General features: G+C 34.0%; 3 protein-coding genes across 8 annotated transcripts; all 3 read right to left on the minus strand.

The window, feature by feature from the left end:
* Positions 1-30831: 30831 nt before the first annotated feature.
* On the minus strand, positions 30832-38280 carry LOC129880142 (membrane-anchored ubiquitin-fold protein 6-like). 6 transcript variants are annotated; one of them, XM_055954063.1, is made up of 4 exons: positions 38198-38280; positions 37592-37784; positions 33174-33344; positions 30832-31636 (listed from the first exon to the last, which is right to left on the minus strand). In XM_055954063.1, the coding sequence occupies exons 2-4, from the start codon at positions 37719-37721 to the stop codon at positions 31581-31583; spliced, it is 357 nt and encodes a 118-aa protein (XP_055810038.1). In that variant the 5' UTR covers positions 37722-37784; positions 38198-38280; the 3' UTR covers positions 30832-31580. The 6 variants fall into 6 exon arrangements, with proteins under 6 accessions (XP_055810038.1, XP_055810063.1, XP_055810028.1 ...); XM_055954088.1 differs by having other exon boundaries at positions 38247-38265; XM_055954053.1 differs by having other exon boundaries at positions 38125-38198.
* A 3741-nt stretch (positions 38281-42021) lies between these two features.
* On the minus strand, positions 42022-46425 carry LOC129880167 (uncharacterized). The gene is made up of 2 exons (XM_055954100.1): positions 46187-46425; positions 42022-42369 (listed from the first exon to the last, which is right to left on the minus strand). Exons 1-2 carry the CDS (start codon positions 46283-46285, stop codon positions 42235-42237), a joined length of 234 nt encoding a protein of 77 aa, XP_055810075.1. The 5' UTR covers positions 46286-46425; the 3' UTR covers positions 42022-42234.
* A 2411-nt stretch (positions 46426-48836) lies between these two features.
* Positions 48837-53692, minus strand: LOC129889581 (low affinity sulfate transporter 3-like). The gene is made up of 12 exons (XM_055964954.1): positions 53123-53692; positions 52742-52790; positions 52441-52648; positions 51758-51935; positions 51618-51683; positions 51292-51522; positions 51071-51197; positions 50548-50834; positions 49826-50022; positions 49643-49725; positions 49458-49534; positions 48837-49090 (listed from the first exon to the last, which is right to left on the minus strand). The coding sequence occupies exons 1-12, from the start codon at positions 53447-53449 to the stop codon at positions 48932-48934; spliced, it is 1989 nt and encodes a 662-aa protein (XP_055820929.1). The 5' UTR covers positions 53450-53692; the 3' UTR covers positions 48837-48931.
* Positions 53693-72089: the final 18397 nt, after the last annotated feature.

Genomic DNA, 72089 nt, shown 5'->3' on the forward strand with positions numbered 1-72089 from the left:
GATGGAGTTTTGTCCATTTTCGAGTACGAGTGGAATAACTACTTTTAACATGGTTCTTGATTCTCTTGATATTGGGTGACGACCCTTCTTGATATGGGCTTCAGTCCTTTTTGATTTATAGGATTCGGTATGTCTTGGTACTGATTGTGCTTAGTGTGAAGGCATGACGTATATATTGGACGAAATGGATCATTTGACAATTTTTTTGAATTGAATTGTAAGCTTTCTTGATAATTGAATCTTCGAATATTAATATTGATATTTTGAAACACTTCAAGGTTTGTATTCGATACTTTGATATACTTGTTCACTTGGGCTTACTTTTACTTGTTGAGCCACCTGCGACGAACAAGGTAATTGATGAGTTTAATGGCTCCAAGCCCAAAGTTTATACACCACTAAACTTTATACTTAGCGATAGTTATTTTCTATCGTAGGTAATGTGCGGGATGAGATGTGAAGATGGCCATTTGGAGTAGACATTTGAAGACCTTGTGAAGATCACATCTGCATATGCATCTAGTTTTGTAAATATTTTGAGGACTTGTACAGGATACATGTGGCACTTATGTATGAAATTTTAAAGGCTTGTGAAAATAAAACCAGATGCTTGTAACTTGAACAAAGTGACTAATTTTTCTATTTTTGGAGTGTGCTTTTAACTCAAGTTATGCCATGTGATGGGTTTATACTTTGACTTGTCATTATGCACAAAGGAAGATAATAGTTTTGTGATAATTACTAGTTTGAGGTTTGTGTATTTTATGGACTCGCAATGGTGTTGAATTGGAAATAGAATTTCAAAACAAGTTTTCTAAATATGTTGACTATTTGAGATTATAAAAAAAATTATCTTTTGCTTCGTAAGTGGCATCCTCCCAAAGAGGATGCTACAAAGGATTTGTCCTAAATGCTTATAAGTTATTCGTGAAGGCTGGATACAACCCTAATAAACTATCAAGGTTAGGGAAACTCCCATCAAAAGATACAACCAGGCAAGCACGCAAACACTTAGGTTATATTCAGCCACAGCCAATTCACATCTCCATAAGAAGGGCAAGCAATAATTATATCACTTTAAAAGATGAGTCTGCCGCTTTAAACTAAAGGCCTTCCTTCTTTGATCGACTTGGAAAATCAACCACAATAACTTCTGTGTTTGAGAGGTTAGGTCCGTTGAAGAAAAAGAATAACGAGCACCGGAGAAGCATGCTTAAGAGTGACAATGAATGCTTCACCTATGATCCAAAAGGATTTCAAGAGTTTAATTCATTCAAGAATGAGGAGCCAAGTGAGACTTATGATTTCATGTAAAGAGGTGTTGAGGGAGAAGACTCATATTGTGGTCTATTCCAAAGTTGATGATTGATGCTACAACTAGCTACGAGGCGATGTATTTTATGGATGGTTCATCCGGCTACAACCAAATTAGTATTGCACCAAAAGATGAAGAACTCACTCATTTCGCACACCTAAAGATATTTATTGCTACAAGGTAATGACATTTGGTTTAAAGAATGCTAGCACCATATATCAAAGGGCTATGCAAAATATATTTGATGATTTACTCCACAAAATGTAGAGTGTTATGTCGATGACTTGGTGGTGAAGTCAAGAAAGAGGAACGACTATTTAAAAGACTTAAGAATGGTATTTGAATTACTTCGAAGATATCAACTGATGATGAATCCATTGAAATGTGCCTTTGGAGTAACTTTTGGCAAGTTTCTTGGATTTATTGTACAATACCGAGGAATTGAGATCGATCAAGATAAAGTTGATGCCATATTAAAGATGTCTGAGCCTCGAAATATTCATGAGCTAAAAAGTCTTCAAGGAAAGTTAGCCTACTTGAGGAGGTTTATCTCAAATCTAGATAAAATATGCCAACTATTTAGCCATCTCATGAAAAAGGGTGCTCCTTTCAAGTGGGACCAAGCATGCAACAATGCCTTCGAAAGTATCAAAGCATATAAGCCACCAGTTTTAGCTGTTACTATACCTGGAAAGCTATTGATACTTTACATCGCGACACAAAAAAGGTCTGTAAGAGCCCTATTAGCTCAAGAAAATAGGGAAGGAAAGGAAAACTCTCTCTATTATTTGAGCAGAATGATGACACCAAATGAACTGAAGTATTTTCCAATCGAAAAGTTGTGCTTGGCGCTAGTCTTTTCAATCCAAAAAATGAAGCATTACTTTTAAGCTCACATTGTTCACCTTGTGTCCAGAGCAAATCACATCAAGTTTGTTATGTCGAAACCAGTCCTTAGAGATCTATTAGAAAGGTGGTACCTCTAGTTCCAACAGTTTGAGATCGTGTACATCTCTCAAAAGGCTATGAAGGGACAAGCATTGATAGACTTTATGGCAGACCATCTAATACCAGATGATTGGGAGTTAATCGATGATCTCCTTGATAAAGATGAGATGGTTATTGAAGTTCTACCTCCTTTAAAGATGTACTTTAATAGAGCTGCACATCGTGATGGAGCTGGTGATGGAATGGTATTTGTCACTTCACAAAAAAAATTCTACCAATCTCCTTCACTTTAAAATAATGTTGCTTCAACAATGTCGCTGAATATCAAGCGTTAATACTTGCACTCGAAATAGCTGTCGACATGAAGCAATTTCAGTTACAAGTTTTTGCTGACTCTAAGTTGGTGATTAATCAACTTTTGGAAAGCTATGAAGTCAAGAAGCCTGAACTACGTCTCTATCATTCTTATGCTCAAAAGTTGATAGAATGGCTTGGAGATGTAACCCTCCAATATGTACCAAGGAAGGAGAACAAAAAAGCTGACACTCTAGCTACCCTCGCTTCAACTCTAACTCTTCCATATCATATGCAAGTTATTATCTGTCAAAAATAGGTAGTACCACCGCCAAATAAGGATGAATATACAGAAAATGAGCATAAGCATCTCGTTGTTGTTTCTAAGGAAGCAAAGGAAGATTGGCGACAACCTATTACAGACTATTTGTGTTATGGAATACTTCTAGAAAATCTGAAGAGAAGGACTGACATTCGTCATCGTGCACATCGCTTCCTATACTACAAAGACATTATATAGAAGATCATTTGAAGGAGTGCTTTTGCGATGTTTGGGGGAGGAAGAACCAGTCCAAGCTCTACAAGAGGCACATTCAGGAGTAGCTCCACTTTCACATAAAAAGAATGGGGTATTACTGGCCGACCATGGTAAAATATTGCTTAGATTATGCTCGAAGGTGCAAGGCTTGTCAGTTTCATGTAAATTTCATGCATCAGCCGCCCGAAGTATTACATCCAACTATCTCATCTTGGTCATTCAATGCTTGGGGACTGGACATTGTTGGACCACTGCCAAAGTCTTCTGATGGACATTTGTATATCTTGGATGCAACAAATTACTTCTCAAAATGGGCCGCAGTTGTCGCTCTTAAAGAAGTGAAAAAAGAGAATGTTGCAAACTTCATCCAAGTGAATATCATCTACCGATTTGGCATTCCTCGCTACATAATAATGGAAAATGGCAAGCCATTTGATAATAAGTTGCTGAACAAAATTTGTGATTTGTTTGGCTTCAAGCAGTGCAAATCTACTATGTATTATGCTGACGCCAATGGTCTAGCTGAAGCATTCAATAAAACTCTATTCAACCTGTTGAAGTAAGTAATCTCCAATTCCAAATGAGACTGGCATGAAAGAATGGAAGAAGTTTTGTGGGCATATAGGATGGCATATAGTACACCGACTCAGGCACCCCCATATTCACTTGCTTTTTTCAGTTGAAGAAGTCTACTAATTGAGCATCAAATACCTTCCTTAAGACTTGCTATCCAAGAAGGGCTCACTGAAGAAGAAAATGCTCGACTACTTATTGTCGAGTTAGAAGCACTTGATGAAAAGAGGCTGGAAGCTCAGTTGGAGACCAAGTTCTCACAGTAAGGAGGCCTATTATCACTTCACATAAGTCTGAGGGCTAATTCACCTTGAAGTAGGATGGACCATATGTCGTACAAGAAGCATATTCAAATGGCGCTTACAAGCTTGTCGATGTTGATGGTATGAGGATCGATCCTATTAATGCAAAATTCCTGAAAAGGTACTACCCTTGAAGCAAGATGATACTACTTAAGGTACGAGTATAAGCTGTAGGTTAATCCTCACATGCAAGAGTATAAACTGTGTATGACACCCAAAAGAAATATGTTCGCTAGGTTAAAAATCTCGAGAGAGGTGGTCTAGGCAAAAGTTAGGACACAAAAAAAATCACTCCCCCAAAACTACGTTGTGACTTGATCCTCTTCACTGAGGTATGTAGGCGCTTAGAATTATATACTGAGTTCATTTGCATGAGTGTCAAAAAACCACATGTTCCCGCTTGATCTATCACAAAAAAATTAATGTTATGAGTACTTTCTCATCAAACTTCAGACTCGCACCAAACAGTGGTGACTTGATGGGGAAAACCCCCTTTGAAATATGAGCTTCTCTAACAGAAGTTGAAGTCTTCGAATTCTTCAAGTCTGCAAGTTAGAGTCTCAAATCCACTAAGTTTGCAAGCAGGAGTCTTAAATCAACTAAGTTTGCAAGCTGAAGTCTTCAAATTTTTTAAGCTGCAAGTTAAGTCTTTAAATTCTTCGAATCTGCAAGTTGGAGCCTCAAATCAACCAAGTTTGCAAGCCGAAGTCTTCAAATTCTTCAAGTCTGCAAGTTGAGGTCTCAAATCAGAAAGTTGAAGTCTTCAAAATTCTCCAAGTATGCGGGTTGAAGACTCAAATTGACCAGGTCTATAAGTTGAAGTGCTCAAAGTCTTCAGGTTGAAGTTTGAAATCCACCACAGTTGCAAGTTGAGTTCTTCAAAGCCACTAAGTATGTGAACTTTAGAAAATCTTCTAAGTCTGCAAAGTTGAAGTCTTCAAATGGAAGTTTTAGATCCATCATGCCTGCAAATCGTCGAGTCTAAAAGTTGAAGTCTTTAAGTCATGACCTTTCTTAGGGCAGGGATGTGTATCCATCCCTTTGAGCCTTTAGAATATAATAAAATTACCTTTCTTAGGGCAGGGATGCGTATCCATCCCTTTGCGCCTATCATAATATCATAAAATTATATTTATTAAAGCGGAGATGTGTATCCATCCCTTTGCGCCTTCAGAATATCATAAAATTGCCTTTCTTAGGACGGGGCTGTGTATCCATCCTTTTGCGCCTTTAGAATACCATAAAATTATCTTTTTAGGACGGGAATGTGTATCAATTCCTTTTCACCGTAAGATTACTAGCAAGTTACCTTCCCTTAGGTAGGGACGCGTACCCATCCCTTCACACCTTAAGGCCAAATTCTTGTGTTACAATAAAAAAAACTCTCCATTGTGTAGCTTCTATTCAACTACAAAAAAAAAACACATAATAAAAGAAAATACAAAAAAAAGGGAGAGGAATTACTTCAATGTTGACGCTTGTACTGCAAATAATGAGAAGCGCGATCTATTTATAGTTTTCGAATGACAGCTATAAAACAGTTTCCAACATGAACTTGGATAGCAATAAATAGTTTTAGTTTTAAGATACAATTTGTCTCCTACTCAAGCTTGGTCAGCTAAGGCGGTGTATAATCCTTCTCTCTTATCAATTAGAATCCCATCCAGATTCGAAGAAAAAGGAAAGTAGAAAGAAAAAGAAAAAAACGTGTAAACCAAAGTCGAGAAAAAAAAAAGGGATACCTTTAAATGTTGACAAAGAAGTCAATTTCTCTTTTGATACATGTAGGTTGTTTCACGTGAATTAAAGTATCATGGATATATTTAAGGGTAAATTACACTCAGTAGCCATTCGGCCATACTGACTAAATATTGATTTCACAATAAAAAAAGTTCACATTGGAGATAACCCCGACAATAATTACAAATACATATTATATATTTATTAATTTAGTATAAACTTACATGATATTGATAATTTTTTACCCCAATTAACTCAGATACTTTTTATGCGTTAAAATATTAACCGTGTTTGGACATAGAGATATCTATATTCTAAGATTTGTTATCTTGTATAGCTTGCACACTGTTCCAATGACTTCATAGATCTTGCATCTCTCTCGTAGACTAGTAGTAAAAAGAAACCGCATCCTTTCCCTGTTGTTATTCTTTTATAGAATCGAGAAACTCTGTCATATGCTTTTGTCATATCAATCTTGTCATTACTTGTTAATGATATTGACTGATTTTTCCCCTTTGATAATATCTTAAGCAATTGAGAATTGATGAAAGTTGTTCAATGGCAGCTCTTGACCGGTATTAGATAGCTGCCAGAAAGAATGACTTTAGAAGAATTTGGTTGGACTTTTCCTTTGTTGTAAATAAGAATAAGTAAAGCCCAAGGATTAGTAGTGTAATGCGCGGGTTCAATTTCCATCGTCGCCCATAATTCAAATTTCACTTTTATGAATAAATGATTGGCTACAAAGGGATATTTTTTAGTGAACGTGTCACAAGCTTACTCCTATTTTTTTTTCGTTTTCATATTGAAAAAGTAATAAGAATGAGAGGTGTTAAGCTTTTTATCATCCTGGCGTCAAGCTATTTTTCCGCAGAACCTCCCCTACAGTATCGTCACCGCAATAAAGTTTAATCACCAAATTCAAAATGGATTGGTGTGGTTCCTCTACGCCAATCTCCTGAGTGAGTAAAACATTTTTAATGATCTTTCTTCCTTTTACAAAGTATGATTAGTAGGAAGAGATTAATCTTGGAAGCACCATCTCCACTCTAGAAATAACTTTATTGACAAAGTTACTCAAACAGATAGGCCTTAGATTTGAAAAGGTATGAATTTCATTCTTTTTAGGCAACAACACAAGATCAGTGTGGGTAATAGATTTAGGAAGTGAGTTTCCCTCGAAGAAAGCAGTAACTAACTTCCATAAATCATCACCAACTATGTCCCAACAAATTTGATAAAAAAACACCTGTAAAATCATTAGGGTTGTCCCACTAAGGCCATCTTCAATCTACTCCAAATTTTACATTAAATGCTATATTTTATGTAAAATTTGGTGCAAAGTTACTCCAACCCACTCTAAATTTTACATTAAATTTTGTGTGTGAATAGTGTAACACCAAATTTGGTGTTATACTATTCATCACACCAAATGTACTTTTTAAATATTTTATTATTATTTTATTATATAATACTTTTAATTAAATATTATATAAATTGTCTGTTTTAATTAAAACATTTATTATTTTTACGTATTATATTTATAATATTAATTTTAAATTAAAATTTTAATTTCTTTATATATTATTTTCCTTTACTTGAATTTTTTAAAATTAAATTTATGGAAGCACATCTTGAAAGTTGAATATTCAGTACCTTTTTTAGAGAATGTTAATAAATTCCAAAATCCATTTCGCCGTCCGCTAGAACCTTGTTCAGAGATGTTTTTGCTGGTATTGACCCAGATTTAGATGTAGAACTTAAAATAAATTTTCAATTAGTTAATTTTTATTTAATTATATTTCGTTAATAATTTTACTTTTATTTGTGTTATCCATTATTATGTATAATATGTAATATTTACTAGCAATTTATATTATTTAAAAAATTATGATATAAAATAATTTTATATTAAACTACTATAATATGAAAATTATATATTGAATGTTTTTTAGAAATAATTTTGTTTTATGAAATAAGAAATAATAATATAATAATGAAGAGAGAAAAGAATATTTTTCTTTTGTGTAAATTTGGTGCAGTAAATTGGAGTTGATTTACATCAAATTTGGTGCTAATGGTGTCATGATTGGAGATGCCCTAAGGTTAAAAACAACATTTTAAATTTCTTCCTTTATGGACATACAACTAATATTTGCATTATCCGCATCAGTCAGAATCAATGGAATGTGTCATAGGAGAGAAACTCATTAGCATCTCTATCTTGAGTAAATTGTTTCTGGTAGAACTTTACAGCTTCATCACAAATATGTTCTTTACTTTCCAAGAGCTCACCGTATTCATTTTGAATTTTGGTGATCATTAATCTCTTACTTCTTTCCTTTACTAGACTATAAAAGAATCTGTATTCCGATCTCCTTTTTCGAACCAATTAAAATCAGCTTTTTGGTTTCAGTACTCCTCTTAATAATGTAGATACTTCTTAAATTTTGCTTGTGCCTTTTGCATGATTTCTTTATTCTCACTGGATGGGTTATCTTCAAACAGTCTTTCCTTGATCTTGACAATGTCTTCTCTAATAGTAATTAGTTGCTTGAAAATATCACCAAACACGTCCCTACTTAAAGAAGTAGGAACAGATTTCAACTACTTTGATTTTGCCTTAAAATCAAAGAAAGGGTTCTTTGAATAGTGTCCTGGCCAGTTTAGAGCAACTATATATTTGCTTGAAAGATTCATGTTCTATCCAAAAATTAAGGAATTTAAAAGATTTGTTGACAACAACCACATTTTCGTCACAAGTCAAAAGCATGGGAGTATGGATAGATGTGGAGTATGGTCAGATCCAATTCTTGATAGATGTTCTACTTCTACTTGATTGACCAATTTTGGAGCTCTTGGTTCACTAGAATTCTGTCTAATCTTTCAAAAATGCAAATCTCTTGCAGCGCTGCCTTTCCACCAAGTAAAAGGACTGCCTCTGAACTTTACTTATATCGATCGCTAGAATTACTGGTTTTAAAGTCCGAAATAAATAGGCTTATATTTTCTTCCCTTGAATCATAATTACAAGAATCTAGATTTGAATGAATCCAGATTTGAGTATGGTGTCATAAGAAAAAAATGAATCGAAAAAAAATATCTGTTTTTACTGAATTGAACGTGTTCATTCATTTTGACTACTTTAACATATTTTCTCATATTAGTTTCTTCTCTACTTTTCCAAAGTTCATTCTCATAATTTAAATTATTCTGACGGTGAAGTCACATGATCTAATGCATTCTGCAAAATCTTCAGTAGATGTTGGCTGAACAGGAGTCCCACCAATCTTCTCCTCCTCATTCAATACCACATTAAAATCCCCACCAATTATCCATGGTAAATTGCAGGAATTGTACAATTGGTGGATATCCTCCCATAAATTTAATATTTGCAAATTACCACACTTAGCATAAACTGCAGTTGCATAGAAGACTTTGTTCAAATTTGTATCATAAATTTTTAAGTACACTGAGGGCTCTATAATTGCAAAATTTTCAAAAAGGCTTTTGTAGACTGTAGTGAATCCAAATTATATTAAGGTAAAATGGATATTAAAAAAAGAGAACAAGAAAAACGTGTAAGAAAATAAGGAAAAGGGAGGCAGGGACGTGCAATTTAATTTTTGTCTGGTGGATGATGGATCCAATAATTTAAACCTAATTATTGTATTATTTATTTATTTGGCTTTGATTGAATGGATTGAGGAATATGATGTGATTTATTAAAACCCTATTTGATAACATTCTTTGAGAACTAAAATGATGGCGTTTGCAAAGAACATTATATTAAGTAGGAAGAATTCGCACATCTAAATTATCAGTTTAGTAGTCTTAATTATTCCTTGGAAGTTGGCTATTTGATAGTCTTTACTCCTTATATGAGCGTGGTTACACCCTCTTTAGGTATAGAGGGATGAAAAAAATTGAAAAATCAGCTTTCAAATAGGCTATTTTCAACTGTTAATTTGTTGAAATATGTGATCATCTCATCTAAAAAGTTTAAGCTGTTAGAGAGAACACACTTTTATTAGTTAAATATTCTCAACACGCTCGTACGATCTTGATTCTTTTTCATGGGCAAGCACGTAGAAGTTCTTCTTGATATGGCTGACGGTCATGAGATTCGATACCATGTTGAAGCGTGTGATCGTCTCATCTAAAAGCTTAAGCAATATTCTCAACACACTTGTGCGAACCTGATTCTTTTTCATGTGCGAGCCTGATTCTTTTTCATAGGCCAAGCACTTGATATGGCTGGTTCGATCCCGGGACCTCTGTCTGTTTTGATATCATGTTGAAGTTTGTGATCGTCTCATGCTTAAACTATTATAGAGAACAAAGTTAATTATATTTTCAACATAATTATATTATCACATAATCATATAGAACGATTTATTGATTCCAATTATGTACTTCTTTTATATTTTTCTTTTGAATTACAAATTTGGCTGAAATTTCATTTTCTTTCTTCCCTTTATTGAATGTGCACAGAAGAAACCTTTATTTTCTCACGTCTAAGATTTTCTGAAATATCCAAAAGCATTTCATGGCCTCATAATATCATGTATCAATTAATGCAATATAGACTTGTTTGAATCTCGGAATTTAAAAAGAACAAGTCACATAAAATTGGGATGAAAATAATACAATATTACTTAAACAACAAGTAATCCTCTTTTAACTTTTTTTGTCTCACTATTGTATTCTTTCTCACATGCTATATTTCTTTCACCCTGTCTGTGAATTGTGATGCTTCACTCTTGTTTTCTCTCTTTGTTGGTGTGCCAACAAATGAAAGAATGACTCCTTTATTGTTGGAACTTCAAAATGGGATCTTTGGAAACAATGGTGGAGATACAAGACTAACACGATGCAGCAAAGGAGATAGAAATGAGCTTTGCTAGAGTTGCACCGGGAAAAAAATCGACTAGTGATTTGGTTTGACTTGATTTACTATTGAAAAAACAATTTTGATTATACTTGTGTTGGGTTGGTTTTAACTAAATATTTTTTATATTTTTTTAATATAATTTCTAAATATTTCTTCTATTTTTTCATAGTAAGATTATAATCCATAGATGTTAGTAATTCTAATAAAGCTCAAATCAATACTAATGCTAATTAAAAATAATAATTCAACACTAAGAATGATAATAATGTGAACTATTTGTTCTTTAGTTTTACATTGGTTTAGACAATTAAAATACATAACCTAATTTTAATTTTGTTAATGTTTAGTCATGTAATTAATACTTATTAGACTTATTTTAACATGATTTAGTACTTTTAAATTATGATCATTTTCATTATGACTTATTAATTGCAATAATGATTTTATGTTATTTCATTATTATTTTTTATTGAATATTTAAGTGTCATCACTCATCTCATATTTTGTCTTATTTTTTTAAGAAACATGACCTTAAATAGTTGTATTTTGGTATAACTAAAGAAACATTTGAAGTACAAATTAATTATATATATAGGACGAAACAATTATCGTCATCATGGTGGAAATAAACATGAGAACAATAAAGTTTCTCAAAATAATCCTTCTAGATGTAAAATCAATACTTTCCACCGGTGTGGTATGAAGGGTCATTGAGCACATGATTGTCGTATGCCCGATCATTTTGTGAGACTTTATCAAGCCTCTCTCAAAAGAAAAGATAATAGTGTGGAGGTTTCAGAATGATGATAATGAAGCAACTCCCTTAAATAAATATGAAGATATAGAGACAAATCTTGCTTATAAAGATGATGATTTTGAAGGCCTCCCAAATATTACTCATAGAAGTCATATTACTCATTTGGAAGCTGAAGACTTCTATGAGAATATTGACTGAAGAACTGATCATCTATCTGGGATAAAAAATTGTTTTCCTATTATGTTTGCTACTATGTTTTCCTTCTTAAATGTTTTTCATAAGACATTATGTCTTACTAATTTCTACATTTTTAGTGCATTTTCTTAAAGTTTCTTATGTTGTTAGTTTTTCATGTTTTTATAATGTATCTTTTTTTAATGAAGAATATGGAAATTCCACATTCACCAGTTGGATCCAAAATCAATTATGATAATATATGTCTTACCGATAGTGCCACAACACACACTATTTTAAGAGATAAGAAATATTTCTCTTATTTAATTATGAAAGAAGCTAATGTTAATACAATATCCGATAGTACAAGTTTAATTGAAGGATCCGAAAAACCTAAAGTTGTACTTATCGAAGGAAAAAATTTGATAATTAATGAAGCATTATATTGTAGTAAATCTCAAAGAAACTTATTAAGTTTCAAAGACATTCGTCAAAATGGCTATCACATTGAGACTACAAATGATGAAAAGAATGAATATCTTTATATTACTACAACGATGTCGGGCAAGAAATTTATACTTGAAAAGTTACCTGCTCTTTCATCCGTCTTATACTTCACAAGTATTATTAGCATGGTTGAAACACATGTCATAGTATTATTGTTGTTATTATTGTTATTATTATTATTATTATTGTTATTATTGTCTGGCATGATCGGTTGGGCTATCCCGTTTCTAATATGATGCGCAAAATAATTGAGAATTCATATGGACTGTACCCTATCCTTAGAAATAGGCCAATGGAGAAGAATTTCGGGCCCAAAAACTTCGAATAGTAACTTCGAAAAATTTGACCCTATGCCAGACTTGGACGAATTCTGAGTCAGGTAAAGTCTAGGGAGGTCATGTGGTTGATGGAAGGTAAAATCTATAATTTGATTGGACAGGCTGATAGACAATATGATACGGAGAATTTACGGCTTCGCGGAATTGCATTCGGGCGAGTACAACTCTCAAAATCGAATTTGGTGTGAAGGGTATAATTTTAATACATCTTTGTAAGGGATGTGTTGTAAAATGGGGGCTTGGAGCACAAACTCTGAGCTCACTATTTCTGTATATCCCGCTAAAGCAGGATTATTCTTGCCAAATCAGGGCAGTCACTACTTAAGTCGTGAAAAACATCCAAAAATGATCTTTTTCTACAAAATCAGTCTCTAAAACTTCAAGAGGCGACCTATGGTGAATTCTACAGATTTTTCATGGATTTCCATCCTTAAGGTAAGGTTTTACTCCCTAGATTCATATTTTGATTCCTTAAAACTAAAAATTATGCGTGATAATTATTGGGAGAGGGTTTGAACTGAAAATCTATGATAGAAATTAACCCTAGGGTAAGGTTAGGATCAAGGGTTGGCCTAGGGTGTGAAATTATGTTATATTTTCTGATAGTTGGGCCATTTTGTTGATTCTTTATATATATTTACTGTTTTCTAGACTAAGAACGAGAAGAACGAATCCAGAAAAGAAAGACTATTGCATTGTAAGGTTGTTAAAGCTTGAATTTGAGGTAGGTGATGGTTTAGTTTCCCATATTTGTTTCATATACTTGTTAAATTGCTTCATGATATGCATGTATGTATATGAATAGGGAAACATGCTAGAATATGTGTGAAATGATCACTAGCTGGCTTGTTTGTATGATGAACTTGTTCTTGGTGATATAAATTTTGTAAATAGTGAATGTATTTGTGATTATGGTACCTTTGGATTGAGTGTTTTATTCCGACACATAATTTGGATTGGGTGTCATGTTTCGATACATATTTGAATTGGGTGTCACGTTTTAACACATAATTAGATTTGATGTCACGTTCCGACACAAAGTTGATTGTTTGTAAGTCCCTTGAGAGGACCCTAGTGTGACTTTATAGCATGTGGAAGTTATTGAGTTGTGATATTGTTGAATAATAGTTGAACTTGAGATTGGTTGACTTATTTTGTCTATGTATATGCCTATTGTGTTGAATTTACTTATATATGATCCATTTACTAGCTAACCGTGTGATTCTACCAGTACACCATTGTCTTTGTGCACTATACTACTCTTGCTCTGCCTTTTTGTTGAGTACATGGCATATTCAGCCAATTGCGGAGAAACCTCGATTGAAAAATTAGAAGTTTGTTCAAAGTCTAAGGGTGAACTATTCTGTCAAGCTACCGTGGACTTTTTCATTAATCTCAGTTCTTCTTCGGGACTCAGATGTTTAGACACTATTTTAGTATTGTAACTTCTATTTGGGGAGTGTTTCCTCTTTTCTTACATTGACACTGATTAGAATTTTGATACGGATGACTTTCAGTTCCTACGATGTGTTGACGTCCGCATTTTCATAGTTATTAAAATTATTGGCTAAGTTTATGAAAACTCAGTATTATTTTCTGGTTATATTTCTGCTTCTGCAAGGTTTTAATACTTATTTCTTAAGTTGATAAGGTGGATTGTAGAAATGGTTCTCCCACTGGAATAAGTATTGTGGGTGTCAGTCACGGCGGATCGGGGTCGTGACATGGACACTTATTGAAAAATCAAAAGATTTTACAATTTAAAGAATTCTCTTGTGCTGCATGTTCTCAAGGCAAATTGATTACTAGACCATCAGTAATCAAAGTGGAATTAAATTTCCAACATTTCTGAAACGTATATAGGGCATCCATCATGTGGACCATTTAAATATTATATATTTTTAATAGATACAGCTACAAGATTATCACATGTGTGTTTATTATCAAATCATAATATGGCATTTTCGAGATAACTTGCTCAAATAATTAAGTTAAGAGCACAATTTTCAATTATGCAATAAAGACAATTCGTCTTGATAATGCTGGTGAGTTCACATCTCAGGCATTTAATGATTATTGTTTGTTCACTGGAATAACAATTGAGCATTCGGTTGGTCATGTTCATACTCAAAATGGTTTGGTGGAATCATTAATTAAACGCCTCCAATTAATTGCTAGACCAATACTTATGAGAACAAAATTTTCTATTTCATCATGGGGTCATACTATTTTGCATGCACCAAGTCTTGTGCGGATCAGACCCAAGTTATCATAAAATTTCTCCATTACAATTGACTTTTGGTTAGGAGCCGAACATTTTCCATCTTAGAATATTTGAATGTGCAGCATATGTTCCAATTGCTCTACCACAACGTACAAAAATGGATCCCCAAAGAAGGCTGGGGATATATGTTGGATATGAATTTTCCTCTATCATAAAATATTTGTAACCTATGACTGGAGATTTATTTACTGCAAGATTTGTTGATTTTTATTTTGATATATCAGTATATCCAGCATTACGGGGAGAAAATAAGAAGCTGAAAAAGGAAATAGATTGGAATGCATTATCACTATCTCATTTCTATCCTTGTACAAATAAATGTGAACTGGAAATTCAAAAGATAATCAATTTGCAAAATATTACAAATCAACTGCCAGATGCATTCACTGACCTATCAAGAGTTACTAAATCTCATATTCCAGCTACTAATGATCCAATTCGAGTTGATGTCCCATTGGGACAATTAATTAATGTAAATAAGTCTAAACTACGCTTAAAATGTGGTAGCTCAATCGGTTTCAAAGATAGAAATCCTCAAAAAGAAAAGGAGTAAACAATCAAGATGGTCATAATATGAAAGAACCTACTCAAGAAGAGCGAAGAAACATAACAATTGATAAAACCTTGGAAGAGTTTGAGATGCCTGAAAATAATAAAGAAATTTCAATAAATTATGTCTTATCAGAAAAAATATAAAACCGAAATAATGTAATTATCGACAATAGTTTTGCTTATAATGTTGCTATTTAAATAATGCAACAAAATAAGGATCTTGAACCAAAATCTATCAAGGAATGTAGACAGAGGAATGATTTGCCAAAATAAAAATATGCAATTCAAGTTGAATTAGCTTCACTTGAAGGTATAAATTCAGTGAGGTACAAATGGGTCTTTGTGGAAAAATGAAGTCATAAGATATAAAACACGACTTGTGGCACAAGAATTTTTGCAAAGACCTGACATTGATTATATGGAAACATATTCTCCTGTGGTGGATGCAATCACTTTCAGGTATCTTATAAATCTGGCAGTTCATGAAACTTGGCATGCATCTTATGAATGTCGTTACAACCTATTTATATGGCTCTCTAGACAACGATATTTTTATGAAAATTTTTGAAGGATTTAAAATGCCCGAAATATATAAAGATTCTCGAAAAACTTGTTTAGTAAAACTTCAAAAATCCTTATACGGGTTGAAACAATTATGGCGAATGTGGTACAATCGTCTTAGCGAATATTTGCTAAAAGAAGGATTTAAAAATGATCCAATTTTTCCTTGTGTCTTTATAAAAGGGTCTGAATCTGAATTTGTCATAATAGTTGTATATATTGATGATTTGAATATTATCGAAACTCTTGAAGAACTTTCAAAAGAAGCAAAATGTCCGGAAAAAAGAAATTTGAAATGAAAGACCTCGGAAAGACAAAAACAATTCTTGGTCTACAAATTAAACATTTTGCAAATGTGATATTTGTCCATCAATCAACATATACTGAAAATATTTTTAAAAGATTTTACATGGATAAAGCACATCCACTGAGTACCCCAATGGTTGTAAGATCTCTTGATATTCATCAAGATCCATTTCGACGTCATTAAAATAATGAAGAGCTTCTTGGTGCTAAAATACCATATCTTAGTGCAATTTGTGCATTAATGTATTTTGCCAACAATTCTAGACCAGATATAGCTTTCTTTGTAAACTTAAGATTTAGTTCTTCTCCAACACGATGATACTGGAATGAAATTAAGCATATATTCAGATACCTCTGAGGAACCACCGATATGAAATTATTTTACTCAAATGAATCCACGTCACAATTAATTAGTTATGTAGATGCAGGATATTTGTCTAATCTCCATAAAGGTCGATCGCAGACATGCTACTTATTTATATGTGGTGGTGCATCTATATCATGGCTTTCAACCAAGCAAACTATGATTGCCACTTCCTCAAATCATGCGGAGATAATAGTCATTCATGAAGCAAGTCGAGAATGTGTTTGGTTAAGATCAATAACTCAACACATTCAAGATACATATGGTCTTTCTTTGAAAAGAGATGTTCCAACAATATTGTATGAAGACAATGTTGCATGTATAGCTCATTTGAAGGGAGAATACATCAAAGGAGATAGAACAAAAATATTTCACCAAAATTTTTCTTTACTCATGATAACGAAAGGTGAAATAGATGTTCAACAAGTTCGTTTAAGTGATAATTTAGCAGATATGTTCACGAAGTCAATTGTCAATTTCAACCTTTGAAAAATTGAGATAAAAGATTGTAATGCGTTATCTTCGAGATATTATATGATGTCTCCATCAGAGGGAGTAAAATATGCGCTGCACACTTTTTTTCTTAACCAATGTTTTATCCCACTGGATTTTTCTGATAAGGTTTTTAATAAGGCAGCAACAATGCGTATTACAAATAATTATGTACATATCTTTTCCTTTGTTTATTAACATCCAAGAGAGAGTGTTGTAAATAAGTGGATGTCCATATGACCCACTGTTACTGTAAATCAATAGTACTTTTACGGTAGATCAATAGTACTTTCACTGTAGTTCTAACATTTTTCTCAACAAAATTTTGCATATAAAAGACAACGCATTCTGCAATATAGAAATATACACACAGATAAAAAATATTATTACTCTACGTTTCTCTTCCTTTCTCATTTCTCTTTCTCTCTTTATCTTCCTTTATTATACTGTTCTTTCTTTGCTATCTATATATTATTATTATTTTATAATAATATATATTTTTTTTAGTTTTTCAATAATCCTCACTAGGATTATTATCTTTCAGAAATTATTCATAGTCAAGAGTGCCCGCACCTTTAGAAGAATGAAATTATTCATAGTCAAGAGTGCCCCCACCTTTAGAAGAATCAAACAACTAATTGTAAGATTCTTTTAACATATAGCTAGTTCTCAGTGTTCACATATTTTGACTGTCTAACAAGTTAGAAAAACATAAAATAAAATAAATTTTTAATTCGAGCGTTCATATCAATTGGAGCGCATCTTAAATAATTTTATAAAATACACATCACCTCCTATACCAATAATAAATATCACATATTTTTATCTCTACTAAAATTTGAATTTAAAACCTCATAATTCTCAACATTTTTTATTAACCACTCCCACACTTTTTTTAAAACAGCCAAACGAGATATATTATTTTAATTTTCATAGTAAACAAAGTCGACCCGCACACTGCCAGCAAAATAGGACTGATAGTTATGACATGTCATAGTGTCCAAAAAAAAACTTGACTTTCTTCACTAACCCCAGTATTCTTCCCATGACTTGCTTGGTGTTTTAATATTCCCATTTCCTATATTACTTTCCATCACTGAAAGATAGACAGGTGACATACTATCCGTTTACTATTGAAATATGTGATGCAACAAATAAATTTCTCATTTTCATCTTTAATTAAAAATTTGAAATTCAAAGAAAAATCAAAAATTTTAAATAGAATATACTTTTTTTGTAAGGTCTAAAACTCGAAGCAAAATCAAAAATCTTAAATAAGATCTACTTTTTTTTATAAAATCTTACGTATAACATGAACTTAATTAAGTAAGTTAGTTTCGAATTACGATCGATTAAATTAAAAAAAGATATCATATCCGTATCAAATATTATCTTAAATAAATAAAGAACACATGATCAACAAAGGAAGCTATGCAACTAAGTCAAAATAGTACAACTTTTTTTAAAAAATACTCAATAGAAATCTTTCAAAGTAACAACATTCCTTTGTACCTATAAAAAAGCAGCTCTTCTTTAATTCCTCTAAAAACATTATATCTTATACAGAAAAATGAAGGCTTTCACTAAACTCCACCTTTATTTCAATGAACTTATCACCACTTTCTTTTATTCATGGTTACCTGATTTATTAAAATTCATCATGTTAGCAACTTTTGCTTTCTTGAATTCGTATAGACAAAGACAACTAGAGAGAAATAGGTACAAGGAAAATATAGATGACAAGAGCTCCAAACTTGTTTATAGAAGAATTAGATATTTAATAAGAGATGAAGAGCCACTTGAATGCGCGATTTGTTTATCCGAATTCAAGTATGGAGATAAAGGGAGAAAGCTTGATAATTGTAATCATATGTTCCATGAAAGTTGTTTGGAGAAATGGCTAATGCATGGGAAAGGGCAATCTACTTGTCCACTTTGTCGAAATGTTGTAATATCTGAAAATGTGTTTGAGAAACAGATAAAAGGTGAAGATGAAGGAGGTAGGAACAATGCCTTTGAGGAAGAGTTGGCTCTGTTGTTGCTATCTACGTTGAAAGGTAGTCGTTGTTGTTAGTAACGAAAGTAGGATTTTTACCAGAGGCTCATTATTTATTGTATATATGTTAGAACCAATGTATCTTTGACGAAGGTGATTCAGATGAATTCCTAAGCCGCCCTAGTTGTTGACAAAGGTGTCAAGTCATATTTATTTTTTTATTCCATGCTTTGCCTTTACTTAATTCCATTATAAAATATAGTTAAAGAAAAGTCTAGTTTTGGTCCTTGGTGGCATAGTTATCCATCTATGTGTGTTGCTATAGAAAAGTTTTAGTGTATATTAGTGAACATAAATTCTACAATGCAATGAACGTGAATGATTTCATTGACTCATATGAGTTTGACAATATTGTATAAACATGTTAAGTGGATGGGTCAGGTCAGTCAGTCCGATTAAAATTCGAATGAGACAACCCTAAGGCTCATGGGAGGTATATTGACAATTTCACAAACTGGTATAGGCTAAGGGTCTGTGGGGTTGGGAGGGGGGGTCGATCAAGGTCTTGGACCCGATAAATCAACTTAGGTGCAAGACGGATCTCGACCCACTCGGCTCGGACCATCTTGTTGCTAATAAATTGCCCTTTTCTAGCCATTGGCCAGCTGCCAAATGGAACCCTATAATCCCTCCCCCAACCCTACCCTCTACTCTTCCCCACCCAATTTTACTTTAACCCTCAAATTTATAAAATACTCTTTGGCCTTAAATTCATCTATAAATACTTTTAACCATATTTCATTTTCCCACATCTCTTCTACTTATAATCTCTCCAAAAAAAAATTGTCTCTTAAATTGCTATCAAATTATATTCTATAATGAATAATTATCCTTGAAATCGGTTAAAATAAATTGAATGTGGATGTATTTAGATCAAATATGTACAATAGGGTTGACTATAAACATTGTGAATTTGTGATGACACATTTAAGTATTGAGCCTTGAAAAAATAAATGAAAATATGTCATCTGATTAGACACTTGAAGAATTAGACTCACAGTGAGATAAATACATGAAGTAGAACTATAGAAAATACAGATTGAATTGGATCAAAACAAAGAAATAAAGAAAGAGCAGAAGATCGTCCAAAGAATGAATTTGAGGTTTCTCTTCTTAATTTTTATGAAATTAGAAAAATCATGTTTGTATGCTTTGAATTTGGAAAATAATCATTTTCCTATTCAATTTACAAGTTTTTCCAAATTGGTCAAATTTTAATCTATCGATATATAAGTGTTTATGCAAAAAACATAGAGTTCAATCTTAAAATAACTTGCAAATTAAATAGCGTGTGAAAATAATGTCAATTTTAAAATGAAGAATCATACAAACAAAAAATTTGTATGGGGCTGGATCGAACACCCATCTCCCACCCTCACCCCAACTACCTGGCCGCCTAAGAGCAGCCCCCTCTCGCACCGGGACCAGCAAGGCCACCCTTAGGGGGTCGCGCCCAACCCACTTGCCAGGCTTATTTTAAGTCTTATTACGAATTATGACTCCTAAATAAGAGGACCATTATGGATGTGTTCGGTATAAAGATTTTTTAATTTTTCTATGTTCGATTGGTAAAAAAATAAATAAATTGGTGATCGTTTATGTTTTTGAAAAGCTTTAATTTAATCAAGAACTTTATCATATTAATCAACCAATTGATAATAATTGTGATAAGAGAAGTCACATAACATGTATTTTATTTGAAATAACGTTCACAAATATATATATATACAAATTATCATATGTGAGATTGGATCTAAAGCATATCAACTATATTCCAACCAGAAACCAAGCGTTAAATTTTTGCAACTTTTTTATATATATACTTCTAATCATGGAACAGCAACAAAACTTTGAAAAAACAGCTACAACGAAAAAAAGAATTTCTAGAAAAAAAAAAAGGATGAAATCCTAAATTTCATTATTATTTTTTTAAGAAGAAACAAGACAAAATTCACAAGACCATAATTCTTAACTGAAGACAATCCCCATCTAAATTATTCGCCCTACTTCTCTGACTTATTAATTGTTAATTACTAATATATCATATTACAATTTGTGGGCGTTTCCTCACGTTTTTGAGATATCCAATTGGAAAAAATCTTGTAAGAGCATCCCTGGATATTTGTATGAGTCTAAATAATTTATTACACTATCATTATATTTTTCTCCCTCCGTTCATTTTCGATCGTCATTGTTTAACTTGATATATTTATTAAAAAATAATTACCAATATATATATATATATATATATATATTATCAGACTATTTTTATTAATTAATATTTAGTATTTAATCTTAAAAAATAACATAAAGCATAGTACTTAATACTAAGACTAAAATATTTTTAAAAATATTATATGGCAAAAATAACAAATAAAAATAAAAAATAAAGTAATTTATTGTATGTTGAAGTTCGGAAGGAGCTACCTTTTGAGACTTTCAATATTTTAAAGAGATGATAATTATGTCCCATTTCATTTATACATGTGCCTAATGCCTACATGACATTCCCTCTGTCCATTTTGACTTGTATATAATTTTGTATTCCTTCCCGAAGTAATTAATAAAATCAAAGAGCGAGCAGCCGCAAAATTTAATGATTTGATCAAATTTATAGATGATCAAAAAAATTATTATATATTTTTAAAATATAATAAATTTAATATTTTAAAAAATAATTATAATTTATAATAAAGATAAAATAAAAATTATGTGATAAATTTTATTTTAATGATTTGGTGGAATCTATCTTAATTTCTTGTTACTATTATTGAAACTCTGCAACTTATTCTCGTGAATATTTATGTTTTCGCTGAACTATGACTTTTGTTATAAGAAAAAGAAAACCACCAAGGCGTGCGGGGGTAATGATTAAGATTTCTTTATTTTTAATTAGGATTTTGTGTTTGAATTTTTGAAAAAAATGGTTCAAAAATGTTAATTCCATGTTAAGAAGAGTTTCACCCTTCTTTAAAGGCCTACACGACACGATGCTAGATTAGTTGAATTAGTAATTTTGAATACTAAATGGTAGGGGTTACATAAATCAGATTGGTTCGGTTTTTTTAAATATCAAATTATTTGTGTCGGATTTTTAAATCTATAAACCAAATCAAACTAATAAACTCGGATTTTTCAACCTCATTTCTTTTTTTGGTTTTTTTGGATAAAGTATTCATACTAACTTAGAATTTACTTGTGCTTCAAATATTTCTTTAGTCCTAGCAAAATACAATTATCTAAGGTGTTTCTTAAGAAAATTACATAAAATAAGAGAAGAGTGATGGCACTAAAATATTCAACAAAAAATAATAATGAAATAGCATAAAATAAATACTGTAGATTAATAAGTCATAATGAGACATAATTTAAAAGTGCTAAATCATGTTAAAATAAGTCTAATAAGTATCACATAACTAAATATTAAAGAAAAATTAAAATTAGATTATTTATTTTAATTGTGCAAACCAATGCAGAACTAATGAACAAATATTCAACATTATTGTTATTCTTAGTGTTGAATTGATTTTTTCTTTACTAGCATAAGTATTGATTTGATTTTACTTTGAGTTTTATTAGAGTTAATGATATCTATGGACTATAATCTTTATTAGATCATTCAAAATTCAAAGTCTCAAACTTGAAATAATATGTTAAAAGATAAAAACTATAGAAAAGTATAAGAAATTTTTAGAAATTATATCAAATAAATACTTTTCTGTATTAAATAAATTTTAAAAATTATATATATAATGTCAGGTTGGTTTAATCTCGGCTTGACTTTTTAGTAGTTAAAATCAAACCAAATCAAATCAAGTATAGTCAGTTTTGTTTTTTCAATATCAAACTAAATTACTAGTCGATTTTATTTTTTTTCGATTTGAATCAATTTGCGATTTGATTTGATTTTTTTGTTGGATTTTGTACACCCTACTACATGGTTAAACTAAAACAAAAGGAATGAAAAACAGAAGTTGTAGATATGGTCAAACTTGAGGAAAATACTTGGTCTCCAAGTACATGGACCAAAGTCTAACCAAATGATGACAATATTCTCACAGTTCCCTTGCTATCCAAGCAGCCCAGGGTTAGTATAAATAAATAGTTTGACAAACAATAATGTCACAACTATCAATATTAGTAACTACTTCACTTTGTTGAAAACAAAGAGCATCCATGGCACAAGTTGCTGAAATTCATATCATACAAAAACTTCACAAGGAGAAGATGAAGACTACATCGAAAATCGAAACAACCAACAATACTTGTGGTTCTGGGAAATGTTATTCATGGTTAAGGAAGAAAGTCAGTTGTGTTACTAGACAATTGCTTAGATGTGCATTGAGCAAACCTGTAATATGTGATAATAAAGATATATAATAGTCAAAAATGGCTTTGTAATGATTTTTTACTAGTGTTGTTTGATTGTAAAAGTGATCCTTAATTAATTTTGAATTTTGAATTAACAAAATTCTTTTTCTTCTCTCTGTCTCCCACCTATGTTTGGTTCGAGGTACAGGTATCCTGAGAGGACCTGGAAAAATGCTAGTAAGAAGGATGAGTGAAAGTTAGTGTTTGATAATAAATTTTTAAGTATTTTTGGCAAGTCATTTTTGAAAAAAGTTTTGGGTGAAATTTCACCATGCGTTTAGCCATAAATTTTGAAAGAAAATTTAATTTTTAAAAAATATGATTTGTACTGATAAGTTATAAAAATTATTAAAATTATCCATAAGTTTGTATTATTATTTTATAATGAACATGTTCCATTAAAAAATATTCTTATAACATAATTAATGACGATCAACAACAACAAAAACAACAATACGGGCAACACCAGTACAATAATCACACACTCAAACGTGTCACTGATTCAATATAAATTATAACCCATTAACAACAAGTTGTTCTTTTTAATGGAGTTGGTTGTAGATAGATATTAATTGAGATTAATAAATGACGGATATTTTTATAAAATATAAAAGTTTGGGATAATTTTTAAAGATTCTCAAATACTAGAATTAGATCCAAATTCTAATCTTTTCTAGAACTTGAAAACTTAAGATGTTTGTCAAATACATTTGCCAAGTACTAGTAAGTTATAGGGCCAAACACAAGTTTACAAGATTTTTTCAAATATATTTATGGTCAAACTATACCTAAGTTGTGACACGTATGTGTTGGTGTTTGGTTACGTTAAGGGTGTGTTAGGTAGGAAGAAAAATATTTAAATTTTTTTAAAAATAATTATAATTAATAATAAAAATTAAGTGATATATTTTAATTTATTAATTAATAAATAAAAATATATTTTAAATATAATAAATAAATAAAAATAAACTAAAAGAGTACAAACTCCTCAGTCGCCACTACCTAAGGAGGTCTAATGTCTCCAAAGGAAGATTTCTTTATTTACGTAGACCACAAGAAAACATCAATAGTAGTTGTAACAAAGAAGCCTTCGTCAAATTCTTTCTCCACGTTAATTTTTGTGGCATCGTTTATTTTGTCAAAAAAATTATGAGAGAATTTTTTTTTTTTGAAATTTATAGTCTAATATATTCATTGATCATTTATGTGATGATAAATCATTTCATTAACAGTAAAATATTAATTTCTCGGTAAGAAGAGTTTCACCTTCTTTAAAGCCCTGCACGGCTAGATTTTGGATTAGTGATTTTGAATACTAAATGGTAAGGGTGTACATAGATCGGATTGATTCAGGTTTTTCAAATACCACATTATTTTTGTCGAATTTTTAAATCCATAAATCAAATCAAACTAATAAAAGTCGGATTTTTCAACCTCATCTTTTTTTTTGGCTTTTTTCGAATTTTTTGAATTTTTTCAATAAAGTATTCATACAATCATAAAATTAACTTGAACTTCAAATATTTCTTTAGTCCAACCAATACAATTATCTAAGGTGTTTCTTAAGAAAATAACACAAATTATGAGATGAGTAATGGGAAATAGTATAAAATAAATATTGCAGATTAATAAATCATAATGAAACATAATTTAAAAGTACTAAATCATGCTAAAATAAGTCTAATAATTGTTACATGACTAAATATTAAAGAAAAAAATTAAAATTAGATTATGTATTTTAATTGTGCATATCAATGTAGAACTAAAAAATAAATATTCAACGTTATTGTCATTCTTGGCGTTAAATTGATTTTTTCTTTGTTACCATTAATATTGATTTGATTTTAATTTGAATTTTATTAGAGTTACTAATATCTATGGACTATAAACTTTATTGGACCATTTAAAATTTTAAGTCTCAATCTTGAAATAATGTGTTAAAAGTTAAAAACTATGAAAAAATATAAAAAACATTTAGAAATTATATCAAATAAATACTTTATGTATAAAATAAACTTTAAAAACGAAAAAGGACCTAAAATACCTTTCAATTATGTGAATTGGTACAAATATACCTTTCGTCTACCTATTGGACCAAAAAAGCCCCCCATGTTAGCCTTTTGGATCTCCTTTGCCCTTACTTCTAACAGATGAAATATTAATCTCAATTAAAACTTTGATTAATAACGTATCACCATCCTATTAGGTACCCTATAATTAATAAAACCAATTTAAAAAAGCCCAAACACGTCCAACCCCAAAGTCCCAAACCCGCTCCACCCATCCAAATCATTTATCCCCAATTCTTTTAACCAAAAGGCCCATTCATTCTCCAGATTCAATCCCTTGATTAGATCAAGTGTTTTGATTTTGCATGAGCTTCAGAGCATTCTGCTAGATCTCAGCTGCATACCTGATTGTTTTGAACTATGGAGAAAACAGTGATATGCTACAATTTGCTGGGAATTAATGCGCTTGTGGGAATTGAATTTGATATAAGATGCAAGAATTCTCTGCTGATCTCTTTATGTTTCTTGCTTGCTTGTTCTTCTACTCTAGTATTCTCATCTAACATTGGAGTTTCAATTCTATTATCTGGAGAATGAATGGGTCTTTTGGTTAAAAGAATTGGGGATAAATGATTTGGATGGGTGGAGCGGGTTTGGGTTAATATATAATTGGTTTTATTAATTATTAGGGTAGCTAATAGGATAGTGACACGTCATTAATCAAATTTTTAATTGAGATTAATATTTCATCCGTTAGAAGTAAGGGCAAAGAAGATCCAAAAGGTTAATGTGGGGGGCTTTTCTGGTCCAATAGGTAGACGAATGATATTTTTGTACCAATTCACATAGTTGAGGGATATTTTAGATCCTTTTTCGTTTTAAAAATTACATATATAATATCGAGTTGATTGGATTCCGTATTAACTTCTTTAATAGTTAAAACCAAATCAAACCAAATTAAATATAGTCAAATTTTTTTTAATATTAAACTAAATCAATAATCGATTTTATTTTTTTACAATTTGACTCAATTTACAATTTGGTTCTATTTTGTACACCTGCTAGATGGTTAAACTAAAAAATATGAAAAACATAAGTGGTAGATATGGTCAAACTTTAGGAAAATACTTGGTCTCCAAGTACATGGACCAAAGTCTAACTAAATGATGACAATGTTCTCACAGTTCCCTTGCTTTCCAAGCAGCCCAGGGTTAGTATAAATAAATAGTTTGACAGACAATAATGTCATAACTATCAATATTAGTAACTACTTCACTTTGTTGAAAACAGAGAGCATCCATGGCACAAGTTGCTGAAACTCATGTCATGCAAAAACTTCACAAGGAGAAGATGAAGACTACATCGAAAATCGAAACGAACAAGAAAAAATTGATTGTTGAGGAAGATAACAAGACTTGTGGTTCTGGGAAATGTTATTCTTGGTTAGGGAAGAAAGTCAGTTCTGTTACTAGACAATTGCTTAGATGTGCAGGGAGTAAACCTGTAGTATGTGATTATAAAGATACATTATAGCCAAGAATGGCTTTGTTATGATTTTCTACTAGTGTTGATTGATTGTAAAAGTGATCCTTAATTAATTTTGAATTTTGAATAAACAAAATTCATTTTCTTCTCTCCGTTTTCCACCTATGTCTGGTTCGAGCAGGGGCGGATCTATGTATATTAAAGGAGGTGTCACGCCACTCTGTGGTCTCGGCTGAAAATATGTATATACATGTATATTTTTAAATGTATTTATAAGAAAAGTATAAATATTAAACATGGCACCCCTATAAATAATGAGTCTTGTAATGTCAGTTGTTAAAGCTCAGATTTAATATCATAGGAATGCAAGTTCGAGCCTTGTTGTGGGGTGTATTTTCTTAAAACTTTTTCTTTATCATGCAAGACTTCATTAGCTAATTTATTGTAAAAAGATTTGTGAATAGGTAGATTAGAATCCTAGACTTCTTGTAAGTAAAATTTTAACTAAATCAACAGAACAAGTCTAAATTTTGTACGTAAAATTGCTAATAAGTATTATCTTGCTCTATGCTGAAGTTTTTGTCATATATTACTATTCAAAGCAGCGTGTCACCTAGAGATTCAAAATCTTGAATCCGCCTCTCTATCCTCTAGTCTTACTAAGTGAAAGTTAGCATTTGACCATAAATTCCCAAGTATTTTTGGCAAGTCATTTTTAAATGAAGTTTTGGGTGAAATTTCACCATGCGTTTGGCCATAAATTTTGAAAGAAAATTTGACTTTAAAAAAATATGATTTGTACCCATAAATTATTAAAATTATCCATAAGTTTGTATTATCATTTTATAATGAACATGTTCCATTAAAAATAGCATTATAACGTAATTGATGACAATCAACAACAATAAAAATAACCATATGGACAAGACCAATACAATAATCACACCCTCAAACTTAGCTTGTCACTGATTCAATATAAATTATAACCCATTAACAACAAGTTGTTCTTTATATATATTAATTGAGATTAATAAATGGCGGATATTTTTTAAAAATATAAATTTTTGGGATAGTTTTTAAATTTTTAAAGATTCCCAAATACAAGAATTAGATTCAAATTTTATTTTTTTTAGAACTTGGGAACTTGAGATGTTTGTTAAATATATTTGACGTAATACATAAATTTGCCCTTTAACTTGGCTTCATTTCACATTTATGTCCTCTAATTTTGAGTTTGCACAAGTAGATATTTAAACTTTTATAAAGTTGAACAAGTAGACACATGAGTCCTATGTAGCATAATACACGTAGGACACCACGTAGGATATAAATTTTCATGTAGAATGTCACGTAGGATATGCTTGCATGTCTATTTATTTAACTTTATACAAGTTTAAGTATATATTTGTGTACACTAAAGTTGAAGGGCATAAATGTAAAATAAAGTCAAATTAAAAGACATATTTATGTATTATGCCAATATATTTGTCAAGTACTAGCAAGTTATAGAGCCAAACACTAATTTTTAAGATTTTTTCAAATATATTTATGGCCAAATGACATCTAAATTGTGACATCAACTGTACGTGTTGGTATTTGGTTAAGGGTGTGTTCGGTAGGAAGGACAATATTTTTAAAAATTTAAAAATAATTAAAATTAATAATAAAAATAAAATAAAAATTAAGTGATAAATTTTATTTTAATTTATTAATTAATAAATAAAATAGATTTTTAATATAATAAACAAATAAAAATAAACTAAAGAAGCCTTCGTCAAATTCTTTCTCCATCTTAATTTATGTGGCAGCATTTATTTTGTTAAATAATTTATGAGAGAATTCTTTTTTGAAATTTGTACGTAGTCTAATATATATATTGATAATTTGTGCAATGATAAATTATTTTATTAAAGGTAGAATATTAATTTCTCGGTAAGAAGAGTTTCGCACAATGTTGGATTACTTAGATCAGTAATTTCGAATACTAAATAGTAGGGGTGTACATAAAACGGATTGGTTCAGATTTTTCAAATACCAAATAATTTGTGTCAGATTTTTAAATGTATAAACCAAATCAAATTAATAAAACTCGGATTTTCAACCTCATTTTTTTTTGGATTTTTTCGATAAAGTATACATACAAACATAGAATTAACTTGTGCTTCAAATATTTCTCTAGCCCTATCAAAATACAATTATATAAGGTGTTTCTTAAGAAAATAACACAAAACATGAGATGAGTGATGACACTAAAATATTCAACAAAAAATAATAATGAAATAGCATAAAATAAAAATTGCAGATTAATAAGTCATAATGAAACATAATTTAAAAGTACTAAATTATGCTAAAATAAGTCTAATAAGTATTACATTACTAAATATTAAAGAAAAATTAAAATTAGATTATGTATTTTAATTATGCAAACCAATGTATAACTAAGGAACAAATATTCAATGTTATTGTCATTCTTAGCGTTGCATTGATTTATTTTTTTTGGTTAGCATTTGTATTGCCAGGGCTCCCTCATCTAAGATCTTTTGGGAAGAGGATCAAGTTGGCCTTTAGGGTTATTAATATCTATGGATTATAATCTTTTATTGGATCATTCAAAATTCTAAGTCTCAAACTTGAAATATTATGTTAAAAGATAAAAACATTGAAAAAGTATAAGAAACATTTAGAAATTATATCAAATAAATACTTTTATGTATAAAATAAAATTTAAAATTACATATATAATGTCAGGTTGACTTAGTCTTGAATTGACTTTTTTTAGTAGTTAAAACCAAACCATAACAAGTATAGTCGGGTTTTTTTTTAATACCAAATCAAGTCGAACCAAACCATTAATTAATTATTTTTTTTGATTTAACTCAATTTGCGATTTGATTCGATTTTGTACACGCCCTACTAAATGGTTAAACTAAAAAAAAATGAAAAACATAAGTTGTAGACATGACCAAACTTTAGGAAAATACTTGGTCTCCAAGTACATGGACCAAAGTCTAACCAAATGATGACAATATTCTCACAGTTCCCTTGCTATTCAAGCAGCCCAGGGTTAGTATAAATAAATAGTTTGACAAACAATAATGTCACAACTATCAATATTAGTAACTACTTCACTTTGTTGAAAACAAAGGGCATCCATGGCAAAAGTTGCTGAAATTCATGTCATGCAAAAACTTCACAAGGAGAAGATGAAGACTACATCGAAAATCGAAACAACCAACAAGACTTGTGGTTCTGGGAAATGTTATTCATGGTTAGGGAAGAAAGTCAGTTATGTTACTAGACAATTGCTTAGATGTGCATTGAGCAAACCTGTAATATGTGATAATAAAGATATATAATAGTCAAAAATGGCTTTGTAATGATTTTTTACTAGTGTTGTTTGATTGTAAAAGTGATCCTTAATTAATTTTGAATTTTGAATTAAAAAATTATTTTTCCTCTCTGTCTCCCACCTATGTTTGGTTCGAGGTACATGTATCCTCTTGCTGAGTGAAAATTAGCGTTTGATCATAAATTTTTTAAGTATTTTTGGCAAGTCATTTTTGAAAAAAGAGGTGCAGTCTTCTTTTTCACAAGTTCTTCAAATGTGATAACACGTTTAATGAATTCTGCATCAGCCCCTTACATCCCAAAATAGATTCCACAGCAACCCCTTTAAATCCTTTTCAGGCGCTCTTCAAACGTGCTAAAACGTTTTATACAATGTCAACAATGAATGTTTAAAAGGTACAAATTATGTATGGTTCAATAGTTCAATAGCAAGGCAACATAATTGAGGTGTCTGAGAGAAAAAACCAACCAAGTTTAAAGGTCTATCTATGTGTTCAGCCTCCATAATATTTGCCAAAATTACATATACATGCTTGTAAGATAATATTTCCTGTTTACGTATCGACTACAAGAAATCAAGTAAAAAACTCACGTATTTTCCCGGGAGAACATCTTCTGTCATACCAAACACACCCTAAGCTCCTCATTATTATTTTTCATATGCAAAGTGTTTTGAGCTTTTATTTGCTGAAGTTAAATAATGCACCACAGATAGATGTATACACACAGAAAGAGAACACATAGGGAGACAACTGAAACAATTTAAATTGATGTAGTCGACTGATTCCAAGTGGAATTGGAGCAGCATCACTGAGGCTAAGTGCAGCCAGACCCAGACAGTCCATTCAACTAACAACTTACATAAAGTCACTCAATTTTGTTTTACGACATAAACGTCACTCAACTAACAACTTTGATCACAGAAAATTAATCACTCAACTTTGTTTTGCAACACAAACGTCACTCAACTTTGTTTTGTATTATTAGTAAGTCACTTAATTATTATCATTTCACCTACAAAATCTTCAACTATCGTCATTTCACCTACAAAATCACTCAACCGACAATATTTCGATAGATATTGCTGACGTGGAAATTGTTTTAAGCCAAAGTAAAAAAAAAGTTATTCCCTTTCTATAGTTCTAGCAGATATATACCAAGAGACTACCTGGTATCCCTCCATTCTGAATCAAAAAGTCAGAGCAGAATGGTATCTTTATCTCCAAACTTTTTCACATTTTTATATCTTTTTCTTTTTTCACTAATTAAGTTTTACTCTTTGGATACTTGTTAATGCATCCAAAAGACTCTCCAACTGAAAATTATATAGAGCCATGAAATATAACCAAAGTGGAACAATTCCATTACTAAATTACAAGATTGTACAAGAACACCCGCCTTTTTTAAGGGAATCATCGTCCAGCTTATCTGTGACAAATGTGTAAACAAAAGTTATTCAGTAAGCTATCACAAAAACAAAATAATCAAATTCATGACTCAAGGATCACTAAATTTAGCGCTCTGATACCAAGCTTGTCACTATCCAAATTCCCACCCACTAGTCCGAATCAAGCGAACCCATAACATACATCATATACATACACCATAACCTAGTAAATAACTCATAAGCAGCGGAAATCACAATTCTAAAACATGTCTTACAAGCTTTCGCAATGCATAAATGTGGAACTTACTGGATGGTACGTAGAAAGCACTAAACACTTATTCATGCATTAATTTCTGTATAAGTTATACAACGTTTGATAGCTAGTTGGAAAATAAGATATTCATATATAAAATTAATACACATTTAGTTTGCAATTTAGAAACCTACATAACTAATACATATATAAGTAATGAGGGAATTTGAGTATTATCTTATGAGAGGTAGAAGATAGAATAACTAATATCCACATAACTAATACCTACATAATTTTAAGGAAAACTTACAGAAATCCCATTAGTTTAGAAACTATTACTTAGATACACTTTATTTTGCAATATTACGAATCTTACCAGATTTTGGTGTGTCCAGATACGTCCAGAAATATGTATCTCGGAATACATGAGGTCAAAATTACGTGTAATTTGTTCTAGATACACTGTATCTAAACGGATTCACATATATCTAGAATACATAGACAAATCTCGCTCGCCTTCCTCCCATCTCGCTTATCTCCCTCCTATGTATCTGGTATCTCAGATACATACGAATCACATCAGATACATGTATCTAGTGTGATTCGCATGTATCTAAGATATATGACTATCTCGCTCCCCTCCCTTCCCGCTTGCCTCTCTCCCTTTTTTTAATATATCTAGTAGCAAAAATACATGTATCTAGGTGTATCTTCCTCAATATATGATAGAAAATACTTAATTAGTGATAAGATATGTAATTATTTGAAAGTATAGGTAGAATTAGTATATACAGTATGAATGTATGTCTAATAAGGTAGTTTCTCCCTATGTTGCTTGGATTCTCCAAAAATATTGCCGCACTCGTGTCGGATTCTCCAAAAATGCACTACTTTTGGAGAATTCCACATGCACCCGTTGACATTTCTAAAGAGTCCGAGCAACATAGGTTTCTCCTAATTTTAACCAGCTACCAAACAACCCCTTGGCTGACTCAATGCATGTCCTATCTAGTGTATGTATACTGTTAAAAGACCTCAAATAAGACACTTTTCTTCTGTGATTAATCAGAAGAGAGAGAAAGGAAACAAATTTCTCCGTACCTATGTGCGAGGTAGAGGGGGTGGGGGGTTTCCACAGGTAGTTAATTTGGAGAAAGTGCCAAAAGAATTGAATTGGAGACGTCATCCAGAAGTTAAACTAGCTAACGGAATTTCACTAATACTCCAAAAGACGACATCACAATGCATGAGAGATTTAACTGTATACACAAAACTGAACTATGACCTATGAGCTAGAACTAGAAGTACAAAATATAGCACCTTACCATTGTTTCTATCATTAACGGGGGGCCGTACAACAACATGCATAGTGATGACACCTCCTGGAACTTCAACGGCTGGAAGTCTGGATTCACCAAGAGTTTTACTATTTTCAAGGATCCTTCCAGCATTGATAAGCTTCACGTCATTTGTCGTCCTTGGACAATTATCTTTATCTGTCACAGTAAGATCTTCTGTTAGCTGAGTTATTGCTGGTCAAAAGAGTATCTAAATTTTTAGCAGAAAATGTATGGTTGCAGATTCAGGCATGCTAGGTAAAGAGAAAATTTGAGAGCTCACTGAATTTTTCTTAAATGCAAATATTAGTCTCAAATAATCCTTTTCATTCCTTAAAGTAGTGAGAATCATATATTCTCTTTGGATTTAGAGCAACAAAACAAATAATACGTGGATGTGGCTCAATTTTCATCCATTTTAGATTATTGGTTCAATTTATTTACAAGAAGATTTGGAAACTCAGGACAGACTCATAGTTCTAGAACTAATATTTTGTCATAAATAACACTCCCCCCGTTTCAATTTGTTTGTCTGGTTTTGACTTGGCACGGAGTTTAAGAAAGTAAAGAAGACTTTTGAATTTTGTGGTGTTAAACTAAAGATATGTTGAATGTATCAAAATTTTCTTGGATCTTGTGGTCTTAAACTAAAGATATGTAGAATGTACCAAAATGTACTTTAATCTTGTGATTTTAAACATGTCATGTGAGAAGTTGAAATAAAGAGTTCCCAAAAAAGGTAAGAGACATTTATTTTGAACGGACTAAAAAGCAAACAAATTGAAAGGGAGGGAGTATTAGTCCTTGAAATTGGATAATCCATTTGTAAAGCAAGTGTCTTCGAGTTTAGATTTTGAGTCACGCATGCTCTTTTGATTGGTGGCAACTAATGTTAATTCAGTGACCAGCGGCAATTCCTTACTGGCCCCTGTTCTAGAGCCTGTGTGAAAGAGTTGGGAAATAATAATCCCACCCAGGAATAATACTCACGCTTTAATAGCAAGAATAAGAGAGTAATGACGCCACCAAATCTTTTAACGGGGTAACATATAATACCCAAAAGGAGCAATATAATACCACTTATTAAAACTTGATGACGTCAAAATACTACTACACTTTTAAAAGTAAAAACACTCTTTTATTTCATACAACTCACTACATCATTACTCCCACTCAATAGTTGGTGCATTACTCTTTATTTTATGCAATAATTTTATGAAATACACGTCACCTCCTACACAAATAATGAATATTAGATATTTTGATCTCTACTGAAATTTGAACCTAAAATCTCATTATTCTCAAGTTTTTTTATTAACCACTCACCACACCTTTTTTAAAACAGCCAAACAAGATATATTATTTTATTTTTCATAGTAAACAAAGTCGACCCGCACACTGTCCTCCAAATAGGACTGATAGTTATGACATGTTATAGTGGCCAAAAAAAAAAACTTGACTTTCTTCACTAACCCCACTATTCTTCCCTTGACTTGGTTGTGTTTTAATATTCCCATTTCCTATATTACTTTCCATCATTGAAAGATAGACAGATGACATACTATCGGTATACTATTGAGATATGTGATGCAACAAATAAATTTCTCGCTTCATCTTTAGTTAAAGGTAGAATCTCTAGCGCTCATGCTTAAAAGATCTGATGCCAAATCTGGTATTACAGCAGTAAGCACCATCTCGACACGTGGGGAAGCCTTTATGCGATTAGCAAAAAGATTATCCAAGGGATAAATTGCTTTTACAGTTACTTGACAAGTGCAGAATTTAAGTACTAGTGTTGGAGCTACTTAGTAGAAAAAACTCACCGCTGTCAGCTAATTTAACAGTGAATTAATCCCTCCGTCCCAATTTAAGTATCTTAGTTTGACTGGGCACAAAGTATAAAAAACAAAAGGAGACTTTTGAATCTTGTGGTCTCAAATTAAATATGTGTAGTCCTTTAAATCTCGTGCTCTTAAACTAGTCATGTAGGATGTTGGAACTATAAAACTTACAAAATATAGAAAAGAGACACTCTTTTTGGGACAGTCTTAAAAGGAAAGTAAGACACTTAAATTGGGACAGAGGGAGTAAACAAGAGAAGCAGAGGCTAGGAAAGATACTCAACAAATGGAGAAGCCAACAATCCAACTCAGAATAAGTAATCATGTTGAAGCAATTTAGTTGCTGAATTCACAGCAGCTGTCTAATTTACAGTAAAAGAAAAACGAGAGATAGAGCTGAAGATATCAACGAATCCAACTCAAAAGGAGGTGCTGCAGTGAAACAAAGGCTAGTCCTCAACCCCCATTATTGCTTGGAATAGTTTTTCTACATCTTTCTTTTTTTTTTTGTATGGAGGAATAGGCTTTTAATTGCCAGACCCCTCGTCCCATTGAAATCAAGATATCGCAGGGAACATTGCAAAGATGGTCAAGATGGATGTAGCGGAATTGGTGGAAAGCTTAATCCAGAATACTTTCTGATTGATGAGTGAGGATCAACCATGAAAGAACATTTGATCCGACCAACATGTCTAATGAGAGCAGGGTTTGATTTTCTAACATAAGCTAACTGGACTCGGTAAAGAGCTTGTGAAATATATAAATAAGGAATGTATTGAAAATCTTTTCACTTAAACTGTTACTACTATTTTGAATGAAGGATTTTGAATTTCAATAATTCAAATGGGAATGCAGTTGTAAAACCCATGGCGTCACCAGGTAAATCACTAAAATTCCTATCCCCCACTTTTATCTTCCTTTATCTCCTCTATTTATCTATTTCCAACATTTAAGTATCAGAATGCTCCCCTCCTGTTATACAGAGAGCTCACAAGACTGGGCAAGGCAAAAGAACGAAGGGATGCATTGAACAACCAAAAGATGGACAAGGAACCAAATGACATCAAGGAATCTTTTGGTAGGGTGTATAAGAATAGTGCGGAATAAGGTGTATTAGTAATGTTAAGATTAGTAATGTTGGGATTATTTTTTATCGACTCTTTGGTTTGTTGTTTTAAATGATAAATGAATAGGGTGCATTAGAATAGGAATAGTAGTGAATATGGTATATTAGAATAGAATTAGTACCCAGTGTTGTTAATTCCATGGCTTACTATGTATAAGAGTAATACTGAATAGGATGTATAACTAATACATAGGTTGAAAACACTACCAAACAAGGGATAAATAATATCATAGCATACATGCATTATTTTCTCTAATACCTCCTGCAAAACGACCCATAGTAGTTAAAAGGACAGACTATACAACTAAGCTGCAGAAGTTGCTAGACAAACTTTGTTGGCGCAATAGTCTCTGGAAACCACCCTTCGTACTGAGGAGGAGCCAAGATCTCTGTCTCAATCCTCGTCCATTCATCTTTTTTCTCAAAGAAAGCTAGTCTTCATCATCTTGAGGTTTGTGCAGTTGGTGAAAGTACCCAGGCACCATAGGATGACCCCCAAATCGTTTCCGGGCAATTCCACGCACAACCAAAAAGAATTTTTTAATGCAATCCAAATGGAGCAGCTCAAACTGCAACAAGTTGATGGATAATTGCTTTTGGTATAAATACTTGACATACATACCAGGGTCACTATCCATGTGGTATGTCTCGTTCGGCATAATCAAGCGGGGCAGAAACGATGTGGCCCCAAGCATAATTTCAATAGGGGTGATAAAAAAGGGTAAACAAACTTTATTCCTTATTCAACATCACAGCTATTGTCTCAAAAAAAGAAGTCAATGGCCCCTTACCACTTATGCATTCTCTTCTTTTTTTAATAATTGTGGTGTCTGGACCAGCTTTCACGCACCTCGACTAATTTTATGGTACCTACCACCAGCAAAAGGTATCAGCTAACTCTATCCACCAAAGCTTGAACAGATGGAAGAAATCACCTAGTGTTTTTGTCTCTGCCACCAAAACTTGAACAGATGAAAGAAATCACCTAGTGTTTTTGTCTCTGCTGGGAATCGAACCTGATACCTCATGGTGCTCAACCCACGTCATTGACTACTAAGTCAAACCCTTGGGTGCCAACTTATGCATTCTTTGTTTCGAAGCGTTTTATTATGATTTAAGAAATGAAATAGGCAGTTTCTCTAGTTAATACAACAACCAGGGATCGTTTGGTAGTTGGTTTGGAGGTGAGTTATGCAGGTATTAAATCCTGCATAAGTACTAATCTATGTATTACTATGTATTACTGATACCTACATAACTTTAACCAGCTACCAGACGACCTTCAATAACCATTCATATCACAAATCACAGACCAATGAAGAAACAAAGGAGTGATTGAATATAGCTAAACACCAAACTATGCAACAGAAGAAGCAAACAGCATAAAAACACAGATATAGATTCACATAATCAAAGTAAAAGTCAAGAAATTTCACAACCTTTTGGCCACTCTTTAATCAACTTATCTTTGAGAGATGCCACAGTAGTGCTAGATGCATACTTATTTGGCCCAATATCACTTCCATCAGCAAGCCTAAATTTGATCTCAACCAGCTCTTGTACAGCCATTCAATTATCAAATTCTCATCAACCACTAAACACAAATGAATTCCCACTTCAAAGTTTCCCTCACTGAATCAAGAAAACAGAACAGAATATCAAAAAGCAAGCCAAGATCAAAATTCCTAAAACAAGAAATGAACAAAACACACATATTTCACAATTAGATCCAAAAAGATTTAAACTTTTCAAACTAAAAAAGCTAAATTTGATTCAAACTGACCAAAATAACTAGAACCCAGATCACAATTTCTCCAGATTGTGGAGTCATGAAAGTTTCAAGAATGGAATTGGAAATGACCAAAATAAAATTGAAAAATAATTTTGATTCAAGACTGACCAAAATAACAAGAACCCAGATCACAATTTGTCACAATTAAACTATATACTGACCAAAAAAAAAAATCAATACCCAGATGTGCTTTAAATTGGTTGATTGATATATAGAAAGAATCTTGAAATAGAAGGGTTGGGATTATTATAACCTGAATCTAACTGGCAAAATCTAATGATCTGGAAAACGACACTTCTTACCGCTTGTATCCAAACGTAGTATGATATTGTACTGTGCAGTTGCCGAATATTCAAACATAGTGTTACTTGCAGTAAAATCACTACAAGACAAGTACGCAGAAATAGGAAAATTACAATCACATCCCTTGAGTTTTAGATTTAGCAATTTGACCCAAAATCTTAAAAAAATTCTGACACTTCTTAATATTTTGTTTGGATGATTGTTACATATTTGTTTATATCGTATTAGATTGTATTATATTATATTATGTTAAATAGTCTGATGTATGGATAGTTTGGCGTGTGAATGCTTGACTTAGAGCTCATTTGAATTGACTTATAAGTTGCTTATCAGTTGTTTTCAACTTTTTTGAATGTTTGATTGACCAATTTAAAGTCATTTTATGCTTAAAATAAGCCGCAATAAATAATTGAATTTGTTTACAACTTATTTTTTTTCAACTTATAAACAGTTGTCAACTTATAAGCTGATTAAAATAAATTCATCCAAAAAAGTTATTAGAGCTTGAACTAGGGGCAATCTAGAACCCAAACGAACAAGCCTTGTGAGTAGTCGAAATAATGAGAGGCTGTCGACGAAGGGGTCAAAGGTTGCACTTGCAATAATTCATTGTATCGTTTTTTTGTAATTACATAATAATATGCATCAACAATTTGAATGATAAGCTTATAAGAAAAGTAAGGTATGGTAGAGCTACTATAAAAAAATAGAATAGAAAATAAAATATGATTATCAAAATAATAAATAAGGACAAAATGAAAAAATGAATAAGAACAATTGGAATGTTTTTTTTTTTGCTTATTGATTAACAAAGGGAATTGCTTGTACTTTCTTTTGGATATTGCAACATGCATAAAGTGTGAGTAATAATGAAAATATTGTTCGAGAACACACTTTCTAAAGAAAATGTTTGAGAAATATTATGAAAATAGTACTCTTGAATCTTGCTTTAAGACTTGGGAAAGCTTTTGAGAGTAATGAGGTACACTAGTAATGCTTAGGACCTTAATTAGGTGCAAAATCATCGGGGTTTAGGCTTAGAAAGGGTGGAAAAAGACCAAACTAACCTACTAACTCTCATTAAAACACTTTCACAGAAGTCTATGGGGCCATCTACGGTCCATAGATTCTTCTATGGGCCGTAGAAGATAACCGTAGAAACTTGACTAAAATTTGGGGTTCTAGACTTCATTCAACGAGCCCAAACTATGGCCACTAGTTGCTTATACGAACCGTAGTTGGGTCCATAGGAATTGGAGCCATAAAAATGACTTTCATGACTTTTTCCACGAGTGAACTCTACGAGCCGTACCTAGACATACTACCCGGAAGACAGGTCTGTAATTACTGACTTTAAAAACTCTCTTCTAATAGTCTCTAGTAAAACTGTCATAACTTTTTACTTTTAATTCCAAATGAGTCAAACTTGATGGCGTTGGAAAGAGGACTCATATACCTTTAATTTTATAGGTTATAGGCCACGTAATTCATTATGTGCTGAGAGATATGATCGTTTGAAATTAACTCTTATATTTTCTTATGTAAAAAAACTTAATCGATAGAGAATCTTTGAACTCGACTAAGTACTAGATGTTCCTTATGGACCTAATTCACATCAAATACACTTCAAATACTTAGAAATTTATCCTAACATATATATATATATATAATTAAAATTATCGGATTCAGACCTATACGCATATGAAGAATGACTCGGGTCTTAGCTTAGAAATTTTTGGGGTGTTACACATACATACATATTATTGCTCATAAACATAAATGGTGTTCATTTATTTGAACCATATATAAGATTAAATTCAAAAGTCATATTCATATTGTGATCTGCTCATTGATGACTCGAAAAGTCATACTGCATAAACATTGATGGCATATCTATTTGTCATATTGCTTAAACATTGATGGCATACCCGACTGTCATACTAATCATGAATCTTAGTGTTGTGAGGCAGTTCTCGAATATCTCTTTCGTAAACATATCTTTACTCCTATGCATATGACTTTAAACATGAGACAACTTACTTGAAATCATGCATAACCTGTAAATACTCAAAACTAGTTTTCATGACTTCATAAATAATCTTGACACGTGCTTGGAGAATCATAATCATATAATAAAACATGTAGTTCATAGTAATTCATTGATATGCATGAGAGATCTTTCATAAAAACTCAACTTTGCATAATAATCATACATTGAAGAAGATTGGGTAAAACCCTAGATTTAAACATAATTTATTATATAATCAAAATGCTTTAGGTATGAGAGCGAAAGAATACTCTCATTGAAGCCTTATATACCTATTAGAAAAGACTGACTTGAAACCTTGAACTGAGGCTTGAAGGTGAAGAACCCTAATTTCTTCCTTGAGGGAACTTAGAACGTGCGAATTTGATTTATATGAGGGTTGGATGTGAATGAGAAGGTTAATAGGCTATAAGATAGATTTAGGAGAGTTAATTGAGGGTAAAATCTCAAGAATACCCTTTTGGGAATGTAAGAACACCATAAAAATCAAAGAAAATGACATTTTAATGAATTTAGTCGGTCAATCGGTGATCTGGAGGTCCCATCATCAAAATATTCAGCGGATCACCAAAGGGGGCCTTAGATTGCCAAAATTTATAGTTTCTGAAGGTCTTTAGGCCAATCCTACGATGCAGTTCGATGATACGCTGAACCATTCGGCGAGTCGCCGAATTGACAGGTGAGCTCGCTGAATTATCCAGTCTGGACATGTCCCAATAAAAAAATCATAATTTTCTACTCCAAACTTCAAATGATGCAAACTTGATGGAGTTGGAAAGAAGACTCATAGTCCTTTAATTTCATAGGTCATGGATCACCTAACTCTTTATATGCTGAGAGATATGGTAATTTGAAGTCGACCCTTATATGAACTCGTGCGAAAACTCGGCTGATAGAATTGCTTTGAATTTGGCTTGGTATTTGAGGTTTCTTATGACTCTAAACCACATCCAATACACTTCAAATACTTAGAAAAGGATCTTAACATATATGCACAACTTAGAAGTCATCGGGCTCGAGCCTATATGCATATGGACGGTGGTTCAGATCTTTGATTAGAAGTTGCGGGGTGTTACACACTCACAACAGGTTAGGGTCGTGACAATGCCAAAATTCAACTTTCATAATAATGATCCTTTAGCTACTAGGAACAAATAAGAAAAGTGAATATTCTGGCATCAAAAATCCAACATAATCTGAACATCTAACCGCGTCATAAGGGTCAAAGTTTCTATAAGTGAGCATATAATCTTTCAGCATAGTGGATATTTTGAAAACTTTTTTTTATAGCTTTTTAGAGACCCCTTCCTGATTTATTTTGATATGCCTAACATCTCAATATCAAAATTGATGCATGATCTAATACATGTCTAGGCATACATTAAGCTTCCAAATATTAATGCACAGTGAATATCTTTCATTGCTTATGTTCAAATACATTTTTGGACATTGATGGAAATTATATTTATTTTTGAGAAAAAGGCATGATATACCTCTCAATTTTGCTATTTAAAACTGATATATTCCTTGGTACAAAAGTGGCTCGCATATTGAACAACCTTCAACATACCCAAACAAATGTATAAAACTCGAACTCGGCTTTCAATCACCATCTCGTGAGTTCTTAATAGAAATTCGTGTAAATGCTCATATGAACTCGTGGATAAAGAGAGAAGTGAAACCATAACTAAATTGACCAAACCCTAGGGTTTAGAAAACGACAATGGTACTTTAAAATGCAAGAGGACAGACACCCCTTCATAATTAACTGACATGGATACTAAACGGAAAAAACAACTTAAAAGATTTTAAGATTCGATTCAAGCAAGCAACCCGTGCTGTCCTCACACAACTAATCAACAATATTCAAATTTAGTTGTCTTAATAATAACTACATTAATAGAATTACATTGGAAGATATTTTTACTGGAAAAACAACATCAGTAAAGGGAGTTATCGAAGACCCAGGGCTCATGCAAGAAAAGTTCACGACCATTCATTTGCACTGCCCCTGCAGCTATATCCTCTGCACGCTTTCTTGAGACTTCAGCCTTTCTAGCTAATGCATCCGCGTCCTGAAAATGATACCAAATCTGTCACGACTCATGAGGACTATAATGAAAACACTTCAACAGGTTTCTTTTGAGTAAAACAGATAAACCACTTGCAACAAAATTCAGAAATTTATAGAGCTCCAAGAATCTACAACTATAGGAACAACAACAAAACTAGATTTATAAAAAGGACATCTACAATAAAGGAAGTCAATGAACAAAAGCAAACTTTGTTACAGATATTCTTTCAAAATTCCTCCCGACTCAGGGTTAAAACAATTTATCTGACTTAAATTTCAGTGAAGGTGATATTCCTATCACAAAGGATGTTTGGCAAAAAAATTATTTGGCAAAAAAATGACCCTATCACAAAGGATATTTGCGTAAGTGTTATAAATTATACAAGCACTTCTAACATATATTCTGATCCTAACAAAACATTTGCTAATAAACTTTTACAAATGGCCTAAAATATTTTTTAAGGAATTGGTAATGAAATTCCTTGAATGAGGAATGCAACAAAATGAAGACCATAAAACAGGAATGAGAATTTGTGAGAAATCTATGTTGCTCGAACTCTTTAAAAATGTCAACGGATACGTGTCGGTTTCTCCAAAAGTGGTGCATTTTTGGAGAATCCGACACAGATGTGGCATTCAAAGTGAAGAATCCGCGCAAAGAACATTAGTGAGACTGAGAGCTGATTTCCTCATTCCTACTTGAGCACAAAACTAAAATTCTCTTTCCAATCTTTCACTACTCCAAGGAACTTCCTTTATTTGGTGATTTAAAGCTAGTTAAATGATTGAAGAGTTTAACAAGGTGAAAGTGATTTTATCAACAGAAAGAGAAGGTGAATGTGTTTTAAAATCTTATTAATTTTAAAAATAGGCTAAAATACATTATTACAAGCATCAGCAACTGGGCCCGAAACATTTCTAATAATTCCCATTATTTATATCAATACATACTTGAGACTTTGACCAAGTTTGAAGAAGGGAACTAAAACATTTGTTAGTATTACAGGCTAATAAGTGTGAGACCATTGATGGAGCCTAGCGTTTTTTGCAAAAAAATGATAGGGCGTACTTTGCATAAAAGCATGAAGTGTGAAGCGAAGCGAAGTGTTCACTTCATTGAAGTGAAGCAATTTTTTTAAAACAAAAAGACATCAAAAAAAAAAACCTTGTGCAGATAAGTTAAATAACCAAACAAAAAAGAACTCAACAAACTTCTTATATATAAGCAAATGGGTAAGGTCAAGTCAGACCAGTAGTCTCCAGATAGATAAGTAGTTCACTACAAAGTTGGATAACTAAGATCAAGCAGTAATAGTGGTGAACCTTACATCTAAACACAAACCAATTCTGCTGGGATCAAAGGAACTAGTGAAAATGAGGAAAAAGAGACATTTGGAAATAGCTTATACGGCTAAACAAATTGGTGAAAATGGAAAGCAAATTGGTGGAACTCTCACAGCATCAAAGGAAGGACTGGTTTCAGATTGACATGAAAGTTGAAACATGGAAATGATAGAAGAAATGGAGTCTATCTATTAGAAACGATAGAGAAATGAAGATTCTAATTAAATTGGAAACTCTAGAGAAAAGAGATAAATCGCACAATCTAAATGAAGAAGGGTATAGGCATAGAATGGAAGTAGTGTTGTTAAAGGCTCGTATCAGGTGCACTTAAGCTGTAGAAATTACTTAAAGCCGGGTTTTCCGCTTTCCTCCCTTAGCTGGCACTTTATTTTCTGTATGTGACAGAGTGCTAACGTGTGCATCTCATCATCCATGAAATTTATTCTTTAGTATGCCAGTACAAACAATTAACATACTTGGCAAATTGATACGTTTAATAGCTAAAAAGGTTATGACCGAATATTTAGTGATTAACAATAAGAAATTAAAATTTCAGAACGAGAACTAGCTCCAGATAACATAAAACCTATGTTGCTCGGACTCTTCAAAAATACCAACAGGTGCGTGTCGGGTCTCCCAACAGCAGTGCATTCTTGGAGGATCTCACACGGCTGCAGCAACATATTTGGAGAGTCTGAGCAACATAGCATAATATTGCATCTCTTCATCTAAATCAAAATTTTAAAATGGTTTGTACACTTGACTGACATGACTTTTATTGTTTTTACTTTTTTTTTACATAAAGATGATTTTTACTTCATATATTTCAGCTTTATTTTTTACAACTTTTTTTTAGATAAAGATGATTGTATCTTGTTATTTTGTTGTCATACTTCCTTCATTCCTTGCATCAAGCTTCAAATATTCCTCTTTGAGCCGAGGGTCTATAGAAACAGTCTCCCTACCCAACAAAAGTAGGGATAAGGTCTGTGTATATCCTACACTCCCAGACCCCACTTGTGCGATTACACTGGATATGTTTCAATTGTATATTTCCGCTTAATTATAGCTATTTCATATCGTTTGTTCATTTGGTTATTTATTTCATATCGTTTGTTCATTTGGTTATTCTTTGTGTTTTATAGTTGTTTATAGTTATTTCTTCTTGCATTACATACTTGTTAATTTTTTTCTTCATTAGTGCATTTTTTTTTATGAAGTCCAAACTTTGACTTAGCTTTGCACTTTAAGCTCCAATGGACTTCGGTGCTTTTGCCTTTTGATTACTCTGAAGGTGAACCGTAAAGGTTAACTAAATTGGAGGAAATTTGTTCAACGCATACATCAAGACTGTGATGCAAAGTGGAGAAAGAACACAAGTTTCTTTCAACAATGTATCTAATACAAAGAAGGGAGACAACAATATAGATACACTGACCATAACAAGAAAAATTCTAGAAAACCAGGCAGGATCAACATGATGTAATGAGTTTCCATGGAAGTCTATATGTTGAATGGAAAGATTGGTCTTTGGAAACAAGAGTAAGGTAATGGAAGCATCCCTAATGTGTGTTAGATTAAGAATAATTGATTGGAGAAAATCTTTGAAGAAGAACTAGAACTAATAATCAAAGTTGTGCAGCACACGACATCTGGACCATTTTTCTTTGACGAAGTAAGTTGATAATTTTAAAAGGGCATCAAGAAGATGCGAAGATTACAAGCAATTTGGTCCAGGGACACGGCTCCTTAAACTAATGTAGTCTTTATGCAATTTTTCCAAAACTGCCAACTTCTACTGAAAACTGATAGGATAGGAGAAATTAAACTGTTCAATCATAGACGCATTTCCAAAAAGTGCATAATTGTCATTTTACAGTCCAGAGGAACTCAAGGAAAACATATCAATCGGTCTAGTAGGAGGGGTATACGTAATAGCAGTAAAACAGCTGCTTACGAAGATGAAAGTATTCATGGGAAAATTGATTTCATAATCCAAGATGGGCTTTCTTTTTTTTTAAAAAAAAGATAGTCAATTTTTATCAGTTCTAAAGAAACGCAAATTGCTGAATTTTAAGAAGATCATTCACTAGGTGGATATACATTCCACGGACAACCATAATAGGGAACTCGATACAATCAATCGATCAACTATATTTCAATCCCACACAAGTTGCAACTACCTCTATCAACCCATTTAATATAAAACGTTAAGTAATCAGAGCTAATCCATGTTTAAAAACAAAACTATTAACCATGGGAAGTTAGAACGTAGCTTTTCAAATGGGTAATGTTACTCTACCTAAACTTTCACACCATATTAGAGAGAATTCGATTCGCCACCGTGTAGTCCCCTCTCCAATTTCTCCTTCCCCTACCCCCAATTTTTTTTTTGAAAAAACAATGGTGTAATTGCACAATTAACTCAAGTAAGATTCCAATAATAGTAAAAATTGAAAAAAGAAAGAAGATACCTTTTGGCGTTTCCAGGAAAGAAATTGGGTTTGTGTAATGCGATTTGGATTAGGGTTTTGAATTGATTCTTCTTGACGTTCCTCTGCTTCTTCTCCCATTTTTCCCCAATATTTTCTCCTCCTCCTATTGAAGAACAATTTTTTCTTCTATTGTTGGGTCGGCTTATTTGAATTGCCTCTTTAAAAGCATCAAGCCATTGCCGTTTTACAGCAAACCCGAACAATAGTTTTAAGAAAAATGGCTTAAAATACCCTCTAACTTGAACAAGTAAGGGTTGCGTATGGATCGTTCGGTTCGATTTTAAGGTTTATTAGTTATCAGTTTGCATACCATCACTGCATGTTATACTGTTGTAGAACTATTAAAGTATTGACTTATTGGTTACTGATCGTTATTGATTCGTTATTAATTTAACCGTTAAGATTTAACATAAATATTTTTATTGAAAATTACTTAGAAATAAGGTGACAAACTAAATGAGTCATGTACATGAGTTGCCAGATTGTATCTTGCTCAAAAGCAAACATTTTCACATTGTAGAATAAAGAGTTTGAGACGGTCAAAAATAAAAATATGAAATTGAACTCTAAGTCAAAGATTTTATTATACCACATAGTATAAATATAATGATTTAATTTACAATCGGGTTATCGATTAACACGTTAAGAAAAAAACCTAAAAGCGTTAAGAATTGCTAATCCGATAACTAAAAAAATCAAAATTGTTACTTAAACCGCTAAACCAATAACTAATTATCAATAAGTCAAGAACTTTTTTCAGTTCGAATTATCGATTTCAATTTGATTTTTAACAACCCTATTATATTGAGCGTATAAAGGGAGACTTAAAATTAGACGGGCGAGTCCTCTTTAAAAGTTTAGAACTTTAATTTCTTCTCCGAGATTTTTGAATAAATAAAGTTGGCACTTTTAGGGGTCGTTTGGTTGAGTGCATTAGTAAAATTAATGCATGCATTAATTATGTGTATTAGTAGCATTTGTTTGGTATACTTTTTCATGTTATGTATAACTAATATTTTAGTTATATACTCTATTGTGTATTGAGGTGTGTATTACTAATACCATGGATTTTTAGGTATTAGTAATGCAAGGGAATTTAATGCATGCATTAACATGATTAAAGACTCAATTACCCCTCAAAATTCTTTATTACATCTTTTTCACCATAATTGTTGAGGATATTTTTGTAAATAAGTATTTTTATGCAATGTTATTTTTAATACACTAAACCAAACAATGCATAAGAAATATTCTATTTATGATTAATACAATTATAACTAATACAAGCATTATTAATGCAAACATTACTAATACACTATATTTAACATTATTTTTATACACTCTACCAAATTGCCTCTTAAAGAATATGTCATTAACACTAATTATAAAAGAGTCTCTCCTATCTATTTTTAAGTATTTGTCTTTGACACTTAAATAAAAAATCTCTTATAATTCAATGTCCTAAGTGATTGATAAGCATTAAGTGTTGAATTTACTTTAATAAATAAACAGTCACATGTTTCAATATAAGGCTTAAACTGATATTAATAAACATGATACACCATTAAACCCACTTTGTGCTTGAAATTTTGGATATGAAAATAAGAGTGTTTTGATTGAATGTTGTTACATCATGTTAGGATAAAAAGTTCGGTCATATATGATTGCAATTCAGTTATATATGCTCAAAATTCACTTTGTCTAAAGTTCAGTCATATATGCTTATACATAAGCATAATACATAAATAAACATTCAAAGTTTGACTCATCTAGCAAGTAAGCGTTTTAATTTTTGAGAATGCAATAAATCCCTCAACTTGATCTCAACAGGTAATTAACTAAATATTCTAATTTGTCTCCACTATATTACATGGACACACGATGTATATGTGACACATAAATTTTGAAGGTGTTTAGATGATCATTTTGTAGGTTGGAGTATTCAATTGACACAGTGAAAATGAATTGAGGTGTTTGAATGCGCATTTTCAAAATTGAAATATATAGTTGTCAGTTAAAGATAAATTAAAATATGAATAAACTACCTTATTAGACATATATATATATATATATATATATATATTAATTCTATTTATACTTTCAAATAATTACGTATCTTACTACTAATTAAGAGTTTTCTATTATAAATTGATAAAGATATACCTAAATACATGAATTTTTGCTACCAGATATACTAAACATAGGGAGAGAGGCGAGCAAGATGGAGAGGGAGACGAGTGAGATAGTCATGTATCCCAGATACATGTGAATCACACTAGATATACACTAGATACATGTATTTGTATGTATTTAGTGTGATTCACATGTATCTGGAATATTAGATACATAGGAGAGTGGCGAGCGAGATGTGAATGAGGCGAGCGAGATTGGTTTGTGTATCTCAGATACATGCGAATTCACTTAGATACATTGTATTTAGAACAAATTACACCTAATTTTGACCTCATATATCCCGAGATACATGTATCTAGACGTATCTGGACGAATTTATTTTTGATAAAATTCGCAATATTGCAAAATAGAACGTATCTAAATGATTAACTCCTAAACTGGTGGAAGTTTTCCTTAAAATATTCCTATGTATGATATGTCAGAACTTTAGGCTCGATTGAACTTTCAAGATTGTGTTTTATCAGCTTTATAAATATCATGAGATACATAATTCTATATACACAAGACATTAAACATGAAAGACATGCAATTTCAACAATTTGTGGAGCTAGAATCATCTATTTTGAGACTCAAGCAAGCATCTACAGCATCCCTAATAGTAAGGAAAATCCATCCTTTTCCTAGTTTGTCGAAACATTTTGATGTCTTCATTTTGTTAATCACTCTTAATCTTGGGTTAGCTATTGTTAACTGCAAAAAAGAAAGACATTATATACGGGTTAGTATAAAATTGGTAACTGCTTGTAATAAGTAAAATTAGTAATCTAAAAAATAAGACAGATAACATGCTACAACTTATAATAGTATGTTAATTAGACACTATTAACATATATAAGGATAGTCGGGTAAATAAAGCATCTCGCGTTGACGCAGGATCTGAGGAAGGCCCGCACACTACCCTTAGGGGATGTAATGTAGGAAGTTTACCCTGATACAAGCATCAGTGACTAATTCCACAGCTCGAACCCCATGACTTATAGATTACATGAAGACAATTTTACTGTTGCTCCAAGGTTTCCTCGTAGACATTATTAGTGTATATATGATAGATTCTTACTTGTATGCTTTGTGAAACCAATTCCCTGTGCAGCTCTTCTATCATCCCTATTCCTGATGTATCCACACTCATTACATCTGCAAATCAATGAGATCAAGATTATCTTAATAGTTACAGCAAACTCATGAGGGGGGAGGGAAACAAGAAGAGACATATTTGGAAATTCTACTAGTTGTGAAACTTACTTGACATGTCTAGAACTATAAAATGAACGTTTTCCTTTGTGTTCTCCTCACTACCATTTGTGTGTGTCACCAATTTCTTCACACTAGAAACAAAATAAGGTGAAAAGTAAGTAGGCTTGAAGTTTATTCCTTTCCTATTTCCTTAACTTTCCACTTCCATAAGAGCACAATTTATATACATACCTTTCTCTTATGGAAGTAGAATTTGCAAAACAAAGTGAACCAGAGTTGATTCTGATGATCAAGATGTTTGAAGTTCTAGTGGCTCCTGGATATTGTGTAATGTCACAAAACGTGTCCATCGTCCCAGGAAGTCTTCCTTGTACTTCTGTACTTGCTCGAATCGTGTCAAGTATTATTCTAGCAAATGAAATGCCAACCTGCAATAGACCAAATAGACATTACTAAATTTGGTTGAACTACTTTGTAGGGTGGAATGACAGTAATTAAGTGACGACTTTACAAGTAAAATGACAATAGTTAACTGACTTTTCTGAGATAAAAACTATTAGTTGAGTGACGGTCTAAGAAATTAACTCAAATGTTATTATACCATCAATCATGCATTTATGATTTGATTTTCTATGGATGATGCTTTTTCTCTTTGTTTAGTTTCAAGTTGCAAAGAAAAAGACAGATGACCAAAGAGTTGACATGAATCTAGTATTTTTTTTAAGGACAAGAGCCAAAATTCCCATTATAGCATGGTACCCACAAATGACTCAGAGGGCTATCCATCTTTTTGGCATTTCCTCTGGTTTTACTTAATTAGGCTATTTACATGTGAGTCACAAGATGTTTGTTTGAGGGAACAAGTATAACATTTGTATAATGCAAGTTTGTTTTCTTATATATTTTTTGAGTAAATTCTTGTAAATCCAGAGAGAGACAGAGATTTCAATTACCGAGACTAGAAGGCCAATTTCGACAGAGACAAACAGTACTCCAAAGAAGGCACCAATGCAAACAATGAAGTCCATCTTGTCTACTTTCCAGATATGATATGCTTCATTTATGTCGATCAATCCAGGAAGTGCGGATAAAATAACCGATGCAAGGATAGCTAGTGGAGTGTAGTATAAAAGCTTGGTTAACAATTCCAGGGATACGAAAACTGTAATAGCCATAACTATGTTTGATACCACAGTTTCACATCCTGCACTGAAATTCACTGCTGTCCTTGAAAATGAACCTGTAACAAATTTTCAGCAAAACTTATTACTCCTTCCGCTTCAATTTGTTTGTCTGGTTTTGACTTGTCACGAAGTTTAAAAAAGGAAAGATACATTCTTTTTTAAACGAACTAAAAGGAAAAGTAAGACAAACAAATTAAAACGAAGGTAGTATATCAGAACTCGTATGACTTATCATAAGGATATTCAAGATTTTGAACATAATAAGTGAAAGTGTAAGGAATTGAGATTTCACCAGTTGCTGTATAGCAAGAAGTTAAAGATCCCACAATGTTCATAAAACCCATGGCTACCATTTCTTTGTTCCCATCAAGATGATAGCCTTTCATGGAAGCAAATGATCGTCCAACAGCAATTGCTTCCTGAGGAAAACCAAGAACATTTCAACATTAAGAATCCTTCCAATTTAGTGATTTTTAGGAAATCAAAAAGGAAGAACAAAGAGTAGGAACATACAGTTAGAGCTACGAGAGCACAAATTAGTCCAATTTTAGTGACTTGTCCAAGGTGTGGACCATTGAACTGTAACTGATGAACTGAACTTGGATTAAGACCCCCTTTGAAGTGTTTTACAATTTTGACTCCGTGTTGATCAGCCTTCGTTAAATAAACCATCAAGGTTGATACTATAACTGATAATAAAGGAGCAATAGCCGGTAGCCAGAATAGTTTCTTATTCCTTTTACCCTGCAGTATTTAGGTGGCCAATAGATTAGTGAATGAAACAGGAAAAAATCACCAAAATTTGATCGAGGACAAATGAGTACACCTTATTTACTTACTATAAATCTGGTTACGAGTATGAAGATGAGGAATGAACAGCCAAGTATAAAATTCATAGGAGACAACTGAAACAAGTCCAATGAGAAATCAGTAAGATGAATATGCAAAAAATCAATCGAAAAGAAGTTCAGAAACTTACTGCCTCATCATGAAATGATCTGAAAACAGCTTTAAGCACAGATACCACATCAGTTTTGTTAGTTAAGTGACTAATTCCTATGAGACTTTTTAATTGTTGAAGACCAATTATAATGGCTGCACCTCCCATGAATCCAACTATGGCAGCATGTGAAAGAAAATCCACAAGAAATCCCAACCTGCACATACATCAAGATTAACATACAACAACAATAACATACGAGTGTAATCCCACAAGTGGGGTCTGGGGAGGGTGAAGTGAACTCAAACCTTACTTACCCCTACCTTGGGAGGTAGGGAGATTGTTTCTGAAACTGCCTTGTCTCAAGGAAAAGCATATCAACCAGATGGAAAAAGAAATAACGGAAGTGAAGAAATCATGGCAAAATATTATAGAAAGCATGACAAAGCATTCTAAAAAGAAAAAAAGAATAGTAACTACAACAAAATAGTGCGATAATCGAAGTACAAGAGACATAGATATAACAGAAATCGAAGGACAAGAAACTACAAGAGAAATACTACGAGTACCAGTATGGAAGGATAAGCAAGCCAACGCTCTACTATGTACAAATCTTCTGTCCTAATCCCTGTCCTACACAACCTCCTATCTACCTCTAATCAAGATTATCATACATATTCCAAAAAAGAGAACTTTTAAACATATTCTAAAAGAAACTTTACCTTAATAGGCCAAATGCAGCCTGGAATGTACCAGCAAAGAAAGTGACAGTAAAAACAAGGCTTGTATAAGCAATAGGATCAACTGCAGGATCTACAATTTCGGTAATCATTGCAGAAAGCAGTAGCGATACAACAGCAACAGGACCAATAGCGAGCTCTCGTGAACTTCCCATCACAGCATATATCAATGGTGGCACAACACTAGTGTCTAAAATACATAAAAATGAAAAGATATAAGCTAAGAAAAAACAAAAGAAAAAGAGATGAACAAAAAGAAATTACACTGGTTTTCAAAACTTACATAAGCCATATTGAGGATCAAGGTTTGCAAGATTAGCATATCCTATACTCTGCAAGAAGTATTATTTTTAAATACAACATTTCAAAAGGTGCAAGGAACAAATACTAATGCTAAACTATGCGACCAGTCTCATCTAAAAGCTTAAGCCGTTAAAAATATGGTCGCACAATTCAACATAGTACCAGAGTAAGTAGAGGTCCTATGTTTGTCACCGTTACCTCTTATCAAGAAAAAATTTCACATGCTTGACCTATGAAAACATCATGCCCGCACATAAGAGAACGTACTTAAAAACATCATATGCTCTCTAACTGCTTAAGCTTTTAGATGAACTGGTTGCACAAAATTCAAGAACTAACACCTTATCTTTATTTGCTATACCTGAGGAATGCAGAGACTAGCAAGAGTTAAGCCAGCCAACAAATCATGCTTGAACATACTAGCTTTATAATTCCTTCCCCAGCTAAGAATTGGAAATAACCCTTGCAAGAATGAAAAGACCCCAGCTTTGCATTGCTTTGAATTTGAAGGAAAAAAACTGTTTTTTTGTGGCAAAACAGTTTCACTAACTGAATTGATGAGCTCATTGGCAAAACTTGGTGGCTCCGGAGAATTCAGCAGCCACTGAGTTCTCTCATTCCTTCCATTAGCATCGAGCTGCAATTGTTGCAGCTCGATGCTGATGCTCTCATTTGGCTGTGAACACATTTTTATTTTTTTTACTTTATCTCTTTCAAGTTTCTTGATTGAATCTTGAACTAAATGCTCTCATATTTCAAGAAGAATGAACCATGTGTTCAATATTTATACATGTGCTAAATTTTAGTCACTACTGGGAAAGGCATTTACCTTGTCATGTTAGGGCTATTAATAGCAATTAACTAATAAAATAGTAACAATTATTGCCAAAATTAGAAGCTTTATTGATAGCTCCTTGGACAAAGATGATGCTATAGAAGCCCTAAAAAGACAATCATCAAGGTCTCAAGATAAGGAGTTGCAAGCCAAGATTATTGGACTTCAATGGAAACTCAAGAAGATGCTTATCACGGAAGAAAAACCCAAGAACGAGTCTAAGAATTATGGTGAAGAATGGACTAAGTGCTACACATATTTTATGATTCAAGTCCAAATTCAAATGGAAGAAGATTAGGCTCACATGGAGCTGAATTTCTGCCCGAAAAAAGGAGCTTAAAATCCTCACCGAGGAAAAGTCACGTACAAGTTTTGGTCTAAGTTGGAAAGTTTTCCTTATTTCCTTAGGGAAGAATTTTTGGTATTATTTTTATATGTTTTCGTAGTTTAAAGTTTCCTATTATGTTTTATTTATTATTTCCATAAAAGTAGGTTCTATTCCCATTCTATTTGGGATAGTTTTTCCCCTAGGGGCAGGGTTTATTATTTTGAGCAGATTAATATTATTTGAAAGTTTTCTCTTCTTTACACCTTTGTGTATGGTAACTATGAATTTATCTTATAAAAATGATTCTTTAAGAGGTAAGATTAATTCTTAATTTGATATCTTTGGTTCTTATTCATAAATTAAAGAAGGTGATTAGTCTTATACTAATTGTTGTCTCTAGTTTCTTCGAAATAGGGGTCTGGATCATTTCTGATCTAAGTTCTTGAATTGACTCTATTAATATCACAATTAGTTTAATTCGCTAATTTTGAATATTAAGATCAAGTAGAATTCTTAGCACTTTATCTTAAAATTTGGGAGTTTTATTCTCGAATTTCACATATCTTTCAATTTCTGTATTTAATCTTTATAATTTCGCTTCCGCATTATTTTATTGTTTATTCAGGCAGCCGATTCTTATCACTTATGGTATACAAAGAAATCGCATGTTTCATTAAATTATAGCAATTATCCTATTTTTAATATTCATCACTAATAATTAGCGATCTCTAATTTTCTTGATTCCTTCTCATGCCAATAATCAGAATTAAAAAAAGAATGTCAACGCATCTAAAGAAAAAGGATTAATCTACATAAATAATAAATCTACTAAAGCAACACCAATAACAGTAGCAACATAAAGATTTAGTTTTGCCCTCTGTTTATAGTTAGAATCACCAGATAATCACTTATTTACAAATTTTGTGTGCGAAAAATTGTTTTTATTTTCCATCTCATGGAAAATTTTGTTTGTTCCACTTAGTCTTATCTCCCTCTAGGACTATTTTAGTGATAGTTTCTGTAGGAATTGGACCATCATATTTGGTCAAATACCTAGCAATAAACTTTTGTATATGTTCCTTGCATTACGATATATTTGAACAATTGTTCCTAGATAACAAGCTTAAATATTTTCTTCCTAATGAGATTGATATGATGATAGTGAGGATGTTGATAATAGTGACAATCTTGATGTTATTGATTGACATTGTATATGAAATTGAAACTGCTAACTAGGATGAAAAGACTAAATGTGAATATATCGCTAGAAATAGACCGATTTTATATTATCCTCGGATTACTAGCCAATATGTTTTTTTCTCATGCGTACTTTATGTTTCTGCATTACATATTAGACTCAATTGTGAAATTGTGAGCTTGTAAGCTCAACAATCCATTGATGAACTAAGAGGAAGCTTAAAACAGAAAATAGAGAGAAGATTTATTAATCTATCTTCCATGGAGAATGAAGGATAGATCGATGTTTTATCGCCAGCTCATATCCCATCCTAACAATCAAGTAACCAAACCAACTAACTGATCAGTAACGAACTAATGAAATGACTCATAACTAACTAAAGGACTAGGTTCACTTGTGTACAACAACTAATTAATAGACCAGATTCATCATGTGAGCATTTAAACACACCCCATCAAGCTAAAGGGTGCAAGATATTAAGCACAACAAGCTTGGCTAGAAGATGCAAATGTTGAGTGTGACCCAAACCTTTAGTTAGGAAATCTGCATCCTGCTCTTAAGTATGGACTAGACAACTTCAACCAACTTGCTTTGATCTTGTCCCTGATGAAGTGGCAGTCTATCTGTAATGACCTAGAAGGTCATTTTTGGAACTTTCATAAAATGATCACTTTACCCCTTTCTTTAGTTACCCCAAGTCGTTTATGATTGGTACCGGGTGTTGATTTTTAGAAATCTTATGAAAAACTAAGTCTTTGAAAATTTTGAGCTTTCATAAGCTTTAAGTATTAAAAATTAGTATTGGGGTCAATCAGAGTTACAAGTCTCGGAACGGAATTCTGTAGATTCCAGCAGCTTTGAAATGTCAAAATTGGCTTAAGAGAATTTACAGAATCAGTTTTTAAGTTGTAACGAAGATTTGAGGCCTTGAGTTGATAATTTGAGGATTTTAAACCAAGGTTTGACTTTGGTCAACTTTTGGAGTTTCGTTGCTCGAAATGGAACTCCGACAATTCCGTTGGGTTTGGGAGATGATTTTTGGATTAAGAAAAATATTGGTTGAATGTTTAGAGGTCCCGAGCCTATTTTGGTATTTTGAAGACCTAAGTTGTTTAGTTGCGATTTTTCAAGTTATGGGTCAAAAAGACCTCGAATTTGAATTCTAATGGTTCTAACAACCCCGAATGGCCAAATTAGGCTAGTGGCATTGTTGGCATGACTATCGAGGCAATCGATACGAGTTTGGGGCCATTTAGCGCATTTGATTTTAAAAGTTAGCCTATGGTTGACTTTGGTCAACATTCTTGAAAAATGAGCTTGAATGAAAATTCTGACAGCTCGGTTAGTTTTGGAATGTCTATTTTGGTCTAGAATGACCCTTCGTTCTCTTTCCAAGGCTTCCGATCTAATTTCGAGGCCCGTTGTGCAATGTGGCTTAAAATGACACTTAGATGTAGGACTCACTTTTTATTAAAATGATCTCGTATGGAAATTTTGAATGTATCATTGAGTCTGGAATTTCAAATTTAGTGGGTTAGCATATCTGGTTTATTTTTATTAGATTCCGAATAAATCCCGAACACCCCATCGAAAAAGCAACAGCACAGTAGCAAGGCCCTTTTTGGGGTTTGGTCTAAACTTTAAAACCCCATAACTTGAGTTATATAGCTCCAAATTGGGTGATTCAAAAAGAAAACTTGTGAGATTTTTTGTGGAGAACACATTGGAGAGGTTGAAAACTTATTTGGAGCATTCGATTCAGGTAAAAATCTTGATTTTATTTGTAGCAGTATCCATTTTCGAAATGAATTTTCGAAGAACTTTGAGAAGTTATTTCTTGGTCTATATAAACCCGATTTTCATGATTCAAGGGTCTAAATTCAAAATAATTTCATGAGGAATCTCTTGGTGAGCTTAGAAATGCTAGAGGAAGCTTCGTTTGAGGTAACAATGCGTGTTTAGTTATTGATTTAGTCTTTTTCAGAATGAAATATTGTTGAAATTTGGAAAAGTGTATCTTGGTCAATATAATTCCGTTTTGAGTGATTTTTGAGGCTAGATTATAGGTTTTTCGCAAGAAAAGTCATGGTATAATTTTGTTTGATTGTGAGATTTTTGTTTTTGAGAAATCGATGTATAAAGAGGCTATCTTGTTTGTTTTCTTAGTTTGAAAATGTGAGAATTGATTGTTTGATCGTCTTGCATTATTTTTTCATCCCAAATTATACTATAAATCTGAATTGTGAGATTGGGGTAACGTTTGAAACCTGTTTTGGGGGTCAAATCCAGAATTTTGTATGCGGGTCCCATAATTTCTATTTTAGACCCCAAAATTGGTCCATCTCGAAAAATTATGAAATCAGTATCTAAACGCCCGTATTGAAGTTGTGGTTCTATTTTTGACAATGTCACAGCATTCCGAGACTTTTCAAAAGGGAAAAGCCTTAGCACAGTGATTTGAAGCTTGCGTGTTTAGCCTACAGGTAGGCTACGGTTTACCTTTTTTTAGATTGAGCTGGAATGTGTGAAAGCATGTTGAAATAGTTGAAATTTTGGTTGGTTAGTTTAATTGTATATCTCAGGTGTTAGAATTCATGCATTAGGCTTGTTATCGGATTTTTTCGAGTATTTAGAATCATGTGTATCTTGTCGTTATTTGTTAGTATTATAAGGAAATTTGAATGAGCATGTTATTGATACTTTGAAGTATGTTGGACTTAGTATAGGATGTAAATTTGCTTTAGATTCCTCAGCGTCGCTCCGGTGGACTTAGATCCTTGTAGAATGATATAGCAGGCTAGTGTTTGATAATTTGGCCTTAGCTAGGCGTTACCTTTGCTCTTAAAAATACCCTCATCTATAAATTGGTATAATCGTGACTTTTGTGATGTGTTGGCAACACTAGATTTCATGATCATTGACTTTGGCTCTAGTTTATATTTTGGCGGTATATTCATTGACTCATTTGTGAAAAGATTTTTGGTACTGTTGTATTCTAGTTGGGAAGGAGAATATTTGGCATCATGGAATAAATTATATGTGAGTATCCAGGTACCTAATCCCGGCCTCCATTCTAAATTATCGGAGAGCATTCGGGTACCTAATCTTGGCCTTTGTCGGCTTGCTATTATGACAAGCATTCGGGTACCCAGTCTTGGTCTCGATCATATCAATGTTTTACGACGAGCATCCGGGTACCCAGTCTTGGGCTCGATCATATCAATGTTTTATGGTGAGCATCCGGGTACCCAGTCCCGGCCTCGACTGTACTGATGTATTATGGAAAGCATCCGAGTACTCAGTCTTGACCTTATCCACTTTGAACATTCGACCGAGCATCTGGGTCTCTGTCCTGGACTCGACCCCTAAGGCACCCCTTGTTTGTTGACTCTTGGAGATTTTGGGCTTTGGAAATGATACAGTTCTTCAATTCCTAACATTGCAAAGTTTTAGTTCCCAACCTTGATAGTTGTACCTATTATGTATACTCGATGAACTTATGAAGGTTCGTTCGGGTTTTTATTTAATTTATGCATTAGTATACCGGCTGGGCTTATGGGGGCCCAGTTGGGTATATTTAGTTGTAGTTCTCATTGATAGTACTCTTTTCCCTTTTGATGCTTATATTGATTCCTACTTAGGCTTATTTCTCTTTTTCATATTGCTTTTACCTTTTCTGCTTAGTCGGCCTATGATGCCTACTGGGTACCTATTGTTTTGGTACTCATACTACACTCTACATCTACTTTCTTGATGCAGGATCGAGCACCAGCTACTGCCGTGGATAAATTGAGCCTGTTGTAGTCAGCTTCGGAGACTAGGGTGGGAACTTGACGTTTTTGAATCATTTCAGTCTCCTTCAGTATGAATGGCTTGTCTTTTGCCTTTTGAGACTAGCCAGTTGTTGTATAACTTCCAGTCTACTTTCGGGACTTGTACTCATCTTTTATATTGTAGCAGCTCCGTACTTGTGACTTCCGGTTTCTAGGAAGGATTTTTAGTTGTTTATATCATGTTTTAGTTTACTTCCGCTAATTCATTTTGCTTACTTTTATAATTCGTCACTCTTATTTAGTTTTTGCCCTCAAACTCATTACTTGACGTTCGAATTTATGAATTGGCTTACCTACTTGTGGGTTATAGTAGGTGTCATAATGACCTAAGGAAAATCGGGTCGTAGAAAGTTTATATTAGAACCCCAGGCTCGTTGCTCTCACTTGTACAAAGCTAATGTCTAGTAGGGTCTCGCGGATGGGTGCGGAGACATCCCTAACTTATCTTAGGGAGGCTACAGGATGTCATTAGGAATATTCTCTATATTGTATCATTTTGTGTAGTGTCGTGTCTTATTGATTTCCTGAAATCTCATTTGTTCCACTCTTTTGCATAAATAGTTCGTACGCACGGTACCATCGGTCGTGATGACATACCAATGCCTGGAAGGCCTAAGGTCAGCCCTGTGGAATAGGTAGGGGAGCAGCACCAACTCCCGACCTGGGGATAGAGCCGGAACTGGTAGAGGAGCATCAGGACGCTCATATTCCTCCTCAGCCAGAGGAACCACCACTAGCAGCACAACCCTCAGCTACACTAGTTATAACCCCAGCACTACAGGCAGCGATTGCATAGCTCCTCATGGTTATTGGGGTTATACCACAGGCCCCGACCCTAATAGCAGGCATACCAGCATCGCGAGAACCGCCCACCCAACTAGCACCTGAGGTTCAACTGCCTCCACCAGTTGTTGCACCCCCGCAAACAGTTTTGAAGGGTGTGATGTCATTACAGGATCAGAAGATATTAGGGGTATTTCAGAGGCTATTACCCCCGATATTTTCTATTGCCATTGGCGAAGATGCCATGGAGTTCTTGACTACCTATCAAAAACAGCTCCATTAGTTGGGTCTTGTGGAGTCTAGAGGCACTGACTTCACTGCTCACCAGTTCAAAGGGGTAGCTAGATAGTGGTGAAGCTCTTATTTACAGTCCAGGCCAGTTGGGTCACCACCATTGACATGGACCCAGTTCTCTGAGGCTTACCAGAATTGATTAGGGACCGACTCTGGGATTAGTTTACTTGGTTGGAGAAGGGCCACATGACGATTGCGGAGTACAAGGCCAGATTTCATCAGCTTTCCCAATATGCCACTATGATTCTACCCTCTAAGGAGGAGCGGGTACGATGTTTTGTGTGTGGATTGAGACCTCACCTGAGGTTGGGGATTGAACACTTAGTTTATGTGGGCCTCTCTTTCATAGATGTGTGGATCATGCCCACACAATCAAGATTATTCATTATCAGGCCCAAGGGGGTAGCGATAAGAGACTCAGGCATCAAGGTAGTTATAGTGGGTCCCAGTATAGAGGCCATGATTGCTATGACAGGCACCACCAGCGATTCCAACAAGATAGGTACCAGCAAGGTTAGTCCAGCCGATTGGTTTAGGGCGTCCTGCCAGCAGTTGAGGGTGGATAGTCAGCCCTGTTTGGGGGGTTCCATGATAGGGCATAGCTCGAGAAGATCAAGTCCACTTTCTTCCTACCACAAAAGAGTTATCATGGGTCGCTCAGCTTCAGGATGTTTCGATTGTGGCTCACTGGAGCACTGGGATAAGGAGTGTCCTAGAAGGGCTAGACTATTGGAAGTAGCACCATCTCCACCAGGAGATACAGATCGGGGTCATGGCTACATCGATGGTTAGTAGGGTGTTCGGGGAGGTTCTCGGGGAGGCAGGTCAGGTAGTAGGGCGAATTTTCATATAGAGGCCTATAGGGCCACTTCTATGCTGCTCCGGCGAGGGTAGAGGCTGAGGCATTAGATGATGTTATCATAGGTACTATTCTTATTTGTCAGCGGACTGCTTCAGATTTATTTAATCTAGGTTCCACGTATTTCTATGTGTCTATATATTTTGCTTTACGTATGGGTATTGCTTACAAGTCACTTGAGGTCCCATTGCATATTTCGACCCTGATAGAGGATTCTTTAGTAGTGGATTAGGTTTGTAGATCCTGTGCGATGACTATTCAAGAGCATAAGACTCAGGCAGATCTTATTTTACTTGATATGCTGGACTTCAATGCTATTCTAGGCATAGATTGGCTATTCCCTCATCATGCGGTTTTGGACTATTATGCCAAGACTGTTATATTAGTCATGCCTGGTATTCCCCCAGTCTTGTGGTAGGGTATTTATAGTCGCTCACCGACTAAGATCATATCCTTTATGTAAACATGGCGACTAGTTGCGTTAGGGTGCTTGGCGTACTTAGCATATGTCTGTGATGTGTCTAGCGAGGGCTTTACTGTTGATTCAGTCCCTGTGGTTAGGGAGTATACTAATGTCTTCCCTACTGACCTACCTAACTTACCCTCAGAGAGAGAGATTGACTTTGCCATAGATTTGGAGCAGGGAACTAAGCCCATTTCTCTAACAGCTTACTGTATGGCTCCCGTAGAGCTCAAGGAGCTCAGTGTGCATCTTGAGGATCTTCTAAGTAAGGGATTTATTCGCCCGAGTGTGTCACCATGGGGTGAACCAGTTCTGTTTCTTAAGAAGAATGATGGGACTATGTGGATGTGTGTTAATTACAGGCAGCTGAACAAGGTGACGATGAAACACCGTTACCCTATGCCTCATATGGATGATCTATTCGACCAACTTCAGGGTGTGATCGTGTTTTCTAAGATTGAATTGAGGTACGGCTACCACCATTTGCAGATTAGAGCAGCCGGCATTCCTAAGCTATTTTTCGGACTCGTTATGGCTATTATGAGTTCTTTGTGATGTCTTTTGAGCTTACCAATGCCCCCACAACTTTTATGGACCTTGTGAATCGAGTATTCAGGCCTTATCTTGACTCCTTCATGATTGTATTCATCGATGATGTCACGACCCAACCCCGTAGGCCGCGACTGGTGCCCGAATTGAGCACCCAAACATACCCTTATCCCAAATTAGCCTTTTAACCGAATAAACAAAGGTAGTGATTAGAAAAAAATTGCTAAATAGATCAAAAAAAAATAGATGTAGGCACGAGGGCTGATAGGCCATCACAAAACACACAAAACCCAAACCATATATACAAAACCCACAACATAACTCTGTCTACAGACCTCTACAGATGATAGCATAGTCATATGACGGGACAAGGCCCCGTCGTACCTCTGACCAAATTATCCAAATATACAGAGATAAAGTCAGTACCAAAATACAAACTCCGAAAAAAAGAGCACTGTCAACGACACAGCAAATATCCTAAATAGGTGGATCAGCAAATCGAACTTCGGTACCTGCGGGCATGTAACGCAGCCCCCCCGAAGAAAGGGGGTCAGTACGAAAAATGTATCGAATATGTAAAGTATGAATTGTAATAAATAAAATCATAATCTGAATAGTATGTGCAGAAAATAAAATAAATGTTTAGAATTTCAAAATACTTTTCATAATCTCAAATCATATATGCAAATACATATGCCGTATCCGGCCCCATTTTATGGGACTCGATGAACAAAACGTGGTCGCCCTCCTGTCATTGGCGCCACAGCACATCATAACACCAGAGTAGGGAATATCTCCGTAACAAATCATATCATATCAGATGGCCATATCAAATCATATCATATAACAAACATATATGTACATGGCACAGCATAACTCCGTGGCATAACATTTACCACCCCATGTACATGTCATACCTGCCCCCTCACGTCGGGACACGGCGAACAATGCAGAGAAATACGCACGAAAACATATTCTGGCCCAGGCTCAGTGAAAGAAGCATTGAGGCATCCACGAGTGGAGTAGTAAGAAACTAAATGCAATTTAAATTACAAAACATTTATACAGACTCGATGGCATAATTTCGATAACAAATCATAAAAGGAAACTTGAATAATAATAATAGTACAAGTACTTCCAATATCACAATAGTCTACGTAAAAATAGTATTTTCCGAATTATTTCCGTACTTCCAAATATATTATGGGAATTATCAGAATAATTATTCATATAATATTAGGAAGCATAGCAAAGAGTTTCTTTCAAATTCTACCTACCGTAATTCAAACGAAATAACAAAGAAAAATTCGGAATAGTGGGGCCCACCTCGGTCAAATGAGGTGGTGTATACAAATCACGTGCGTTAGACTTCATAACATTATTTAGAAGAGTTTCAAGGTATTCGGAATTCATTTGTGCAAAATCTAGAAGTTTAGACAATTTTTCCAAAACTATTCATAATTACCTAATTCAATTCTATTGAATAGAAAAGGGAAATTTTCGAGCGTCGATTCCGACGAGTAGAGTGATCCCCGAGGTTCGTATTCACTCCTATTACATCTAGGACATGCCAAGAGAAGAAAATGTAAAGCTTTACATACCTTTTTGGCCTTTTACGGTTGTCCAAGTTCAATTTCCGTTTCCTCTAAAATCTACAATTGGTCATATTTACCAATTACTATTCATAAGACTTTAAGAATTCATTTTTTCCAATACTTGCTACAAAAATTTCGGCAGCATCTCCCCTATATATATGACAACCCCGAGATTATAACTCGGCCACAATATCAACAACCAAGCCAACAACAACATCAATTCCATCAATAATCAATTTAAACACACCATAACATAAATTGGTGTAATTTTCCAATTAGTACAACAATTTTCAACCAAACTTTGCATTTCCAAATAAATATGAATATCTCATATCCATAATTAATTTCAACTCATTCCAACATAAGCGAAAAATATTCCAAGTAAGTTATCCAATTTTCATCAATTCCATATTTCACTCAAAATTTCATAAATACAACAAAAATATTACAATTCATTTTCTTCTTTCAACTTCATCATCAAATTCATTTCCTTCTTTCAACTTCATAATCAACAACAACAATCCATACTTTTAATAACTTACCTCCATATTCATATAATATTATACTAAAATTACATAATTCCTACAATCTATTTTAATACCAACTTACACCATTTAAACTTCATTTATATCCCAAAAACCATAACCACAACTAACAAATTATACAAACATAATTTTTTTCCCATTACATCACCTAACCCATTTTTCCAACTTCAATAAATTTCATCCAACTTCCATTTTCAACATCAAATAACTATCATAACTACTACTCAACTACTACCCAAAAATACTACATAAACATACTACACAAAAATCCAAGTCTTCTTGCCAACAATCTTACATACACATAACTTATTCATATGTCAAAATCCAACCATATAACTTCCATATTTCCATGAATTCTACACATCTCTACTTACTACAACATAAACAAACTTCATAACATAATGAAATTGAATTAATTCTTACCTTTTCCTTCTACTTCTTCACTTCCAAATCAATGAAACAAACCTCCAAACTTCCAAAAAAAACTACACCATGTTGTAGAGCACCCTTGACTTAGTAGGAATACTAGAAAATTATAATTTTTGGGATGAAATTTGAAGGGGTAATTTTTTGGTCTTCTTGTCCGATTTTCTCTCTTGATTTCTCTTCTTTCCTTTGCTCTTCTTCTTTCTCAAATTGTGTAGAGAATTCTAGGATTTTATGACTAAGGCTCCCATGTGAAATTACTATTTTTCCCCTCACCTTTCCTAATATTTCCAAGTTGAAATTCCACCTTTGCCCTTAACCTTTTATAGTATTTCCATATGTAAAATTTCAAGTATACCCCTAACCTTTTATGGTATTTCCACATGAGTAATTTCAATTTTTACCCTTAATAAATTTCCAATATTTCCACATCTCAATTTAGTCATAAGGATTTTGTATCCAACAAGGTCAAACATAGCCTTGCCCTTGACTTATTACCATTATCCCCAAATTGTCCTAATGTGAAAAATACGGGTCATAACATATGATATACTGGTATACTTGCAGAGTAGGGATGAGCACGCACAACACTTAAGGGTTGTACTCCAGACTTTGAGAGATCAGCAGGTTTGTGCTAAAATTCTCAAAGTACGAGTTTTGGTTAGAGTTTGTGGCATTTCTGGGATACGTGGTGTCTAGAGGAGGAATCAGGGTGGATCCAGTGAAGATTGAGGCTATTCGTTGTTGGGCTAGGCCCGCATCTGTTACAGAGATTCGGAGTTTCGTTAGATTAGTTGGGTATTATAAATGATTCATTGAGTGTTTCTCCACCATTACATCCCCATTTTCAGGACTTTTACTCGTCTTTTATATTATAGCAGCTCTATACTTGTGACTTCCAGGTTCTGGGAGGAATCTTTAGTTGTTTATATTATATTTTGGTGTACTTCCGCTAATTCATTCTGCTTACTTTTATAATTTGTCACTCTTGTTTAGTTTTTTCCTTCAAACTCATTACTTGACGTTCCGAGTTTACGGATTGGCTTACCTACTGGTAGATTATAGTAGGTGCCATTATGACCTAAGGATATTTGGGTCGTGACACTATCTCTACATTCTTGGTCCTTTCATGGAAAATTGGATTGGCTACTAACTGGATAGATGACTTGTTGTCACTCATGATAGTAATAGGTAGCTGAATGTGCATTCCCAATTCCTTGAACAAGCCCACCAACCAAGTAATTTCATTAATTTTTTAGGCCATACTCATGTACGCTGCTTCAGCTGAACTTCTATAAATAGTTTGTTGTTTCTTTGAATTCCAAGACACTAAGGATTCATCAAACTTAACCACATATCTTGTGATAGATCTTCTAGTATTGTGACAAGCAACCCATTCTGAATTAGAAAAATAGGTAAACATAGTGATTGGTTCAGCTTGTAACCAAACTCCTTGACCTACAATGCCGTTCATATCTAAGCACTCTAACAACTGCATCCCAATGTAACTTCTTAGGAGCCTGCATAAACTGACTAAGAATCTAAACTGCATAACTATTGTCTGGTCTAGTAATTATAGCATAAAGAAGCTTACCAATCAGTTTATGATAAGAGGTAACATCATAAAGAACATCATCTCCAGTAGAACCAATAAGCTGATCATGTTCCTTTAAAGTGAGTCTTAACCTAGACTCCAGAGGGGTAGACACATGTTTGGCACCACTTAAGCCTACATCAGATGTTTTCTCCAAAATGTGCTTTCTTTGGTTGAGAATAATACCAATCAATGCCCAAGAAGTATTTGAGCTCATCTAGATCCTTCAACTTGAACTGCTTGTGTAGACTATTCTTTGCATCAGTGATCATTTATGCATTACTCGCAGTGATAAGTTAATTATCAAAATAAACCAACATAATCACGAAGTCATCACCTTTCTTTAAGGTAACCAAGGAGTAAGCATATGCACTCTGAGTAAAACCAGCCGCTAGCAAGGCAGTAGTGAACTTTATGTTCCATTGTCTAGAAGTTTATTTGAGTCCATACAATAACTTGATTAATCTATATATTTTTTATATCTCCTAGATTTTCTGAATACTTCAGGCATCTCCATATACACTTCCTTATCTAGATCACCCTATAGACAGCCATTTGATATAGATTCCAGCTTTTAGATACAACTAAGGTAATAACACATCTTACTGTTACCATCTTCACAATAGAAGAAAAAATATCATGATAGTCTAGCCCTTCTTATTGACTATAACCCTTAGCCACTAGCCTTGATTTAAATTTCTCTTCTTCACCATTTTCTTGATACTTGATCAACCAATAGCATTGTTCCCTCTTGGCAAATCAACTACCATCCATATCTTATTATCCTTAACAGAGTGAACTTATAACTTCATAGCTAGAACCCACCTCTCATCTTTAGCTGCGTGTCTAAAATGTTTAGGCTCTACATAATCAGAAAACTTAGACAAGTAGCTTTGATAATAGGGAGCTACATTATCATAGAATAGATAGTTGGCCAAGAGATGTTTAGCGCTGCTTTGTTTATGATTAGTAGTAGCGGTATAGTCTTTCATCCAGATAGGTTGTTGAATTGTTCTTGTGGTCTTTCTCACAAGAAGATTTAAAGAAGGCAACACTACTGGACTAACTTCCATAGGATGTGGTGTAAATTTAAGTGTTGATAAACTTTCTTGAGGCTCATTAGGTGAATGAGGTAATGTTGCATCCTTACCGGCAGGCAACACTAACAGGTTTATCATGACCTTCATCAGTTAGTTCACCACTTTGCACTAACTGATCAATGTGTTCCAAAGGATATCCAAAAAGGTTGAGGAAGCATGTGTGTCTGGTATCAATTGAACAAATGAAAAACATTCCCTTGAAGACCACATCTGTAACACCCCTCAAAATTTTTCCTAAGATTCGGGCCTTCTTTGTACACGTGTGGGGCCCATCGTATTTATTTCAAAGTACGTGCTTGAGTTAAGATGAGTCCCTGAGGAGTTTAAGAGCGTTGGAGGTGATGTGGGGTCATTGAGGACCCCTAGGACCGAGCTAAGTCCAAAAGATCCGCCGTGGCTAAGTTTAGGACGAGTTCACGTAAGGGTCGACTTTCAATGACCCTATCATTTAAAAGACTTCAATCCGGGTAGACCACGACCTAGCAAATTAAAGGTCGTCTAGTCTTCTTTCCAACGCCACTAAAAACGTAGATTTTAGAGTTCGGGGCCAAAAAATATGACGATCCGAAGACGAACTAGCACGACAGGGATTTCATTTTGGCCAGGGTTACCACTGCCGGGGGAATGGCCCTGGCGCCGTAAGGGCGCGACGCACCACTATCGCGCCAGGAACATGCCTCAGTAGTTTGGTCCCTAGCACGACGCGCCACTAAAAGTTATGCAGGGTTTTTCAGGACAAATTCCCAGAATTCAGAATAATGGGCTTGGCGCTGTAAGGGCGCGACGCGCCACTATCGCGCCAGAAACATGCCTCAGTAGTTTGGTCCCTGGCGCGACGCGCCACTAAAAGTTGTGCCGATTTTAGGCGTAATTGGCCTTGGCACTGTAAGGGCGCGACACGCCACTATCGCGCTAAGAGCATTTTTGCCTAATTTTCAGAATTTGGAGGAAGGGCAATTTGGGAAATTTCCCAAATTATATATACACAAACCTTGTATATTTTGGGGACATTTTTCTTCAGCCACATTCTCTCTCTAGAAAAAGCCCTAGCTCCTCTCCCTTCTCTCTTCTCTTCTTCTCCATTTCCAACCAAAAAGGAGTCCAAGAGCTTCAAGACCTCAAGCTCCCATTAAAGACCCAACATCAAGATTTCTTCAAAGTCTTCACTAAGGTATGTAAGGCTAACCAAAACATGGGTTGAGTCCACCCATGTGCCCTATTTTTGTTTTGAGGTTAGATGTCCATGAAAATGGAGTTTCTTGATATGGTCTAAGTTTGAAGAGTTTTATCCCATATTTATTTGATTCTATATGCATTGATGTTGTTGAGCTAAGAGGTTCCTAAAATGAGCCCTTATGTGAGTATGAGATGATGAAGAAATGAGTTGCTAAATATGTTTTATTGATCTTCTTAATTATGTAGACTTGATAAAGTATACTATTTTCTTAAACATGTTGCTTATTATAAAAATGCCGATTTGAAGTCTTGAGGATGTGATGAGTCACAAGGATTTTCTCAAATGGATGGAGGTAATGATTGATTATATCTAAATGATGTTATATGTGTGCATTTAAAGCTTCCTTGAAGATATGATTGAGATTGAGCATTGAGATTGAGATTTGATTGTAATAGAGTTGATGAGTTGACAAGGTTGTCATGAGACTTGTGATATGAGTTGATTGAGTTGAGTTGATGGATTTTTATGAGCATTGAGTCTTGGGAGGAGTATCGAGTACCGAATTGGGCAAGAGTATAGTCCATACTCGAACTCAATACCTGTGTTGCCAAACGTAGGGGGATTGAACCGTTAAAGTCGGATGCTTTCCCGAGAGCTTTTATCCTGACATTATAGGACCTGGTTGGATTGGATCCATGAGTGTTCGTCGTTCATGCCCTGGCAAGGTATGAACGGGCGTGGCAATGACGTCGTTTCGTTGTACCTTCACTGGCTCATAAGTGTTGGTTGTCGATTAAGAGAAACTCCCAAATAAGTTTTGATAGCACTCTAAGTCATATTGAGTTGAATTGTATATGATTGGTCCACTCTAAATCATATTCTTGTTTAGACTTAGGACATTTGATTGAGTTGTCATTCCTTTTGAGTTGAGTTCCCGAGTTGGTTGATTTATTCTTCCTTGATGTTCGTTGTATTCGGCCATTTTACATACTCGTACATTCCATGTACTGACTTATGATGCAGAGATAGGTACTAGAGATCATCAACCGGCGCTCCGTTGAAGATCCACTTACACTTCTAGCCAGTCGGTGAGTCCTCCTAGTTCCCGGAGGATACTGGGCCTTCTTGTACAGTTTTTGATTGTCTTTTCTTTATTTAGATTGTCGGTAGTCATGGGCTTGTCATTGGCACCTTTTAGACTTGAATAGAGGCTTCATAGACTGAGATGTGAAGAGGTCGAGCGGTCATCTTAAGGATTCCTATTTTGATTATCGTCTTGATTGTAAATATTTGGCCTTCGGCCCTTATGATATGAGAAGTATTTCTTAAATTGAGTTTTCTGCTAATAAAATATGCTTGAATGAGTGAGTGACTGTACCAAGTGGTTCGCTCGGAGGTTAGAGATGGCCTTCGGGTGCCGGTTACATCTAGGGTACCTTCCCGGGGCGTGACAAACATGGTATCAGAGCACAGAGTTCAAGTGTCCTAGGGAGTCTATGAAGTCGTGTCTAGTAGAGTCTTGCTTATGGGTGTGTTGTGCACCACACTTATGAGCAGGAGGCTATAGGACATTAGGAATTGTTTCACTTCTTTCATACTCTGAATTTGTGCGATGGAGTTGAACTCCATGAAACTTCCCTTCTAATTCGTGCGTTCATACGTTATAGATAATGCCTCCTAAACGTACCGCTAGCCAGAGGAATGTTGATAATGCAGGGATGCCACAGTCAGAGGCACGCCCAGCAAGGGCTAGAGGCCGACACGCGAGATATGCGGAGGCACCTCAAGTGCCATCTACTCCACCTGCACCCACATCAGAAGCTGAATTTCGAGGGGCAATTGCCATGCTCACTCAGCTAATGGCCGCCCGAAGCGGCAATCAAAGTTCGCCGACTCTCAGCTCTACTTCCCAAGAGCCATCTGCTGCCACTAGAATTAGAGACTTTCTGAGGATGAACCCACCGGCATTTATGGGTTCTAAGGTTGATGAAGATCCCCAGAATTTCATTGATGAAATATGGAAGATTCTAAAAGCTATGCACGCTACAGAAATCGAGGGGGTCGAGTTGGTGTCTTATCAACTCAAAGATGTGGCAAACATTTGGTATAACTAATGGGAGCAGAGTAGGGGTGATGATGCTGAACCTGCTAGATGGGATGAATTTGAGGGAGTTTTTCTTGACCACTTCTTTCCCCGAGAATTAAGGGAAGCGAAGGTGGAGGAATTTGTTAATCTGAAGCAGGAAGGTATGTCGGTTAAGGAGTATGGCCTAAGGTTCATCCAGCTGTCCAGGTATGCTCCAGAAATGATTCTTGATGTGAGGTCGAAGATGAGGAAGTTCGTCTCCGTATTATGAAGGCATGTGAAGAAGGAATGCAAGGCAGCATTATTGATCTCGGATATGGACCTTTCCAGATTAATGGTGTATGCTCAACAGGTAGAGGAGGAGAAGAGGAAAGACAGAGAAGAGCACCTAAGCAAAAAGTCAAGGTCATCTGGGCATGAGAATGAGCAGAGGCAAAGCAAGGGCAATAGGTCCTTTTTCCAGAAGAGGCCTTCCACCTATGCCTCATCTACTGCCAGCGCACCGATGCCGCAAGACAGGTATGATCGACAGGGACAAAGTCGCCAGAATTTCAGACCCCAGGTTTCTCAATCCCCGACCAGTGTAAGTCAGGGTTCGAAGGGAAAGCCACCATGCGGCAAGTGTGGTAGGCTCCATTTGGGAGAATGCAGAGCAGGAAGGGTTGGTTGCTATAAATGCGGCCAAATGGGCCATCTTCTGAGGGAGTGTCCAACATGGGGGAACAGGGCCCAGTCCTCTGCCATCGCACCACCAGCTAGAGGAAATCAGAGGGGCGCTACTCCAGGTACGAGTGGAGGTACAAACCGCTTATATGTCATGGGTAGTCGCCAAGATCAGGAGAACTCTCCAAACGTCGTGACGGGTATGATTCGAGTCTCTTCCTTTGATTGTTATGTATTGATGGATCCAGGTGCCACCTTATCTTTTGTAACTCCCTATGTGGCTAGTAAGTTCAATAAAATTCCTGAACGTCTTCTTGAGCCTTTTTTTGTGGCCACTCTTGTCGGTGATTCTGTCTTAGCTGAGAGAGTCTATAGAGATTGCACTGTGTCAATTCATCACAGGGACACCTTGGCTGACTTGGTTGAGTTAGACATGGTTGATTTCGACGTGGTCCTTGGCATGGACTGGCTTTATGTCTGTTATGCCTCTATTGATTGTAGAACTCAAATTGTCACATTCAGATTCCCGAATGAGGCTGTCATAGAATGGAGGGGTAGTCCTATTGCGCCTAAGAGTAAGTTTATTTCATACCTTAGGGCCAGGAAGCTAATCTCAAAAGGGTGTATCTATCACTTTGTCCGAGTGAAAGATGACATCATTGAGTCTCCATCCCTTGAGTCGGTTCCAATTGTCAACGAGTTTCCGGATGTCTTTCCTGAAGATCTGCCTGGAGTCCCTCCTGATAGGGAGATCGACTTCGGGATTGATGTTCTTCCTGATACCCAGCCTATCTCAATTCCCCCATATAGAATGGCTCCAGTCGAGTTGAAGGAGCTGAGGAGCAGCTGAAGGACTTGTTAGATAAGGGATTCATTAGGCCGAGTGTCTCGCCATGGGGTGCTACGGTCCTATTTGTGCGGAAGAAGGATGGGTCCCTTAGAATATGTATCGACTACAGGTAGTTGAATAAAGTCACTGTGAAGAACAAATACTCTCTCC

The sequence above is a fragment of the Solanum dulcamara genome, chromosome 1, assembly GCF_947179165.1.
Source record: "Solanum dulcamara chromosome 1, daSolDulc1.2, whole genome shotgun sequence".
Classification (NCBI taxonomy): Eukaryota; Viridiplantae; Streptophyta; class Magnoliopsida; order Solanales; family Solanaceae; genus Solanum; species Solanum dulcamara.

Bases quoted from the DNA above. Each gene is read 5' to 3' on its own strand.
- LOC129889581 (XM_055964954.1), bottom strand. From the start codon at position 53,449: ATGTGTTCACAGCCAAATGAGAGCATCAGCATCGAGCTGCAACAATTG. The intron at 51,936-52,440 runs GTAAAGTTTCTT...ATGTATGTGCAG, and splicing joins GCTGCATTTGGCCTATTAAG to GTTGGGATTTCTTGTGGATT. The intron at 49,726-49,825 runs GTATGTATATAA...TTTTGTTTCTAG, and splicing joins TCTACTTCCATAAGAGAAAG to TGTGAAGAAATTGGTGACAC.
- LOC129880167 (XM_055954100.1), bottom strand. From the start codon at position 46,285: ATGGGAGAAGAAGCAGAGGAACGTCAAGAAGAATCAATTCAAAACCCT. The intron at 42,370-46,186 runs GTATCTTCTTTC...TATCATTTTCAG, and splicing joins TTTCCTGGAAACGCCAAAAG to GACGCGGATGCATTAGCTAG.
- LOC129880142 (XM_055954063.1), bottom strand. From the start codon at position 37,721: ATGGCTGTACAAGAGCTGGTTGAGATCAAATTTAGGCTTGCTGATGGA. The intron at 33,345-37,591 runs GTTGTGAAATTT...TTACTGTGACAG, and splicing joins GATTAAAGAGTGGCCAAAAG to ATAAAGATAATTGTCCAAGG. The intron at 31,637-33,173 runs GTAAGGTGCTAT...CATTTGTCACAG, and splicing joins CGTTAATGATAGAAACAATG to ATAAGCTGGACGATGATTCC.